This window comes from Erythranthe guttata, chromosome 9 (genome assembly GCF_056151865.1).
Source record: "Erythranthe guttata isolate IM_541 chromosome 9, IM_541, whole genome shotgun sequence".
Lineage (NCBI taxonomy): Eukaryota > Viridiplantae > Streptophyta > Magnoliopsida > Lamiales > Phrymaceae > Erythranthe > Erythranthe guttata.
The window spans coordinates 13020655-13090439 of NC_142541.1; the positions used below are offsets into that span (position 1 = coordinate 13020655).

Below are 69785 nucleotides of genomic sequence, written 5' to 3' on the forward strand. Positions count from 1 at the left end.
TCGACCCCATGAAGCTCGTCCAGGGGGTGGTACCGATAAGGAGGTCCAACTTTCACAAATTTTGGAGTTGGTGAAGGGTACACTTAGCGAGGTGCGGGGACTTGCGCCATCCGACGCTCATACGGTCATGTGGGGGACCCTAAATGATATTGTCAGATTGATCGAGTCGGATGCCCCACTTCCACCTCCTTCGAGCTCGTCGGATGCCCCACCACCACCTCCAGGTAGCTCGATAGGGCCAATTCCACCGCCATCGAGCTCGTCCGATGCCCCACAGACGGTTGTGAAACGCGTGTTTAGTAGGAAGAAAAAAACACAGGATTAGTCTTCTATTTTTTTAGATGGATGTTGTTTGATGGATTTTATTTGATTTACTTGTTTTTTAATTTAGTTTTATATGGATTTTGGTTGTTTTAAATGAAAATATTTTTGATAATTTGAATTTTTTTTTTGTCCAAAAACACTTAGAATATGTTTTTTTATCTTACATTGCAATATATTTGGGGTTAATTTCACAAAAAAAAAAAAAAAAAAAATTGATATCAATTTTTTTTTTTTTGTCCAAAAACACTTAGATGTGTTTTTTATGTTACATTGCAATATATTTGGGGTTAATTTCACAAAAAAAAAAAAATTTGCAATTTTTTCAAAAAAAAAAAAAAATTTGATACAGATCCAATTCGACAGCTAGCTGTCGAATTTCCTCTGTATCAATTTTTTTTTTTGTTTGAAAAAATTGCAAATTTTTTTTTTGTCCAAAAACACTTAGATGTGTTTTTTATGTTACATTGCAATATATTTGAGGTTAATTTCACAAAACAAATAAAAATTGCAATTTTTTTCAAAAAAAAAAAAAAAACATAGTTTTTTCAAATAAAAACACAACACTTAATAACATTGAAACTAGCACCAGTAACTTTACATAGTTTTGTTCGGAGAACTATCACCATTGTCTGATATAGTAATAATCTCGAAACTCTCTCGCGTGGCAACATTTTGACTTATTAGTTCTCGAAATGCTGTAATCCGACCATCCATTTCTGCAGGCTTCCAACCATCAGCTTTAGGATCATGACATCGGTACCAATAATCGGCGATAGGAGGTATTGGACAATTCTTGTTCAAGACAACATGCACGAAGTGACAGTTGTCGACGAATGCCATTCCGTGCTCTTGTCTCTCGCTGAAAAGCTTTGGATCGCTCGATAGAGGAAGGAACGTGAGACACTGATACTTGGATAAGTAGACAAGCACAATATTGTATGTTGAAGCAATTACATGACCCATATTTGGAAAAGACATCCAATGATCACGAGTTGCAGGAACATCCCAGTTACTCACAATAGCTTGCATGCTTCTAACGGTTTCTTCGCCACGGTGCATGGTCGTGTAAGTGGAAAAATTAGAAGTCAACTCCCGTAGCATGTCATCTCGCACTCGACCCCATTCATCTTCTCCAAATCCCATCATAGAGGCAACTGCCCGAAATCCACAGTGTCCATCTGAACCGACATTGATGATTTCTCGAACGTGCATACGAAATCGTGGATGGATCATGTCAATGTACTTATTCTTGCCGATCAAACCTGGTGGCAATCCCACATCTGCATCTTCAAATAATGGTTTGAACGACTCTTGCGTCGGTATAGTGCTTTTTCCTAACTCTTGAGTTGGTATAGTGTTAAAAGAATCATTCGAGTGCCCTCGTAATCTCATCAGTACAGGTATAAGCTGCAGTATATTACACTTCATTACTCAGCACAATTATAAAATACAACTTCAATGAAATGAGACGATAGTAGCGACATTTACCTTTGGAGAACAACTAGCTTGCTTCGATTTTTTTTTCTTTGGCTCCACATACTCAAAATGTGATTTGTCCCGAGTGCTTGATTTGTCTTTCCTATTTTTTGCCGGTCGACCTTTGCTAACAACTTTTTCACTTGGCTCCGTAAGGTTAGTCTTCTCTGGGTGGGTAAAATGTCTCAAATGGTTGCGCAATCGAGTTTTTGCATCGAGATCGGCACATTCAAAGAGCTTCTGGTATTCCGATAATTCTTCGTCGATGGTTGGTAGGATGACTTGGTCTGTGGTCGCGACGGGCTCCATACTCATGTGTTTCCAATACGAGCCTATTAACTCAAGTGGGATAGGACATTTGTTCACAACAACATACTCATGAAGTTCATGGCGACATGGTAGACTGTGGGTTGTTCGGATGGCGCAACTACAACCCATATCGCTCGGTTGCAATAGTTTCGCATTGTCCACCTCAACTTTGAGTAGTTGCAGAGCGTATTTTGAGATACTTCCATGAAGCTCATTGTATATCAACGTTTTGAAAGTGTGCTCGTAAGTATTTTTACTTACTTCAAAGGAAGCCTTGATGTCATTGTGTTGTTCGACAATTTGATTGTGGACTTTCGTATACAAATCCACAAATGTGCCAGTTGAATTATGCACATCCCTTTTCATTCGTCCGTGTGCCCCCTCCACCCTATTAGAAGTGTACGTTCCAAAATGAGTATACTTATTTGTCCACACCGATACAAGTCTCTCCTTGTACGGATCCAACCATGAATTAGCTACATATTCTATAGCCGGGAGAACCGATAAATGTTCTTTTCAAATCCTCCCAATCCTCATTGAACTCCTCTATGGTATTTCTTTCAATAAGAGCCGAAAAACTCGACTGAAATTGCTTCCATTTGGTGATGTCCTTTGGGAACAATTTCTTACAATTGGCCACTATATTCTTGTTCACATGCCACCGACACAGCAAGTGATGACTCGATGGATACACATTGGCCACTGCTTTCATTAAACCCAAATCTCGATCTGTTACAATGCAATTAGGCCGAGGACAACTGGTCATGGCCTCCTTCAAACAACGCAACGCCCATTCAAAATTTTCCGTCTTTTCGTGGTCCAAGTATGCAAAGGCAATTGAGAACGTCTTGTTGGTACAAGTAAAACCCACAATCTCAAGAAATGGGAGTCCGTAACGATTTGTCTTGTACGTGCAATCGATGACGAATACGTACGGATACGACTGTGCCAACTTAATGCATTTCGGATGGATCCAAAACAAGTCGGTAATCGCATTCAACTTGTTCGATCTATGGTACGAGAGGTATTCATCTTCTTTCAACTTGACGAACAATGATTGCAATTGAGATCTCCCATCCAATTCACTGAAATTTAACTTAGAGATAGTATTGTAAACTGTCTTCATACCAGTTACATTAGACGGGTCCTTTTGCTTCAATGCTCTTAGAATTGCCCTTGGTTTCACCATTGCTTTCTTCATAGTGTGAACAAAGGAAACATCCTCCTTTGATAATCTTCCAGCATAAGAGTGTCCGTGCAAGTTTTCGAATAAGTTGTGGTTGTGAATACCACTATGAACATCCAATTTCCACTCAGCCTTTTCATCATCCTTGTGTTCTCTTGTCCCCTTCAATTTAAACGGACAATTGCATTTCTTTGAACCGGTGCTCATTTTTCCCGGTCTTTGATCATCTTCACCTGGTACCTTCTTGCCAACATAATGGCCCCCACGCTCACAACGAACAATCACATACGGTGTCCTACGTCCTCTATCCCCGTCACTCGAACCCCCAATCATTAACACCATTCCAATTCTTTTACATACTTCACGAACCCATGCCAATAAAGCTTCTTTTGTTGGGAATTTTTCTGACGTGGTAAATGAATGGGTGCAATCGATCTACACAAAAGTGTCGAAAATATAAGACAAGTAAATTTGCAACAGGAACCAAATCGACACTTAAGTGTCGAAAATTACCCATATTTTCGACACTTAAGTGTCGAAAATAGAGGTCACTTTTGACGCCTAAGTGTCGAATTATGATACAATTTTCGACACCTTAGTGTCGAAAATATGGGTAATTTTCGACACTTAAGTGTCGAAAATTGTATCATAATTCGACACTTAGGCGTCGAAACTTAAAGGTATTTTCGACACATACACGTCGAAAAATAAGGGTATTTTCGACCTGTATGTGTCGAAAATACATGGCGAGTTTAAAAAAAAAAAAAATTCAAAATCGATGTTTTAGCTCAAAAAATACATGAATACATACCTGAATGGGTTCTCCTTGCTCGTAAACTACCATTCTATTGTCATTTGACGCCATTTTGCAAGTTGTGTAAGGTTTTGATTTCTTTTGTTTTGGGGTTTTTTAGGAGGGTTTTTTGGGAGGGAGAAGAAGGAGGTGGAGGAGGTGAGGGGTTTGTGAGTGAGGAGGGAAATGTTTTTTTTAGGTTTTTGATTATTTGGTATTTAAGAAAGAAAAATAGTATTTGTAATATTTTTTTGGTTTTAATTTTCATTAAGGGCATTAAAGTAATTTACAATTAATTATTTATTTTTTATTTTTTTGATATTCAAGTAAGCAAAAATTAGTATTTGAAATAGTGATCCCCTTAAATTAAATACATTTTTACCCTTCTACTGTAGGGTTGTAGGTAGCCTTAACTATGGGCTTGGGCCTACCAAGAGGACCTCAGCCTATTACAACCTAAATTAGCATGAGCCCATTGTCAATTAACAAAGTCGTACCAAATCAATTTAGATATAGGCATATACATTATTCATCTTGACTTTTATTATAAACTGATTAAATGTATTTAAATGCTATGATATATAGACCTCATTTTTTTCTTGGGGCTAGGGGAGAACATACCACACTAGAAAACTCATTATCGATTTTTTTATTTTTTTTTTATTTATTTATTTATAAATTATTCCAAATGAAAATAATTTGAAATCACTAAATGCAAGAAACTACAATTATTAGTGAAGTAACACTATTCAAATAAGGGGAATATATAATGCTATGAATTAATAAACTGAAATGTTAAATGCCGTTTTAATTTTAGTAGTATCGTTTTTACTGTAAATACAATTTGACTATTTTGTAGTCTACTTTAAGCAAAATACAACATACGAAAAATTTAGTCATTTGAAAATTCTTTCTAATACAATTTGAGCTATATCGGCTGTTGGATGACAAAGTTATGTTGAATGAGTTACATTTCGAATTTTAAATAATTTAAAACATCAAAATTGTGGGCAGTATTCATAAATTAATGTATAACTTTTTCACGCGACATTCAATCTTAACGATTCAAGTTGTACTAGAAGTTAACTCAGAAAACTACAAGTTTCGTGCATTGAATTTTGTCAGTTTTGAACTAAAAAAATGCTAAAAATCACATTAAAAATAAAAACGGTACATGTTAAAACTGGGGACAACATTTATCACGTCCCATTCATACATGAAGCTGCTAAAAGTAAATACTATTTTTTCTCAATTCAATACCATCAATATAAAACTATAAAATATATAGATAATAAATTAGTAATGATATTATTACTCTCAATGAAAATCATTATTCCGAACAAAATTTGTATAATATTAATTTTATTAAGAGCATTAATGTTATAACTAATTAATTATCTATTTTTTATGTTGATGGTATTGAAGTGAGTAATGGGTATTTGTTATAGCGGCTGCCATTCATAAATCTCTCCCAACTGCTTATGTTCAACTCTGCAAATAAATTAGAATTTGCAAAGCAATATTTTAATAATATATTTACTTGGACTCTCCACTTGGTTCCACGTGTAACCGACTTTCTCGTTTCATGGAAAACTGCAACACGTGGCTTGAGTCTGGAGAAAAGCACAAAAGCACCATACACAATAATGTTTCCCTAGACCAACAAATAGAAAAAGAAAAAATAAAAAGAAAAGGAGAGAACTATAAAACAAAGAAAACTTAAATATATATATATTTAATTCAGAGTAAATTACAATCACCCCTACAGTATTATCAAATAACAGAAAAACCCTTCATATCTAGATAATTACGACTACCTCCATCAACTATTAATCTTCTTACACGTCCACCCTTATAGTGTCGAATTCAACACAATCTTTTAGATTCCGTGGAATATTCTCTATTTGTACTCGTTTTGTGCAAAAATACAGTTTCTGATGCACCACAATCTAATATATATACAAGTCAAAACATACATCTTAGGATCATCTCGTTCCAAAATGTGGAGCTCGAATGTGATAAAACAGGTACAAAATTGAGAATATTTCATATAATATAGAAGATTCCAGTAAATTTGACACCGCATGAGTGGACGTGTAAGAAGATTTATAGTTGAAGAAGATAGTCGTAATTATCCAAACATAAAGGGGTTTTTCGTAATTATACTATACCCCAGGGGTAGTTGGTTGTAATTTACCCTTTAATTCAAAACTACCTTGACAGTCGACATAAAACTAAAGAAGGGAGTGATCCGTCGGTGGTAATTAACCAAGTTTGCCACGTGTAAGCATAAGAATCCGATACCACGGACCTGCCGCCACGTGTCCACTCTTCTCCACCCCTGATTTGTTATATATATACAAACAAGATAAAGAAAGCTATTACAAGAAATTACAGTGTGAGTGAAAAAGAGTTATTTCAGAGCAAAATATAATTTAATTTAGCAGCAACAAATCAAACACTTGTTTTGTGATATTTCATCTGCAAGAATGAACCGCTTGTGGACTCTGTTTACCTTCCTCCATTCTATGGCTGGGTAAGTTCATTATATTTACCTTTTTGTCCTTTTCTTTTCTGTTAATTTACTGCATCAATTTACGGCCGGATAATAATTTTAATTATTTTTTTTTAATTGTTGCAGGCCGGGAGTCATGCTTCTCTATCCACTGTGAGTACTCTTCTTACAGTCATTTAGTTTTTAATTAATTTTATCTTTGCAGATCTCTTTTTTTCTGTTATATGTGTTTTTACAATTGCTGTGATTCTTACTTGTAATTTTTCAATTTTGTTCTTATTATTCATTAATTGTTTTAAATAATAGTTCTCATTATAACCAAAAGAAAGAAAGTAAAATGAATTAATGGAGGGTGTTTTAGTTCTGAGGCGTGCTAAATCCCACTCTAAAATTTACTAAATTTCACATATGTGATTAAAAAAAAATCTCTCTTTACTCATATTCTCTTTAACTTTTCTCTCTATGATGATTTTATTCAAGTCATTCAAAATTTGTTAATTTTTCACGTGGCTAATCATAAAAAAAAAAAAAAAAAGAGTTCAGTTTTATTTAGTATTTATTCAATTTCATTATGCCTTTTCTATTATTCAATTTCATATCAATTCGAGTTTTTTCCTCAAATTTCAACTTTATTTCGGTTTGAACATTAGGAGATTTTTCTCAAATTCAAAATTGAAATGCTAGGGTCGTTTTTAGTGTGTGATTTTGTGATAAAAGTTAGGGAAAAAAAAGAAGGGTGGGTGAAAAGATTTTAGAGAGAGAAATATTTTTAGTTGTGTGCACACATTTGGTAAAATTAGTATGGGATTTAGCATCTCTGTTTTGTTTTAGTTATATGATATATTTTTCCAAAGTTGCAGTTCTTAGAATTCTTAATTAATTAATTTTAAGTTATTAATATTTTTTTTCTGAGGAAACTATAATAATTAATCTTTGAGATTGTTAACTGATTTGAAATGACTGAATTTGAAGATGAAGTAGTAACATATAAATGAGCTAATAGTGAGCACAAACCCCCCTGTGTTATTTCTAATTGCCGAAAAATCCCTTGTGTTCAAATAATTAGCTAGAAGCCTCTCCTATGTTGTGTTTTTCAAATCACGCCAGTCCTTATTTCAAAATTTATTGTTGACTCGTGTAAAATAACCAAATCACCCCTATAGAAAAGATATTAAAAAAAAGAGCAAAAGAGGAAAGAAAAAAAGAAATTCAGAGGGTATTTTTGACTTTTCAAGTTAAAACACATTTCTACACTCAGAATCCGCGCGCGCGTGCATTACAGAGTAAGCTGTTACGGAGTTTTTTGGCTTTGACTATTTCTCAAAGGAGGTTCTTGCTAATTTTTTTAACCCCAGGGGTTTCTTTAGCAGTTAGAGATAACACTGGGGTGGTTTTTGCAAAAAGCCCGAATATAAATGATCGAGTATTTGATTAATGTTGTAGGTATGCATCGGTAGTGGCAATAGAGAGCACATCGAAATTAGACGATGAGCAGTGGTTGGCTTATTGGATTTTGTATTCCTTTCTTACCCTTGCTGAGATGGTGCTTCTACCAGCCCTCGAATGGTCAGTAACATTTCTTTTTTCAATTTTTTTTGGGCCAAATACAAAATTAAAACGAATAAATAAGTAAAAGCATTTGATTAAATTGGCGATTTAATAATAAATTGCAGGATACCGATATGGTACGATTTGAAGCTAGCGTTCGTGGCGTGGTTGGTTCTCCCGCAGTTCAGAGGTGCTGCCTTTATTTACGAGAAATTCGTTAGAGAGAAGCTCATCAAGAAATATGGTCCTTCACATTTACAAAGGTCTTCTAACGCAAAGGGCAAGAACAAATTTGTCGATTCTGTCACTAACAATAAGGTAATATTAGTACAGTACAGGTTCCTCTATAAATTGATGCGGTCGGGAATATGGAAATTCTATCAATTTAGCGGAACATTAAATTATCGAGTTAATAACTTAGCATGTTCTTGTCGAGGCAAAATTGGGAGAAATTATTGTTTAGGTGAAGTTACTAACTAGTTTAACGAGGTTCTGGTGTAAATGTTGATTTCGTGTATTTATTTTTCTCCATTGATGAAACACAGGGAGAGCAAGAAGCTTACTAGAGAAGATGCATCAAAGGGGACACTTTGACTGAATTTGCTCTGCACTTTACTTTTAACTTTTTTTTTCTTTGCCTCTCTTTTTTCTTTTCCAAAACATGATGTATGGATCTTTGTAGTGATGGAAGACACTCCCTTCTACCTTCCTTTTTTTCTTTTTTTTCTTTTTTTGTGTTGCACAAAGTAACTGATTGTGTATGAGGTATGTATTTGGTTTGACAACAGAACTTTGATTTCGTTACTTGGTAGTTGTTATGATGTTGGCTAAAAGAGGTAATTAGATGTTATACCTGATTATATACGTTGGGTGATTTTTCACGGTAAACACATATAATCATATAACAGCAGATTTATACAAAATCATACCTACATACATTTAGATGTATGTGTACTAATGAGTGGTTATTTAACTCAATTTGTGGTTGAAATTCCTAGTATTTAACTCTGCTTTGAAAAAAACCATACTAACGTGTACACAATTTAATTAGCAATATTATATATCAATAAATAAGTGAAGAACCTAAAAATATAAAAAAGAAAATTGTCTCCTCCCATTTATCTGCCTTTCTAGGTGTAAATTTTATTTCAAAATAGTTGTCCCTATGAAGTATTTTTTTTTTTTTTCTTAAACTTGACCTTCATATGCTTAATAAAATTAGGAGAGGCAATTAATGGAAGTGGGTTTTTAGTTATTTTAATATGATTTTTTTCTCAAAATTCATGCATATTTACTAGTTTTCTTAATACGTATGCGTTGGCTCAAAACGAAAAATAAAATGGGAATAGGGAACATGCCTAAAGTGAACATACTATCACGCCCATCTGGTTGTGGGATGTACTTCTTCACGCCTAGCGTGTGAGAGAGAAAAAAGTATGGCGACAAGGAAGAGCAGGGGAAAGGATCGAAAAAATGAATGGTATTCGTAAAAGTGAAACTGTAATACATTAACAAAATTGACGAACCAAAAGTTTACGGGGAGTCCGGGCACCCCTGTTTTTTTTTAAGCACAAACATCAAATAACACAAATATTTAGAAATTTTAGAATTAGTAAGATCAATTACAATTTAAGGAGAATTCTTTTTGTTAAAGATTTACAATCGCGAAATTTGGAAACTGCCAATTACGGCTGAGAGAGGAAGAAGAAGAACAAATATTTTTATTCTGATTGTTGAGAAGAGTTTTTAACTTAAAATTTAAAAGGGAGAAAATTGCATTTTACATAAACGTTTTCTGTAAAACTTAAAAATAAAATAAAATATCTAAAATGAGGGAAAATCTAATATGCTAATACTTTCAGATAGATTTTGTAAGAAAATGGTGAAAAATTTAGAATGAACGGTGACATGGGTTTCTTTGGGAATGAAAATTGCGAAAATTGGATCATGTTCTAAAAATTCTGTTTTTTTCTTTTTTTTTTTGCGAGAAGTGTAAAACTAATTTCAATTCCATTGCAAATAGTAATTAGGTATCAAATGAAAAAAAATCATTCTAAACTCGAAAATTTTAGAATTGGAATCGGTGCAATTCGGGAATTTTTTTTCTCCAAGTTAGACAAAGTTATTAAAAGTCTAATATACCCTTATAAATATGATTATTTAATGATAGAGTACTGAGAATATAATAAACAAAAACACTAGTTGTCACCCTCGTGTCAACAAAGCACCCCGAATTCACGAACTAGATTGAGTTTTGGAGATAAATTGCTAAAACTTCACCCACCGCTTTGTATGTATGTATCCGATGACACGTGTCATCTTCTTTGCATGCACCACTGCCACCAATACTCTCTCCCTCCCACCGAATATCTCTACGTATATATATATACACACGGTCGATTTCTGTATATATATTCGTTCTCATCACTCACTACTCTACTCAAATTCAATTTCTCATCAACCAAAAAAAAGAAAAAAGAAAAAATTAATAATTTGCAGTTTAATAATAGCTATGATGGATCTAATCCACACATTCCTGAACTTAGCAGCTCCGCCGTTCACTTTCTTCTCTCTCATGTTTTTGTTGCCGCCTTTCCAGATTTTCAAGTTCTTCCTCTCCGTTTTGGGTACCCTTTTCAGCGAAGATGTCGCCGGAAAAGTTGTCGTCATCACCGGCGCCTCCTCCGGCATCGGCGAAGTAAGTCCACCCACTCAAAATGCATGGTGTGGGACATTCTTGTCATTATTAATTTTATGATGATATTTATTTGGTTTTTTTTTTTTGGTAGAGTCTTGCGTATGAATATGCGAAGCGAGGCGCGTGCTTAGTACTTGCTGCGAGGAGAGAGAGGAGCCTTCAAGAAGTGGCTGAGACGGCGCGTGATTGTGGCTCGCCGGATGTTGTGGTTGTACGCGCCGATGTTTCCAAGGTGGAGGACTGCCGCAAAATCATCGATCACACCATGAATCATTTTGGAAGATGTATGATTTTTTTTATTTTTTTCTTTCATTATTATTAATTTTATTTTTTTTAATTTTTTTTTAATATATATATAAATATATATATGTTGCAGTGGATCATCTGGTGAATAATGCTGGAATTACATCGGTTGCCATGCTGGAAGAAGTTGATGATGTCACTGATTTCAGAGCAATTATGGTATTATATCATTTTTACACCACCTGAATTATTTTAATTATCTGTTGTTAATTAAAATGTGGGTTCTTATATAAGACTTTATTTGAATTAATTTAATTTGCAGGATGTTAATTTTTGGGGATTTGTATACATGACTCGATTTGCAGCCCCTTACCTTCGAAACAGCCGAGGCCGAATCGTCGTGATCTCTTCATCTGCCTCTTGGTTGCCTTCACCAAGAATGAGCTTTTACAATGTCGGTATTAAAACTAGATACATTTCTTTATATTCATAAGAAAATTGCGCATTTTAGTTTTTTTAATTAGTATTTCAGTATCATTATTAGTAACAATATTACAACCTCTTATTTACTATTGGTATTTCAGGCTAGCAAGGCGGCGATTGCACAATTTTTCGAGACATTGAGGGTGGAATTCGGGCCCGACATAGGAATTACCCTCGTTACCCCGGGATTCATAGAATCCGAACTCACGCAAGGCAAATTCTTGAACAAGGAAGGCAAACTTGTCGTTGATCAAGAAATGCGAGATGTAAGTATCTAAGTAAATACAAATGCAAAGGAAAATTATATATATTATATTTATTGCATTAGGCACCCCTACATTTACTCTAATTGTGGAAAAATCTCCAATTTACAAGTATTAGAAAGATTCCCCAATATTTAATTTTATTAACAACTTACCCCCTAAAAACGCACTATTTGAGGATATTTCAGGGTGGGTTATGTAGCAATTCGGTATAACACCGTGGTACTAAATACGATAGACTCAAAAGTGCAACTTACTTTTTGTGGTAGTGTCAAATGTGTAAATTATAATACTTGGTGTTTTCACTATTTTACGCTGTTGTTTTTTCTTGACCCAAACAGAGCCTTAATAGCCTTAATATAGTGAGAATTTATTATAGGTACAAGTGAATATGTTCCCGGTCCAAAGGGTGGAGAGCTGTGCAAAGTCGATAGTAAGGAGTGCGATTCGAGGAGAAAGATATCTAACGGAGCCCGCGTGGGTTAGAGTTACTCACCTTTGGAAGCTATTTATGCCGGAGGCTATGGAGTGGATGTATAGATTGATGTATATAACGGGGCCCGGTGAGGAATCGGAGGCCGCGTTTGGAAAGAAGGTTTTGGACTACACCGGAGCCAAGCATTTGCTCTACCCGGAGTCCGTGCATATGTCGGAGACCAAGACGGAGTAAAATGTTGTTGGTGTTTGATACATGTTTGTGAGTTTTGTGTATGTTTAATTTGTGTAGTGGATGTTTGTGTAGTTTGTGTTGGTACATGTCTTTGAATAAAATTAGTGTTGTGACTTTTGTAATTAGATTAATTAAGTAATGTGTGTTATTTTAACTTCAAGTCCTTGTAAATATGAAAAAACATCCACTGTTTATTATCTTCAATTGCTAAAAAGAACTCTAAAGAAAATCTTTGTATTATTTATTGGAAATAATTAATAATTATATAATATATTTACTAATAATTTAAAGTTATTAGTGAAATATATTATTTAATATTAGGTAAATTACGGCCACTCTTTAAGGTATGGTCAGAATTACGAAATAAATCTTGTGGTAATTATAGTCATCCCTCTTTTAAATATTTTTACATAAAATTTATGTAATTCGGTTATTTATCGAACTGAATCATAGATTTAGGTTAGCAAACGGTTAGCTTATCGAAATTTCAGTTCGATTTTACCTAATTAGCATCCCAGAACTTATCTCTGGAGAGGTCTTTTCGTAAGATAATACATAGTTGAGGGGTGGCTGTAATTACCCAAATAGGAGAGGGGTTCTCGTAATTTGTCCAAAACTCAAGGGGTGGCTGTAATTTATCCTTAATATTAATATCTTTCAATACGTCCCATTAAGCTGGGGCAAATTGCCATGTTTCATTCAAAGTCAGACAAAATGGAAGGTCATGCGTCTGAATGTCAGAGTTGCCCATTTAAATATTTAAGTAAAGTTTCAAACGTACTGAAGATATTAATATTATACGGCCACCCGAGATAAAGTCAAATTACGAAAAAGCCCCTCATGTTTAGATAATCACAATCACCTCCTCAAATATAAATTTTCTTACACGTCCATCCTAATGGTGTCAAATTCAACATAATCTTCAAGAGACACATCTTATGGTCATCTTGTTTTAAAATATGGAGCTCGAATAGGGTAAAACGGATACAAACTGGAAAATATTCCACATAACCTAGAAGACTCCACTAAAATTTGACACCGCAAGGATGGACGTGTAAGATGATTTATAGTTCAGGGGGTGGTTGTAATTATCCAAACATGAGAGTTTTTTCCGTAATTTAATCTTACCTCAAGGGTGGAAGTAATTTACCCTAATATTACATAAAAAAATACATTTTACTAATAACTCAAGTTTTTTGATGATGTGAGTCAACATTATTAACAGTAGTTTTTTGGCGTAATTTTAAAGATATTGGGGTTACTTTTTCACTCCTTAAAAAATGGTTTTTTGTTCTTTTTCTCTCTGAAAGTACTAATTTCGGTCCGATTTTCATGAGTACGAAATCGGGCAGTTATATAGCGAGAACGACAACTCACGTTTCCTTACAAGACAATATACAAACATTGCAGAGTTTCCTCATGTACCTCTCATGTGTTGCATGCACACTACAAGTATAAGACCCAAGCGCATTACTTCTCATACCTACAAGCACCTTTTGTACATACTTTTGAGGCTTTGAAGCGGAATTCCACACTTTACTAATCAAATTTCACGACGTAAATTATATACTGTAGAATCTTCGATGAACTAATAATTTTACTTAAATAATTATTTACATTTGATTGATTCCAAATTAGTGATAGCTTGGTAAATTAATAAGTCACGAAATTGATAAGATAATACATTTACGAGAATTCAATTAGACGACCTCATGAAACTAATAAATCCGTAATACACAGTACATTTATGAGTTCATTCGTAACTTTTTTTTTTCCTGGCTGAAATTTATGTTATTTGAATATCATCCCTAACATAACATAACTTATGGTGTTGTTTCGGCTTAATTCCACTTTGCATTCTGGAAATGGAGCTTTTTGGTACTTTACACCTTTGGAAAATAATAATATAGCCCTTTGCACCCTTAAAACACAATAAATCATTCACAATGCACCATGAATTAAATAATAAAGAGAATTTCATTTTTAATGGGTTTTTTTGGGTTCAAAATAACAAATTAAATTGTTACTTTTTTCAACCTCCAACCTTATAATTTCAAGAGCACACAGTGCGAAAAAATAAAAATTACCACCGGATTATTGAAAGAAACATATTTTCTAACAAAATAAAATAAATTTATATCACTAAATTATTCGATTGATGAATCTTTTATCGTAATTGTGGAAATATTATGTAGAAATATTTGGAAGAAATATGATTTTCAGGTAACTTGATAACGAAAATAGCTGAGGGATTTTTGTTTAGTAAAATATTATTTGTGATAAAAAATATTTTTTTTAAATATGTTAATAAAATGTTTTTATTTTTGCACTTTATAGTTTCAAAATAATTGATGAAAAAAAAAATTGATTTCACATTTGGCTTCCTAAAAGAATACCACTAAAATATTAACTTGTCTTTATTAGCTTTAAAAATTCATTTGGGGTGCATTATGCATGATATATTGTGGTTCTAGGTGCAAAGTGCTATTAATTTGTTTCGAGTGTGCAAAATGTCAAAATGACACATAACACCCTTCAGGTTCAGGGATAGCTTCCGTTAGTTTTTACGTAAAACTTGCAAAAAATATAAGCACAAGGGGATTATCTGCAAAAAAATACTTTAAAGTTTAACACAGGCGGTTAAGTTTAACGAAAAAAACTAACGAAAGTTATCCCCTAAATCACAAAAGCATTATGTACTAATATTACGCGCACAAAGAGATCATCTGCTAAAACTTATAAGTATAGGGGTTAGGTGCTATTTACCAAAAAAATTAACTCTAAAATGAGTTGCCATGTTAATAAAAATATGCAGCAGTATCAAAATCAAAATGAAATTGCCCAAAAATTAATAGCAATTTTGTCTTTGTACGCAACACAACCACCCTTTTTGAGGAGGTGCCTCCACAATATATATACGTGTCACTTTCACTCCATGCAAATATTTCTGCTTTACTTCTTTCCGATCAATTTATTTATTTAATCATACTCCCTCTTCTCGCCGGCGGTACAATATATAGCTAGTAACTTTTCCGATGGATTTGATTAACGGATTCCTCAACATATTCGCACCCATTTTCACCGTCGGCGCATTCGCCTTCTTCTTCCCGGGGTACCTCATCTTCAAATCTCTCCGGTACTTGTGGCGCTCCGTTTTCAGCGAGAATGTCGCCGGAAAAGTCGTCGTCATCGCCGGAGCTTCCTCGGGAATGGGAGAGGTTCGTTACTAATTTCATTTTTGCCTGATTATCAACCATCGCTTCATCACAGCATAATCCTCTACATTTTTATGATTAGTTATAAATATTCATGTTGCACAGACACTTCAATTTCTTAACGTATTTGCTTACGCAATGCATTCTCGGTGTCGTACATTTATTCGATCACTTTTCAATTTTTTGAAATAATTGGACAACAAAAAAATCAGTATTTGGCATTTGTTGTTGCATTCTTATTATTTACCATGATTTGATAGTCAATTGGAAATGATAGATGATAGTAATATTTCATTTTAATATAACTATATGAAAATATATCAAAATATAAGTAATCATTAAATAGTAACACAGATGTATATATATAATTATAATTTATAAAATAAATGTAACTCTACATTTCTAATATTTTTAATATGTACCCAGTGTATGCTAGTGTGCTACATAGCTTACAAAACAAGAAAATGAAAAATTACACGCAAGTTAATTGAAAATGCAAACTCATTTTCCTTTTTCGATTTTATTTTACTCGAGTTTTTTATGCACGCCTGAATCTTTAATGGTGATAATATCGGTTGTGTATATATATAAAGCACATAGCTTATGAGTATGGGAAGAGAGGTGCATTCTTGGTCATTGGGGCAAGAAGAGAGAAAGCTTTACAACAAGTTGCGGAGACGGCCCATTTGCTTGGATCTCCTCGCGCTATCCCTATACGAACCGACATCTCCAAACCCGAAGATTGCAGGAGATTGATTCAAGAAGCCATAAACCAATTCGGAAAATGTAACTTTTTTTCCCTATTAATTAATCCCTATTATTTAATCACACATTTATTAAATTTTTACCCCCAATTTTTCGCAGTGGATCATCTGGTGATGAGTGCTGGTGTGACTCCAGTTAGCCTGTTCGAAGAAACATTCAAAGTCACCAATTTCGCACCAGCGATGGTAAATACTATATATATATAACCAAGATGTATAAATATTAAGTTCAATTTTTGATAAATATTTTTAATAATGTATATTTATATTCAAAGTATGTTGATTTGTATTGAATAGGATATAAACTTCTGGGGTCTGGCTTATACGACTTATTTCGCCGCACCCTACTTACGGATGACGAAAGGCAAGATTGTTGTGATTGCTTCTTCGGCTAGTTGGTTGAATGCACCAAGGCTAAGCTTCTATAATGTGCAGCATCTCGTCATTTTTTTATTTATTATTCCTCGCGTAAATCTTTTAACCTAAATGTCCTAACATTTTGTGTACAATCTTATTACAATATTGATTCGTGCAGGCAAGTAAAGCTGCAGTAGTAAGTTTCTTTGAAACTCTACGTGTCGAATTTGGATCGGGTATAGGAATCACATTAGTCACTCCAGGGTTGATCGAATCGGAGATGACAAAAGGCAAATTCCTCAACAAGGAAGGCAAAATGGTAGTTGACCAAGACATGCGAGACGTAAGATCCTTAACTTTGCTAAACCCTAGTTAGTTATTACAGTTAATCGTGTGTTTTATGTAAAACCCTATTAAAAAGAAAATGCGACGAAAAAGTGGCTTACATTATATAGATCTACTGTCAGGTTGTGATGAGTGCTGTTCCGATAGAGAGGGTTGCACGACTGGCAAAGTCGACGGTCAACGCCGCGTGCAGAGGAGACAAGTACTTGACGGTGCCACCTTGGTTTAAGACAACCTTGTTCATCAAGATGTTTTTCCCTGAAGGGGTGGACTGGTTCAACCGCTGGTTCTCGATCACTGAACCAGGAATACCACAAACAGAAGCTATTAGCAAGAAAGTTGTAGATTTGCCTGGACTTAAGGACCTGCTTTGGCCCGATTCTGTACGATCCCCCAAGATTAAAAAGTAAATGGGATTTTTACCGAGGTGATGTAATGAAATTATTGTACTATGAATAAAAGACAACCAGCGCAGCGTAAATGAACTTTTTACATAGTTTGTTGCAGCTGATGATTTTGTTTTCTTCTAGAAAGTAAATATGAGTATTGGATTAAGGTGATAAATTAATATGATTCGAATAACGAGATACGTTCGTTGGCTGAGCGAAAGCAGAGGATTTAAGTCTGTTGAGTAGCGACCAAGCATCGGATGTAAAACAGCCTTGTTCCATTTCGACAGCAACTGGAACTGGAGAAGCTTTATGCATTTCTACAACCATTGTCCCCTACAATCGATAAATTTCCGAACAAAGAATAACTAGGTGAGCTACACTCGACAAATTCAAATTAAAATCCAAAAAAAAAACCGAGAACGTTAGAAGTGAGAAGATGCGGAGAATCGTACCTCGAAATTAACCAAAAATATCTGGAACTGTTTCATCGTCTCCTTCATCTCGGTGACCCGTTTGGGTTCTGAAGATGCAAGTGCAGCAATAACCTCTTGAGGAGAATAACCTATTGCATTCTGTACAACCTGAAGGAGAAAAACAACTTGTTGGCCCATAGATAAGCAAGCGTGTACCGAAAGTTATTTAATGTTTATAAAACAAATTACTCACTTTGTGGTCAATGAGGATCTCAGAGATGAGGCTACCATCATCGATATAAACTCGAAGCTCGTACGTAGGCTTTTGCTTGTACTGAAATCCCTTAACGCCTGTCAGAAAGCACTGCCAAAATGCAACAGTGACATAATAAATATCAGATGTTATAAATGCAGCTGCAAGCTTGGCTTCAAAAGTTAACGGAAACGCAACCGAACTAGCATTAGATAATAAATGAACTAATAGGCGCAAGCTTAAAAACAATAGTTAAATTCATTGGTTACCTTAATTTTTCCACGAACAACAGAAGCTTCATCGTCAATTCCCGCACACTTTGCTGATAGGCTAGCCAAGTAAGTAAAAGGAGCTTCTCTATCAGTGGGGAGCATAAAATGGTGATCCATCTCGTTCCCCGTTTGTACTTCCTCAAAATCAATGTGTCCGGTAAATGATGTGGTAGGCTCGGTATTTTCTCTACTGACTGGAATTCTGACATCTTCCTCAGGCATGTGATTTGCGGTCATGTTTGATGGGGTCGCTGCGTAGACAACCGCAAGCAAAGTAAAAACCTCGAATGAAAGATTTGAGAGACAAAATTATTTAAACGTCCATTTTACATCAAATATTACCTTGCCTAGTTGCCGTTGAAGGTGTCGTTACTTCTGCCATGTCTTCATCAAGATTTTGTGGAATAGTTACACGATCTGGTGGATGCAATGTAGAGAATGTACTAGGCTCGGCATTTCTCCTACTCACAGGAACTCTGAATTCTTCTCTACGCATGTCATTAGCAGGGGTGGAAAATGCAGTTCCTGTAAAACATGAAGGCAGGTGTATTAGGAAATCTTAAGACTATGTTTTCGGAAAACAAAGGCTCGTTTCCATTATTTTTTTTTATTTTTTGGGAAATGATTTGAAGATTAAGTAATATTTGTTTGAATTTTGAGTTTAGGATGAAACAGATTTTCCTGTAGCACTCATTAATTGTGTTTTAGCAATTTTGACTGTGGCAATCAAATCATTTCTCCACACGAGTTTGAAAGATTTCAAAAAATTTAATTCTGCTGAAAGTGTCGAAAAGCTTACAAAACACATATTTTGGAAACGGGAAGAGTGAAAATGATTTGGAACATTTGAAAAGCTTAACGATAAACATAGCCTTGTAACTCATGAGTAACTAACACGAGAGGATAAGTTCTATGAGTCTTGTGAATAGACAAACCTCGGGCAACCGATAAAGGTGTACTTGCAGGGATATTAGTACGCCTCGGAACTTCATGTTCTTGTGGTCGAGCTGCAGCTGAAGAGTTGGGCTCGGCATTATTTCTGTTCAATGGAGTTGCATGGACTTGTCCATGCGTATCATTGGCCGGGATACTAACTGCAGCTCCTGTGGAGTTCGAATGAAACAAATTAGAAGAACAAAATAAAATATCAAGAGAAATATATACGAGTCTGCACGAATATAAAACTTGACACACCTCGCCCAGTCGCATGTTGTGGTGCTGTCGTATTTCTATCCGCATGGGCTGGTTCAGCATCAGTTTGCGATGGCCACGCAGCACGAGTTGCTCTAGTTGCAAGAGGAGGAATCACTCCTGTCCGATTTCTGACATTGAATAACTAAAGGTTATATACCAATCATGGATATCTTTTATTATATTTTTTTCATCGAGTCTAAAATTATTTCCATCGAGGAGAACCTCCAAAAAATTCAACTCAAAAAAGGCTTTAGTGATCCACGAGTACAGTCAACGCTTTAAATTCGAGGCATCCAGCATGGGAATTCAGTTGTAAATGTGTATCCCCTTTTATACCAAATATTTACTTATTTCTTTTCGGATCTTAATTCACAATGATATAAAATCGATTCAACTAGCGAATGGAAAATTGTTCCACTTCATCACCATTAGAACAATTCAGTCGATAGCAACAAGAATTATCAAACCATAGAGAAATTATATCACGGGATTCCGTAGATACCTTTTACCCCGTGGTGGCTTATTTATTTCGATTACAAGCCTCTGTCGTGCAGCTTCCATCTCCTCCACAGAGCCTCCCAAAACTTCAAGAGCTTCAGGAACCAACATTAACATGCCATGCCTAATATTTACATTACAAACAACTACCTGCACAGATATTCCACCACTTTAGTCAACTACCATCTCGTATTTAACTAATCAAGAACCAAGAATCACGAATCAGACAGAAATACAAAAAAAAAGCATAAATAGAATCGAGACCTTGAATCCAGCAGCAGCCAGAACTTGAAGACCATTGATAGGTCTATACTCCATGCCGTAGACACGCTGGACGCCATCTGTCATCGACAACTTGAGACACCTCTTGTTTCCGGGTGGAAGATTCTGGTACCTTCCACGAAGAGGGCAGCTGATATTCACAATCTCGTCCACCTACACAATCCTCATCAGAAATGCAAATCAACTCTAAATATATCTCGTTTTAGAAATTCAGGGCCCAGCACTTACATAGCACAGAGCTATTGTAACATCTATACGCACACTTTCAGTCAAATGTACGAAAAATGCAAAGGTTACAGTACAATTCAAGTAAATCATGTCATCAGAGAATTACAATAATATATCTCATATAAGGCGTAATTGCTTTTATTTGGAAACCTAACAAAGGTCGGATCTTTATCCCCTACTTTAAGCATTGTAAATTGCACGAAAGTAACTATAACAATTAATTTCCCGAATGTCGAACAAACTTTGCAGCATTTCAACCATACAGAAAAGTACTACAAATTGCAGCTTCTTTTTTCTTTTACCTGCAAAACGAAAGGCCCCTTGAGGTCAACCAAATTCAAGGCCTGCACGTTCGGAGGAAGCACTCCGGCCCCACAATAATTCATATCCGAGCACAAAAACTGCTCGAAGCAAAGCCTCGCCTTTGCCGAAGCGTCCATCCCCTGAAACCCCGACACCGATGACTGGAGCCCACGCAAGCAGGAATCCAACCATTCCCTCTTCAATCTCAGCCCTAGGCTCTCCAGAACGCCATTCACCGGAGATTCCGATGCCTCGAAATAACCATTATCACCGCTCGAATTGTGGAAATTGGGGCCGTTGGTGGTGTCACCGGTGGTGATATTCTCCTCGTCTTCGTCGGAGATGTCGAGTGGAATCGGTTCGTCGACTCGGCTCCCGGTTCTGCTAGTGTTGGTTGTGGCGGTCGATATGTTGCTGTTGGGGGTAGGGTTTGAGGAATTGATGTTCACTGTTTGGAAATCGATTTCGATGTCGTCGAGTATGTCGTCGTCTATCTCTTCCTCTAGTTGTTGTAGCGGTGGTGGTGGCGGTGGCGGCGGCGGCGGCGTTGCTTCTTCGTCGGAAGAGCAGACTATACGGAGGCGCCTTCTAGACATATTCCTGGGTTGATTTTCCCTCCATTTTTTCTTTTCTTCTGCATTTTAAAAGGGAAAGCGGAAAACATTTGGGCTAGATTGAAACTGCTAGGCCAAAATTATGTTGGGCCAAAACTAAAGCTAGGTATAATTACAGTTTTCGTCCGTATACTTTAGCAGTACGATGATTTTGGTCCAAAAAATGTCACACTTATGAAATTAGTCCCTAAACTCACCATTTTTGCACGATTTTGGTTCGACCGTCAAGTTTTATGGTTAAGTTGGATGGAGTTGTCACGTGCAGCGCATGTGACATCCATTTGGCTATTAGTTATCTAGCTGGTTTAATATCTCTCTCTCTCTCTTACACACAACACAAACCCAGGGCGAGTCCACCCTTAGGCAAGGATAGACTCAACTCAAGCTCACCCTCAATTTACCATTTTATCTCCTATATTATATTATATATCTATTTAGCCCACCCATAATTTCAATTAATGCAAAAGAAGTGCCATTTTTTTATTAATTAGTCCACTCAAAATTCAAAATAATGCAAAAAAAGTCTCAAATTTTATTAATTAGCCCCCACCCAAAATCAAAATTAATGCAAAAAACCTCTAAAATTTGTTTTTTTCTTTATTTTTTTTTTGTTTCTTCTTAATTTTTTTTGGGGTGCTGCCCCCAAACCCCCCAAAATTTAAGTCCACCATGTACCAATTCATGGACTCGCACACCAACCATCTTTAAAGTGCACATTTTCTTCAAGAATAGAAAACACAAATTCCAAAAAATGCAAGTGAAGAAATGTTTTATAATATTGGTTACAGCACTAGATGTGGAATCTGCAATTGGTATCAACCTAAATCCATGCACACTGCCTGCATGCAAAAAAGCCTTGCAGGACAAGTATCTCAGCGCCACCTGTGCATCTGCTTGGGTTGAGATCAGATCAGATCTCAACCGTTGGATCAACTCATCCTTTTTCTCCTTACGTTCATCTTCGAAGCTGCCCCATTTCGAAATAAATATCTGTTTTCCGTAATACATATTTTTAACACGCATAATTAATTCTACATTTTTTTTTCCGAAATTGAAATTAGTTCGTATTGTATCACTGCACAGTATCCGTTTGGTACTTGATCGAGTTAAGCTCCTTCGATCTTGATATACCGGCAGAAAATAGCTTCTGCAACACATCTATTCGCTCGGCTATTAGGGTTTCTTCCAGTTTCTCCAGCTGGCTGTTTTCCTTTTCCATAATTGTCTCCAGATCTTCGAAGCACTTCATCTTTCGTTGCAGTTTCTTGACCTGTATATCAAAATAACCAACGCGTAAATCAGCTTTTCACGAATTAAAATTTTATGTCAAAGTGTTTTCATTTTCCTCCATCGAGCATATGTTTAGAATCAAGAAAAGATAAATTTACAAGGGGATCAAAGAAAAAAAAAAGATCATCTATACAATTTTTTTTCGTTCTGCATCCGAATATTCCGGTTCCGATTTTTTCCAATTTTTTTTGGATTGGAATTGGAACGACAACAGAGATGAGATTCCAATTATCCATCTGCTTTTAATTTCCAAAAAAATAATTCAGAAATTTCCGATTTTTTCCCAAAAATTACACTTTACAGTTATATTATCAATACTAGTATGCATTTTATATTTTCGGTGACTAAAAAAATCTAACTTTTTTCGAATTCCGACCCAAAAAAATGATTTTAGAACAACTTTTTTCTTTCCAATTTCCGATTTTTAATGGAATTGGAATTAGTTTTTCACTTCTGAAATTTTTTCAAAAGTACTAATTCTGATATGATACGTCCAATTTCCACCCCTAGTTTAGAATCACAAAATGTTAAAAATTACAAGTGGATTATAAAAAAATAATAGGAAAAATAACCTGGGCTTCAATCATAGTTGCCACAAGATGTCCGATTTCTCTCTCCTCTTGATCAGCCAGAAGTTTAGCATTTGCAGCAGCAGCACCAAGTGCTGTTGCAGTTGCAGCCCTCGTTCTCAAATTCATCGGTATTACACTCTTCACAGATGATATTCCCTCAATATCTGTGGACAAATTTTAACCAAATATACATTAAATAAAAATACTGTTTTGGATCATTAATAAAATAAAATATTAACTCTTTGTAACCTGATCGATCGGGACTTTCGTCTTCTAATGCAATGTCAGCATCGGCTTCTCTGATGAGTTGGGTCTAAGTATTAGAATTTAATTACAAATATTAACTCAAGGAGTAATGTTCGAATGTGACTTAGATGAATACCTCGTTTGGTTACTGATTCCAGGAGATGCTTTTGAGTTATTGACAAAATTTCCCTTGTCGTCGTCGAATATTTCTCTCGAACACTGGTTCTCGTAGCAAAGGGAAGTAACAGCAGCATCAGCTGCTGAAGCTGTGACATGTGGGCCCAGCATCGTAGAAATGGGCGCTACCTGGTAGGACAGGTGTCAAAATTCAAAATTCAGTGAAGTTATTATAGATCAAGAATTACATAATTTTTTTAACAATTTCGATAGATGAAATTCATCCACGAACATCCTGCAAAGTTCAAAGCTTTCCCGTTTTTGTCGAGCTTCAAATTACCACAACCCAAACGCTAAAATCAAATAATCGATAAGACTTTATATTAAAAAAAAATCAAGAAAGTGAACCAGAGAGGCTAAAAACGAAGACCTGTTTCATTAAAGAACTTCCAATATCTGATGTGGGTTCAGTACTGCACACTCGTTTCAACGGTGGACCTTCATTCTCAGCATCTCCATCCAACGGTTTTGATTCATCGGAAGCTAATTCCGCTTGTTTAGAATTACTACTAATATCAGAAATTAAATCCAAATATCGACTCCTCTTATGGCCAACTCCCAACATATGATCGCCGAAAGGCAGCTGTATAAGCTTCGATATACATTCCTGTTTACTTTTCGTCTGAACGTTCGTAGCAACAAGATCCCAGTCGTCTCCGTGCTTCAACACAGATTCTAGAAGAAGCAAAGTTTCCGCTTCGGTCCAGACAGCTTCGGTCTGATTCACACAATCTTTTAACTTGAAATCGTCCGACGCAAATTTGTCGTTTTCGTAATTCCCACTTTTGAAGCACTTCTCACAGAGAGTAAAGCTCTCTTCCTGGTACATAGAAAGACGAATCAAATAAACCCCCGACTTTCTGGTGATAATTGAAGAATAAAATTAAAAAATGTCGATTGCTACGTATTTGCTGTTAAGTGTTAACAACACCGATGAAAGACTCGGTTGATTTTAGAATCTAAAAAGCTTATATTCAAAAAATACGAACAACTAACAAGTCCGGTTAAGGAATAACGACGCAACTAATTCAGAAAATTTCACGAGCGTTTATCTAAATATACAATTGAAAAGGTTCCGAAAATGCTCGACTACAGTCATCTATTCATCCTTTAATTCGTAAATATAAATAATCAAATTAAAGAATCAAGAACACCCGCAGAACTTGTTTTTTCCCGTCGACAATCAAATGCATTTAAATCAAACCATAACGGGGAAAAGACGAAAACGTATATTCAAGTACCTTCGTGTATTCATAGCAAGTCGAATCACAATTCTCCTTACAACTCCCACACGAGAAGCCGGTTTTCTTCTCCGCATGCATCAACTCCCCATAAACATCAGAATACGAAGCCAAAGGCGGATACTTGAACCCACTTTCCCCTACTTCCCCGACAGCCCCACCGCCATCCACCGCCACGGAGGGCGGCGGTGGAGGGGCGATCAACGGTTTCATCGAGTTGGGGGCGGCCACCACCCTCACCCCATGTGGGGCCCCTTCTTCAACCTTCACCCTACCCTTCCAAAGATCTTCTTCCCCCTCCTCCTCCTCATCACCACCAAACGACGACGTTCCGACACTTCTCCGATTGTTGTCGGTGACGTTGAAATTGATGAGACCCCATTTATCCAAGAAGGTGAATACTTTGAGGAGTACGCTAATGTCACCCACCAGTGACTTACGGACGTCGGTGAAGGTCAGTTTTCTGGACGGTTCCTCCCTGTACTTGGTGATTATGAAATCCCTGTACTCTTTGTAGATTCTGGGTGACCTGGTGACTGAGCTTCCGTCGAAAAACTCACCCAGGGTGAATTTCTCCAGTTCGTGGATGCTGTTCCAGGAAAACCAACCTTTTCTCGAGAGAGAAAAAAAAAAGGGGGAAAAATTGGGGATTAGGGCAAAATAATAACAAATGCAGAGACGTGCGTAAATCGGAAATTGAAGAAATTCGAACTTACTGGAGTGGCTGGGGATGGTGTAGAGCTCCGATTCGGGAGAGGTTCTATCCATGGCGGAGGCGGCCGGCCGGAAAAATTGAACTCGGGTCACTGGTAATCGTTTTTGGGGTTGAACTTAATTTCAGATGTGAAAATACCGATTTTACCCTTACTATTTGGTGGAGGAGGTGGTCGAGGGGGTGAATCGAATATTCGCCGATTGTTTTTTGTAGCACAAATTGTTACCCAAGTTTTTTTTTGTACAAATTGTAAGTTGCAAAATAAAAGTCGTCTAGGTAAATAATAATTTGTTTGTTTAAAGAAGGATAAAATACACTTTACCCATGTACTATACCCTAGGTGATATTTACTACCTAATAGTTTAAAAATAAAATTACCCCTTCGACTTAACGATCAATCTATTTTATTACTAACAGTGTTAGTAGTACCGACGAATTAAAATATTTTTATTAATCTTTTAATTCTACGCTAATATTTTTTTGACGATATATGCTAATATTTTATTGTATTTATTTGTAACATCAAATTTCATTTAACGTACCTTTTATGTATAGGATTAATTGTACGAAATTTGATCTTACAAATAAATCTTAATTTTCAATGTACATGTTTTTTTTTTTTTCCTTATGGAAAAAGAAATATCCTTAGGCAAACTCAGCCAAGTTCGATGGGAGGTGAACACCTTCCATTGGATTATTACAAGCTAAAGAAGAGGCATTCGCTAACTCATGAGCCAACCTATTGCCCGAGCGTTTTATAAAATTAACGGGAATCGAGCGAAAAAATAAAGCTAGCTGTCGACATTCCTCAATATATGAAAATTTATAATATCTAAATAATAATTTTTGATTTAAACATTTAACAAGTAAGTTATTTTTATCCAAAAAAAAATATATCTTAAATATTAATTCAATTTATTCATAGCACAAGTAATATTTTTTAAATAAAGAAAATGTGTCATTTAGTAAGGATTATTAAAAATATATTGAATTTATTTTACTACTAACACCGTTAAGAGGCAAATAGGTTGACCATTAAATTGAGGGAATATGTGTATTTTTTATAGTATAAGGGGTAAGTGTAATATATGGTATAGTACAAGGGGGTAAAATGTATTTTACCCTTTAAAGAATTTCTGGTCAAGTTAATCAATATAGGGGAGTAATATTTTTATTCTTCGAGCTCGAGTACAATTTCACGAGCTCGAGGATATCGAATATTCATTTTGAGAGCTCGAACTCGAGCTTAGTTCATTCTATTTTTATTTAATTTAATGTTTATCATTTATTATTATTATTATAAATTATATATATTATGAATAAAAAAGAGCTGAAATTTATTTTTATCTAATTTTTTTAAATGTAATTTAAAAAAGAAACCAAAAAACCTTTGGTTTAAAAAACTGTAATTGTTGGTTTCTTGCATGCAAGCAGATGATCCAACCACACACGAATCAATGATAGAGAATATGGTAGAGTGTACCAGATCAATAGAACTTAAGAGATTTGTTAGAACGTACATTTTACAATGATGCTGAGGTCTTATTTATATTAATTAGTTGTAGAATTCTAATTAAAGTATAATTCTAATTCATCTTAAAATATAACTCTAATTAGGTATTTAATTAATATAATAAGCTTGAGCCCTTAATCCAATGGCCTCGTTCTTTTGGACCTTAGCTTCAAACCCAATAGTAAAATAATTAATGGGCCCTTTAAAAATGTATCAATATTATATTATTATTATTAACGCTTTTTATTTAATATATAAACGTTGGGTAACTCTAAAAAACCCTAATGATATTTCTTTAATTATTTATTTTTAATATTTTTTCATAATTAATTTTCAACAAATATCAATCTCTTATTTTTCATCAATATATTTCAAATCTTAAGAGATAAAGATATAAATTCGATTTGTTAAATCTAAATCTATATATTAGGATTATAAATCTTAGGGAAAATGAGGGATAACCCCCTCATTAGGTAAAATAATATAGTACAGGCCCAATTTATAATTGACCATTTGTAGACAATTTCATTTAATATTTTCTGAATTGTGTGACCCCCTAAGCTTATGTTAATGCCAATTATGTCCTTTTTTGTCCATATTTTTCTCCAACTTTCTCTCTCTTCTTCTTATTTCTCTCATATCTTTCATTTTATATGTTCCATTAATTTCTCTCTCTTCCTTATTTTCCTCAATTTTTTAACGTGTTCTTTTATTCTTCTTATTTTTCTCTCTCATCTCTCCTATCTTCTCTCTCTTCCTTCCCTTCTCTATCTTCTCTCTCCTCCCCAATTTCCTCTTTTCCCGTATCTTTTTATTTTCTTCTTTTTTCTCCCTCTCTCTTTCTTCTTATTTTTCTCTCTCCTCTCTCTTATCTTCTGTCTCTTCTCTCTTCTCCCCAATTTTCTCTTTTCCCATATCTTTTTCTTTTTTCTTTTTCTCCCTCTCTCTTCTCTCTCTCTTCTTTCTCTTCCCTCAATTCCTCTTTTCTCGTCTGTTTCTATTTCATTTTTTTCCCACTATTTCTTCTCACTACTGTACCTTTTCTTCTATATCTCATTTTTTGGTCCTTGAAATCAATTTATTTTATACTCTATGAAATATATGTTTTCATGAAGATGGGATCTTTATCATGAGTATTCAATTTTATAACATCATAGTATCTTAAATTGAAAAATAATACGGTAAATTAATGGAAAAATTATAGTTGACTATCAATTTTTTTATAGTTGACATTTGAACAATTATAGTTGACTATCTAATTTTTGTAGTTGACTCTGGCAAAAATATAGTTAACTACCATTTTTTTTATAGTTGACATCATAAAAATTATAGTTGACAATCTAATTTTTATAGTTGACTTCGGGAAAAATATAGTGAACTACCGATTTTTATAGTTGACTCTGAGTATAGATGACTACAATATTTTATGTTTTCGACAGCACTGATCTTTTCTTTGTTTTGGACTCTGATAAAACAAATTTCATAGGAAAACAAATATTTATGAGTCAACAAATAGTGCGACCATAGATCTGTAGATCTAAAAAACAATCGTGTTTACAAACTCCATTTTTGAGTAATCAACCATGGAAGACATCCGAACCGTCACATATGGTCGTCGCGTACCGCTGTATACCGTTTCTGTAGGAGACCTCGATTTTGTCCTTCGGAGTCGCTGAAGAAGGTGTCAAAAACAGAAATTATGTGGTAGAGATGGGTATATAGCAAACTACCTGTCTTCTTCTTGCCGTTCTTCACCATTGTTTGTCAACCTGTGTTGCTGAATATAATGGTATTCTGGTTTTTATTTTACGATGAAGATGTAACAAACTAGGGCAATGTTTGAAAGGGGAAAATATCCGATATATATTGCAGTTTGTTTTTTGGGAGAATTTCTCGGCATAAATATAACAGACCAACGGAAATGGGGGAGAAATTATATTGAAGAAGATGGTTGAAGATATGCAGTATTTGGGGAAAACGGTGGGGGGGTCTTTGCTATTACAAATTATAGGGGTAGTTCAGTAGTTGATATTTCTGAGGGGGTTTGACCCATTAAAATTATTGTAAGGTGGTTAGTCCTAATATTTTTTTCTAACGAGGGGGTTATATCTTATTAACCCTAAATCTTAATATGTAAAATTTAAACAAACTAATGTTATATAAAATATGAATAATACTACATTATATGTGTGTACTATATTTTCTTATTATGTATTAAAGTAATTTTTTTTTACTCTTGAAATAATATCCCGTGCATCGCACGGGAAAAAAATGCTAGTTTTTATTAAACCTATTCAGTGACTATGTAGGGGAAGGGGGAGGGGAGGGCCCCCGGGTTGGAGATGCCATTAGGCCTAACGTTAGCATCGGAAGAACTACAATATTAATAACATAGCTACTGTACATATGATATGTTCTCTTAACTGTAAAAGAGGCTTAACAAAAACTAATTAAGGATTCACAACCACTTATTGCATTGTGCAAAACATGTGATAGAGATCGACTTAAAAAATTTACCGGTGAGAAATCGAACGAATCGGTTTAGGGTTCAAATCATGTCCCTCTCCTATTTTCATTCCGTATAACGTGGTTTGAATTTTAAAAGGAAAAAAAAAAAAATTACCCTTGTTTGGGAATTTTCTTATTTTACAACATATTTTATTAATTATATCATTTATATACTTTGTATTTTTTCTACATACACAACACATGTAAAATTAAAATAAACGTACAATATAAAATTGCACAAATAAAATATTTAATAAAAATATAGGAATTTAACATTTTGTTTTAGGAAACAACCTCTACCATTACAAATAGGGTAAATTACGGCCACCCTCTAAAGCAAGGTTAAATTACGGAAAAAAAATCTCATGTTTGGATAATTACAATCATCCATCAACTATGAATCTTCTTACAAGTCCATCATTGCGGTATCAAATTTGGTGGAATATTTTCAGTTTGTACCCATTTTACCCCATTCGAGCTCCATATTTTGAAACAAGATGATCATAAGATGCGTTTTTTGGATTGTAAATATCGAATTGTGGTGGATTATAAACTGCATTTTTGCAAAAACGAGTACAAACTAGAGAACATTTCACGAAATCTAGAAAATTATATTGAATTTGACACGAACATGTAAAAGGAATTGATGGATTAGTTGTAATTACCCAAACGTGAGAAGTTTTTTCGTAATTTAATCTTACCTCAGGGATGCCCGTGATTTACCCTTATAAATATCAATCAAATATACTTGCTAAAAAACCTTCTAGGGCATTTTTGTCCATTTACCTTCGATCGATGGGTAAATCCAATTTGGATGCGGTGAGCTCTTAAAAAAATAGTATGAGGGCCTTTTTGCTAAAATATTTTTCATAGGGACCTATTTGTCAATTACAGATCACACAAAGGACACCAAATGCAATTAACTCATAACTAAAACTATTTTTCTTCTTACTACCAAACACCTATTTTAATTAGTTTATTTATAAACTCACCCACAAATCTACATGATTAACACACATTGGCAACGGATTTACTCATAATCTTCACCTTTTTGTCATTTTATTCAATATTGCAAATAAAAAATGATACAAAAAAAAAAAAAAAAAGGCTATAATTCAAATTAAGAGATATTACTTGTTCAAATAGGTATAATTTGGATGCCAACCCCCACCAAACTGGTAATATTTTTTGGTCCCGGAGCAAGTAGCCTACCACAACCATATGACGATTGGTAGAATATTTACATCAAAATAAATCTCTTTCTAAATAAAACTTTGTGAGGATTAAATGAATTAATAAATTGGCAGAAAACGACCCTTTTGAATTTCTTGTCTTGGTATACTTCATTAATATCCCTTTTGCTTATCGAAAAATAGACACGCTCACACTCGAGGATGGAAACTGGAACGAAAATTGTTGACTTATGATTCGAGATTTTTCGAATTTTAGAACAATGTTTTTTTGTTATGAATCATGAAATTTCGATTTCCATCTTTTTCTGATTTTTTGGATCATTTTTAGAATATATATACGTTTTGCAGAATTTTACATTTAAATAAATTTCTTTCAAAAATAATGTTCTAAATAAAACCGTGTGAGAAATAAATAAATAAATAAATTGGCAGAAAACGACCCTTCAAATTTCTTGTCTTGGTATCCTACATTAACATCCCTTTTGTGTATCGAAAAATAAACACGCTCACACTTGAGGGTGGAAACTGGAACGAAATTACCGATTTCTGCTGATTGTGAATTCCGAAAATTCGATTTCCACCTTTTCTGATTTTTTGCATCATAATTAGAATATATAGACGGTCGTAGAATTTTACATCAAAATAAATCTCTATGTTCTAAATAAAACCTTGTGAGAAATAAATGAATAATAAATTGGCAGAAAACGACCCTTCGAATTTCCTCTCTTACTATCCCTCTATAACGTCCCCTTTGCGTATCAAAAAATACACAGGGTGGAAACTAGAATGAAATTTTTTATTCCCACTGATTTTGATCTAAAAAATTTCGATTCTAGAACAATATTTTTCGTTCCGAAATTCCGAAATCCAACTCTTTTGATTTTTTGGATTAGAATTAGAATATATACACGATATGATTTTAATTAACAAAAATAATTTTGAAAAATTCCATTTTTTTTCCACGGTTTTGTAGATGCTATACCAAGTGAATTATACAGCGTGATCATGCATCATTGATCTACACACACATATGTATGTGTGCTTAGTGAATAGTTATTGTATAGATCAGCGGTGCAAAATCACCTAGTGCTTTTCACCAGGTATAGCCTCTCATAAATCTCTTATTCCGAATACCAGTATTATTATATATTTTATATTGTAGGTGACCGACTAACTAAAAATTCAAAATCTCCGAATTCCATCCGTTACAGTCTGAAAATTTCCGATTTCAGAACAAGTTTTTCATTCCAATCTCCAAAACTTTAATTTATGGTTTTTCTTTGAATTTATTTAAATATAATTTATATTTCAAATTTTCACTATGAAATTTTCGATCCGATCCATCCGATCTGCACCAGTACACACACTATTATACTACACAAAAGTCCCTTTCAATACTACATATTTTGGTAACCAAGAAAACAGAGCAAAACCATCCATTTTCTCACACACCACGTTCCCTCTATAAATTCCAGCCAAAACCCCATTGCCATTAACACACTAAACTCACCTCTGATTTTCAGACATCACTAATTGCACTCTCCTCCCTTTAACAGGTAATAATAATAATCAACTCCTCTCTCTTTCTCTCACCTATTTAATTCAATATTTTTTCTTCACCCCATCATCATTTTCTTTTCCAATTCAGAAAAAAAAAAAACAAAAAAAATGGAGAAGGCGACCACAAACAACAACACTCCATTCGAACTGACGGTGAAACGAGGCCCGCCGTGCCTGGTTCCGGCGGCGGAGGAAACTCGGAAAGGGCTCTACTTCCTGTCGAACCTGGACCAGAATATAGCCGTTATCGTTCGAACGATCTACTGCTTCGAATCGGGAGACAGGGGAAACGACGACGTTTTCGGGGTCGTTAAGGATGCCCTGTCGAAGATTCTCGTCCACTACTATCCGTTAGCGGGGCGCTTGACCGTAAGTTCTGAGATGAAACTGATAGTCGATTGCACGGGGGAAGGTGCGGTGTTTGTCGAGGCGGAGGCAGAGTGCGAACTCGGTGAACTCGGTGATATTACAAAACCTGATCCTGTTACTCTTGGTAAACTTGTTTATGATTTCCCTGGTGCCAAACACGTGCTTGAAATCCCTCCTTTGGTTGCTCAAGTAAGAATTTTTTCTTGTTTTTTTTTTTTCTTTTGAATTATTAATGTTTTTTTTTTAGTTGAGGTTTTATGAATTCTTGGCAAAAAAACAAAAAAACAAAAAAAAAATCCTATTTTTATGACTAAATCAAGAAAGTTTAGGAAAAAAAAAAGTAAAAGTAAAAAAAAAAGAAAGAAAAAAAAAGAAAGATGAAATAGTAAAAATGACTAAAATTAAATATTTGTGTTAAGGGTAAAATTTTAATTTAATTTAATTTGATTTAAATTTTATTTTGTAGGTGACTAAGTTCAAGTGTGGAGGGTTTGTACTAGGGTTGTGCATGAACCATTGTATGTTTGATGGGATTGGTGCAATGGAATTTGTGAATGGTTGGGGGGAAATAGCAAGAGGAAATTTACTAAAAAGCCCCCCATTCATGGATAGAACCATCCTAAAGGCAAGAAACCCCCCGAAAATCGAGTTCCCCCACCACGAATTTGCCGAGATCGAAGACATCACCTCGCACAAGGAGGAGAATAATATGCTCTACCGATCCTTCCGGTTCGACTCCGAGAACCTCGAGCACCTCCGAGAAACGGCCCTCGCGGACGGGACCCTAAAAAAATGCACGACGTTCGAGGCACTCTCTGGCTTCGTCTGGCGGGCCCGAACCGAGGCCCTAGACCTAAAGCCCGATCAAGAAACGAAGCTCCTATTCGCGGTCGACGGGCGGTCGAGATTCGATCCGCCGATCCCGAATAATTATTTCGGAAACGCCATTGTCCTGACCAACGCGCTGTCCAAGGCGGGCCCACTCATTGAAAACGGGCCCTCGTTCAGCATCGGGCTGGTCCAGGAGGCGGTGAGATTAGTGACGGATGGTTACATGAGATCGGCGATCGATTATTTCGAGGCGACTCGGGCTAGGCCTTCTTTGGCTTCGACCCTTTTGATCACGACGTGGTCGAGGCTCTCGTTCGGCACCACGGATTTCGGGTGGGGCCCGCCAGTTTTGTCGGGGCCCGTGGCGTTGCCGGAGAAGGAGGTGATATTGTTTCTCTCTCATGGTAGGGAGAAGAAAAGTATTAATGTGCTTCTTGGATTGCCTGCACCAGCTATGGAGAAATTTGAACAACTTATGGAGATATAATTAAGGGGCAAATTAAATTAATTATGAGGCTTTAATTTTGTAATTGTCTTTTTTTTTTCTAAGATGTTTTTGTTTGTCTAAGGTATTGTTGTTTGTATTGGTGTGACAATGTATTATTAGTGCCATTGTTTTGTTTACTCTATTTTGATGAAAAGTATGTGATTGAGGTGCATAGTAAAATTATGGTATATTTTATTATTTACAAGAATAGTTTTTAATTATTTTGTAGTAAAGTTTGAATTACACGTGGCGCAGACCAAGTCAACAATAAACAAAGGACAATATATATTGGAATAGGGAATCCCAACTGAATGCTCCCAGCAAAATGGTGTGTGCCTATTTTTTTTTTTTTTTTTTTTTTGTTTTATTACACTTCAAAAAAGAAATAACAATAAAAGTGAATGATGTACATTGTTAAAGAGGGATAATTAATTTTTTTGTCCACAAAACTGAGAATTAGTCCATGTATTTCAATTGATTTCAATTTCATCCCTTAGTTACTTTTCGACAATATATTCATGTTAAAACAATGAGAACAAAACAATTTTCATCCCTTAAATTTATACCCATTTCATATTTAATCAAAAATATATTTGGTCACTTATGTTTCAAAAATTCGATAGTTTTAGTCATTTTCATCAATTTTCCGTTAAAACTAACAGAATTAAGTGTTTGCTCATCACTATATTAACTGACGGAAATGACGAGAAGTGTTAAATTATTAAAACATGAAGGACCAAATGCGAAATTTGTGCAAACTTGAGGGATGAAAGATGTATTTTTCCCTTTAAATAATATAACTTTAATAACGTGTTGGTACTTGGTACGTAATGTTTTATGTTTAAGAGCGTACTTAGAGATATTTTCGCAAAGTTTATTATATGTCAACAACTTGAAAATGTGATGGTACGTATTTTCTTTTACTTCAAACAATTATTTGATGGAATTTGTTGTTCGAGAATTTTGTTGTGGATATTCATATACAAATCGACGAGCCGCCAGTTGAATCACTCAGGTCATTTTTCATCCGTGTGTGTGCACCCCTCCACCATATCAAAGTGTAAGTTCCAGGATGACTACACTTACTTGTACATGTCGTTACAAGCTTCTCCTTGAACGGATCTAACAATTAATTAGCTACGTAAGTTAAAGCCGTGGATAATCAACAAATGACGATACTTAAGTGTTGAACGATGACCAACTTCAACACTTACAATTTTCCCCAACTTCTCGACACCAACATGTCGATTTGTGTCCATTTTTGGACAGGTTGCTGTGGGAAGATGATATAATTGAATATTTTTTTTTCAATTTTCGACAGATACTTGTTGAATTTCGGTCATTTTTCGATAGTCGTTATACACACACACAACCTATATATATTGAGATCATTATAATAGTGAATAAAATATGAGTTGCAATAAAAAAGTATTAGACTGCAAAATACAAAAGAAAAATGGAAATTGGGGGATGCCATGCTCCTCCCCTGGTAGGTATCTTTGCCTCGTTGCAAATTCAAATGTCATAAATAAATAAATACGGAAAAGGTAAAATAATTACATGTTGTAATGATATAAATAAAAACTGGTTCAAGTTCAACCCTCGTATAATTAATTGAGCTAAATACGGATTACATCAATTGTCAAACTTCAAATGTCAACTTAGTGATGGCAATTGACCTCCCCCGATGGGTACCCGTCCCGTTCAGAAATATGATATTCCTCGTTCTTAAAAAATATAGGACGGGTATGTGAATTACTGAGTTTTTTTAAACCGAGTACGCGGGGGCTGGAATGGGTTTTGCGTTACCCGCCCCATCATTATATTTCATTTCATCTAATATATATATATATATATATATATATATATATATATATATATATATATATATATTTAATGTACTATTACTTTTAGATTGATTTTTAATACAATATATTTCAAATATGTTTTTAATAACAATATTACAATTCAATAATATGCAAAATATTATTACAAATTAAAAAATAAATATTACAAAGAATATTGTGAAAATATAAGCAATATTAATACCAAGTAGAATACCGAGCTAGAATTGTGTAGGATATAATTGAAGAGTGAGGCTAAAGATCTGTCATTCAGGGGAATCTTCATTATCTAACGTAGCCACCACCATCATATTATTTATTTATTTTTTCTTTTATGTCTTTTTTCCTTATTTTTTTTAGTTAAATTTGTTTTTTTTTTCTTTCCAAATTCTTTTTCACTGTTCTGGCACCGTTCCGGCCGCGTCGGGGCTGTTCCGTGGCTCCGTCTCGCCCATTCCACCGATTTCTCGGCGTTCCGACGAGTTACGGTGCAACTACCGTTCTGTTACGGATTTCGGAACGGAGGGCACCGTTCCCGTTCCGGAACGGCCGTTCCGGCGAACCATGCTTTCAATAGATATGTACTAGTTATATATATTTTCAATTGATTTTTTATACATTTTTTTGCTTTATATATATAACATGGAAACCAAAACATCACATTGTAATGATGAAAGGATGCAATAATCTCAATAATCTACAAACTAAAACTGCTGCTTTATAACATACATATAAATCTAAGATAATAGGAACAACGATATATATTTTTTATATATCATCTTTTTTGCACATACATACATACATATATATAATATATAATTGGGCTCTAATTAAAAGTGATTAATTTTGAGCAACCTGGTCGGAGTGAGAAGTCCATAAGAGCGGCAACCCTTTGCCGCCGATCCGCTTCTACCCAAACGCCTCGCCGGATTATTAAACGGACTGCACGACGACCCACCATACCCATACCCAACGTCACAATCATCATCGTCATCATTAAAATATTGATATTTTTTAAGATGATCACAACCATCCATTTCAGCCAGCACTCTGCAGAAGAGATCCACCCCACAAGGGAGCATCAACGGGCCCTCGTTCGCGAATCCGTACTCCAATTCGGCATCCTCGAGCAGCATCTTGAACAAAGGGTGGTTGGCGAATTCGGTCTTGATCGCGAACCTCCGCTTCTCCGGGCCCACGTAAACCGTGAAGCACCCCGTGGGGGCCACCTTCTTCGATGAAGACGTCATGCTCTTAGCGAAGAACATGTTCTTGAATATTGAACAACTTTTTTTGTCTTTCTTGTACTCAACTTCCATATATGTATATATAATATATATATATTTATGTCTAATATATAAAAAAAAAAAAAAAACCTTGATATATAGCTAGGTTATTTTAGCTACAAAAGATGGAAAGAATTTAACCTCGATCGTAAGCTAAATCGAACATGGCCCTCGTATTCGTTGGATTCAACATATTATTGCTCATGATCATCACCCTGAAATTAAACCAAAAATTAAGGTATGGATATATGAAGTTGTATATATATGTGTGTGTGTATGTATATATATATATAGTTGGAGCTAGGAATATTAATTATGGATAAAGGAGAAGATAAAAAGTGGAGAAAAATTCAACTGGGAAATCTATGAACAAGGTAAGGGAGGTTGCAGTGTTACATATATAGTCGCCCCCATACCCTATATAGATAGATACTCTTGATAATATTAAAGAATGAGGCTGTATCTATATATATTGGCTAAATTACGCCGTCCCCTGAATTATGATTAAATTACAAAAATCTCCCTTCTGTTTGGGTTTACAGTCACACCCCTCAACTATGTATTATCTTACGAAAAACTTCCTTCATAAGTAAATTTAGGGATGTTAAATCGGTAAAACCGAATCGAAATTTCGGTACGCCAACATTTCATACCGTTTACCAAACTGAATATACGATTTGGTTCGGTAATAACCGAATTACATAAATTTTATGTAAAAATATTTAAAAGAACGGGGTGTATGGTTGTAATTATCCAAACAATAAGGTTTTTTCGTAATTTAACTATAAACTCTGGGAGTAAGCGTAATTTAACTATATATATATTATATATATAGATATAGGATATAGATATAATATGTCAACGCAGCCAAAATGGTGATGAAGACAAGTGTGTGTGTGTGTGTTTTTGAAGTGCCCCGCCACTAAAGACAAGATTCAAGATGGGCGGTTAAATTCAACGCTACCTAGTTTTCCAAAAAAAAATTAAAAAAGAAAAAAAGAAAAGAAAAGGTGAAGTGCACAAACAGCTAACCTGCTTCCTAATTATTAGTTAATAAAAAAATCAATGGCTAAATAAATTAATAAGTAAAGTTTTTGTTTAGCTTAACTTAATTATTTTTTTAAATATACTTGGGAAGAAATTAGATGATACACCTGATTATTTACACCAGTTGGATTCGAATCGTAGATTTAATTAAATAATTATCCATTATAAGCACACATACATATGAATATTGTGCGTGTGAGATTATGTGTAGATTTACGGTTCAAATTCATCAAATGTAGCATCTAATTTTCCAATATATAATTTTCTGTTGGTCCCTTGTTTATTTTTCTTTTCTTTTTGGGAGTTGGTAGAAGAACTATTGCACTTCTTCGTATGAAATCAGATCTAATTTATATTTGGCAGTTTGAAAAATATTATAGTATTTGTTGTTTTAACTTTTAATGTATCACGTAACGAAAAATAATATAATAAAAAGATTATAATATTTTAATGTAAGTCTATCAATATTTACTTATTTTGCCTATTATTGTTGAATATCTATAAAAAATAAAAAATAAATAAAAGAAAATAAAAAATTCAGGGCGCTGCCGCATCAAAATCTCTAATTTTTTTGCTCCCATTAACAATTTAATACAAATAAACAATACGGCATGGTCCGCCTCTACATGTGTAACTCTGGACCGGATCGTATCGGAATTAGTTATGTCGGAAAAATTCTGATTTCGTTCGCAAGGGAAAAACTAGTTCCGATTATGTTCCAAAATATTGGAATTTGTTTTAAAAAATATTGTTCAAATTGAAAAATCTCGGATCAGAATCGACAGAAATCACAAATTTCGTTTCAATTTCCACTCCTATCCGCCCTTGATGAAAGCATAGAAATGTAATATTTAATTTTCTTTGCCAAAAAAAAATGAGAGGAAATGTTCAACCATAAAATAAATAACAGTAATTATAATAAATACAATAATGTTCATGAATTGATGATGGGCATCTTGAGTTTGCCCATGACAATATTTACTATGCTTCCAAAAAAGTCAGTATTCCATGCATTTTAGTTTTATCTTTCTTCATTCAAATAAATTGACAAAATCTTGCTACTTGTTTAATTAATGGTTCCATCAGTGACGGATTCAGCATATGGCCAGAAGGGGTCATGGCCCGCGCAACAATTCTCGAATTCCTACTTGTTATGTAAAAATTTAAAAAACAATCATGTATAATTAGTATTATTGGCTCCCTTATAAAAGAAAAATTAATTAATTCGACTACCGCAAACTTAAAATTCTGGCTTCACTGCTGAATTCAATGTTTCTTTAAATCAACTAAATAGAACGTGCGATAATTGTGAATAAATATATAGTATTTATCAATCAGCCAACATGCCTTGACAAATTTCACCAACTTTCAAGTGGCATTAATAATTCTCGAATACAAAGTTGAATACAATGTATAAACCATGTTTTTCTGTATTTGTTCCTTCGTTCCATAATATCAGTCTCTTTTAAGAATTTTTTATATTCCACATTATATGTCATTTGCAATTACAATACTCCATTAGTTACATATTTATCAATTATATCCTTATTAACTCTCCAATATTATTTCTGCATTAATTAGTAAATAAGGGTATTTTGGTCTGTCAATATATATTTTTTTAAATCAAGACATATTTATTGAAATTCTTAAAACTTGTGCCATGGTGAACAACGACACCTATTTAGGAACGAAGCGAGTATCTTTTATTAGTGGACAATTGACTTCAGAATTGCAAAATTACTTTTCTACCCCCACTTCTCTCCAAAACCCTAATTCAAATCATCATATTATGTGAATAATTCAACGAATAATAATATTGCAGAGGTAATTAAATAAAAATTGCAAGTTGAACCACAAATAATGCATTATACGTACTTATTAATTAATACTGGGTTGCTTTTGAATAATATCCAATTGACTAATAATTTTGCATAAAAAACAGGGAAGAGCTAGTTAATGAATTAATGTAATTTAGTACTAGTGTTGATAATCAATAATTGTACTCCCTCAGATATAAATTAATTGTCACTTTAGAGAAAAAAAAAAATTTATGGTGTCACGTTATTTTAGAATTTCAATAATATATTTATTACCATTTTTCTCAATCTCGGCCTCACGATTCTAATTAATGGAAATATATAATGATTAGAGGAGTCAATAATGAAAAATATATTTTAGTCCATTAAGTTTTTTTCCCTTCAATTTCATGTATATTTATTAGTTTTTCAATAGTTGTACCTAGGAACGACAACGAGTCGGTTTTGGGACGGATTTGTCTAAACTCGAGTTTCGACCTGTGAAAAAAATATAAAATTCAGATCCGCCCCAACTCATACCCAAATTAAATGGTTTTGACTCGCTAGACCCATTAAAATAAAACAAAAGTAATATTTGCAACTTTTATAATATTTTGTTTGTATATTTAGACAAAAGAATGTCAAAATTAAAATACAACATTTAGAAATAATCTACAAGTAATACAAAGTAAATAATAAAATTATATAATTAATTATATTTAACTTCTACGATAAATAAATTTCAAAAGACAAGACGGTTAGCGGTACTCGATATATATTACTTTCAAGAAATAAGATTCAAAAAAATGAAACGGTGAAGAATGGGCAAATAAGAATAGACACAGTGGAAAATCGAAAGTTTGATAAATGAAATCATAAATTTAAATTGTATATATATTTATACGAGTCGGTTCTCGATCGATTCAAATAAGACCCGTACCCCGACGCAGCAAATCCGTATCGGCCATTGCCTTCCCTAGTTGTGCCGAAACGGAAGATTAAGACAACCATTAAGACAGAAGTTTGACTTTTTCGAATAGAAATATCATAAACACAAGCATTTGCTTTTGTTTTTGTTGCAATGATTACCATTTCTTTATGGGGTGTTTGAATCAATTGAATTGAGTGAACTTCGTAGAAATTCTCAAATTTACATGCTGTAGTATTGCATTTTTGACTGTCTCGATTGATCATCATCAAATTACTTTTTATTTTTGTTTTGGTCAATGGATTCATCCTTAAAAAAAAAAAAAAAAAAAAAAAAAAACCTAATATGTAAGATTCATTTTTTGGCAACCAAGTATTGGAGTCCGTTACGTCTTATTTTAATTTAAAATTAATTTTTTCAGTGTTCGAATAATTAATTGATAAAATTATTTTTACTCATTATAAGATCTTAAAAGAAGGCGAGGTAGGTGTATTTTTTTGAAAAGATCTAAAAAAACTCTTGAACAACTTATGTTTTTTTAAATTAAGATCTTTAAAAAAAATATCAAACACTGTAAAAGAACTTATATGCTTTGAAATATTTTATAGGTTATTTTTAACAGCTTATAAGCTTAGCGAAACACGTTCTTAGTTCAATACTTACTCTCACGATGGCAAATACTTTCTATAATAATTATTGCATTCCATGAATTTGTGGCAATGTTGTAATGTGTGCGAGAAACATAATGGAAAGTGTGAAGAAAATGTATGCTCTTTGCTTCTATTTATTAATTTAAATTAAATTATATATATTATATATACATATGTACATCAACTATTTATATTCTTGTTCAGGTGACCCGTAATAACGACCAGTTACATGCACGAGTTTTAGTATAACATTATTAAATTATCAAAATCTTGACAGGAAAATGAGAAAAATAAGGCATATAAATGACAATTGGTAGACCTTGGATTTATCATATCACAATTGTCGGCCATAGAAATCAAAGTCTTATTACCCACTAATTGTATAATTAAGTATTTGTTGTTTGACTTGATACCGGGTAATTTAGCTGGTGGAGTAAGAAAGTGCAGTGTCGTTTATTTCGAGTTCAAACATCATTTTTAATGTTTTTTAGATCGACCTTTTTACACATAGTTAACTTATTGTAATTTGTATTTCTCATGCAATTTGCAAATTATTGCACACTACTGAAATATACCCATAGTATTGTTTTAAGTAATTGCGGGTTCTCTTGTCAATAGAGAAAGTATTTACATACTTACAATCTATGATGCACGAAAACTTCTATACACATGCGTTTCAAAGTTTCGGAAACTGACTTAAACGCCATGACACCTACCGGAAACATTTTGGGATGTTTATGTAAATATTTAAAAGTTTTGGGCATGTATCTGGTAATAATGAAAAAGTAAAAATATGTTTCAATCCCAAAAAAATCCAAAGCCCGTTTTATATGAAGACTCGGAATTGCCTACGCTTACAAAAATATTAGATCTTATGTCCCTTTTTCACTTCTAGTGATGTTTTAATATTTTTTTGTAGATGCTAATTCCATACAAAAATAAATTTATATGCCTCAAATATAATTTGTGGCGGGATAGTTTCGAATTGGAACTTGTAAATTATATATAATTTGTAGATACAAATATGTAGTTAATGATGGATAAGCATACAAGTTAAGCATTGTAACATTTTTTTTAGAATTTATGAATATACCCCTATATTTTTAATATTTACACGTTTTCCCCAAATTCATGTGTCCAACTTCTTAAAAAATAGGATTTTCTTGTGTCTGTTGCCCGTTTCGCCGTATCCCCATCCCCATGTCTGTGCTAGATAGCTTACAATATATTGATATACCAACTATACATATTGAGTTGTATTACCTAATTCTCAACAAATAAGAAACGATATTCTATAATAATATTCTTCAAGAAATTATTAGTGTTTTCTGATTTTTTTTTCAATGCAAAAGGTAAATGCGAGGTAAAGAAAGACTTGGATTCGAGTACAATAGAATGGTTGAAGGCAATTTCTTAGCATTTTTTGTTAATATAAAAATGAGTGATTAAGGCCCCGATTAAATAAATTTATGCTGGTGCAACATCATTAGGTTGAAAGTATAATCGGATGGGTGCAAATTTAGACCGAATAACCTATTTTAGTAGGAAAATCGGATGCCATAGGATAATTGACACGTGGATAATTTAAATAAAAATATAATTAGGATTCTAATAGTTGAAAAAAAAAAAACAAAACGACAGCATAACCCGTAACCCTTCTGACCCTAATTATAATCAACGTGATTTATTAAGAGTTAAGACTTAAAAGTGCCACATGTCAAAAAATTAATGGAATCCGATTTATATTAAATATAGGCTGATCCGCTCAGTTAATCTCTAATCGGATTATAGACTAGATTAAGCTTAATTAATTATATTCTTGGCATGACGTGCAGACAAATGGGTCAACATGTCGGCGGATCTAAGATTTTGTAATAGATTCATCAAGGAAAAAATATTACTACTAGATTAAATTAAAGTTAACTACTATTTGTTGAGGTTAGCTATTTTGTCTAAAACATCTTATAAATTAAATTACTTGTAGGCCATTATGATCTCGTTTCGAGATGTAATTACGTGAATCGAATAAACTAAATCCGATGTTACACAAACAATTTACAAAAAGAAATTTACGAATTAACAAAAAAGAGGAGAGAGAAAGAGATGTGTGATTGAAATTGTGTAGCTGAGATAGAATGAGTTGGATTTAGTGATATTTATACTTATTTTTTGATACATATAAAAGTAAATAATATATTAATAAGGAAATAAATATTAATTGTAAAAAATAAGTTATGCAATTAACTAAATATTCAAATTTAATTAGGTAAAGAAATCTTTTAATTATTGAATAATTAATTACACGAATTTTTTGAATAATGAAATGTAATCTTTCAAAAATTTGTTGGCACATTTAATGGAAAGTTATTTAATTTAAATAAAAATTAATGTGTTAAATGCATAGCTTACCAAATATTGCATTAAAAAATCCGGATTTTTAAATGAAATCAAAAAAATCAGATTAAATATAGAAAATCAATCATAAAATTAAATGCATATTCGAATTTTGAGATAATGTTCAAAATATATGAAATATACACACATTTTTTAATTTTAATTTTCAAAAAAAAATATAATTTCATAATATATTAAAATTAATATATTAATTTAAATTCGAATTTGTAAACACCTAAGTCTATAAATATACTATATTTCCAAGGATAAATGCAAACTAATATGATATCCAAATTTATGGAACAATTGACTTTTAATTAATTGATAAAATATGATTGATATAATGCATCTTATTTTCTATATCACAATTTTCGTATTTTATATTTTCTTTTATCATTTATTTTGTTTATCGCGATACTTAAATCAAATGGAATTGATATGGTTTGTAATTTTTTTTAGATTATACTGTACGATATATCAACTATTCAAAGTTTTCGTTCGATTATTTTATCCAAATTTTTATTTTTTTTATATTACCCCATGCATCGAATTAACATCCCTTTTTCATTCATAAATATGTCTGATTTACATTATCGACGTGTTTTAGTCATTACAAAAACATGAACTTAAAATTAATATATGTGCATCGCACGAGTGAGTTACTAGTATATATTAATCAGTGATATAAGCTATATTTAATCATTTTCATATATCTTGATAAATTATTTTATTGATAGATTCATTTGAATTATTAATGATTTGTAAAAACATTATGTTTATATTAGTAAATTTAAAAAAAAATCAATTGTAATGTAAAGATAAAAATATAAATTTTATAAATTATTCAAATATAATTTATTCAAATTTTATCGGGTATTACAAAATGTTTAAAAGAAAAAAAAATTATTATATTTTTTCAAATTATTCAAATACACTGCAATTTCATAAATTGTTCAAACACACTACAAATTTCATAAATTGTTCAAATAACTAAATATTTCACAAATTATTCACATGTTTATTTAAATTAATAAATATATTGACATAATTCATTAAATTACAAATGTAAATAAAAAACAATCAAAATATTACATTTTTGGAAAATTAATTAAGTAAAATAATATTTATTGAATTTTTACATATAAAATTAAAGAAAGAATATATAAATTGGGTTGAGTAATTAAATAACTCATAAAACATTAAATGGGATTATATAAAAATATAAACGGGTATATATGCATGAAATTAACATTAAATGGAAGAATATAAAAATATTAAATTTATGAAAGAATATGTACATGTGGTAAAATTTAAATGAGTGTGCAAATGTTAAATAGGAAACGACTTAAATACATACCAAAATAACAAATGCCAATTAAGCAATTGACTAATACACATAAGCAAATGAGTTCCAACTAAGCAATTTGAACAAATGACATCAACATTTGCCACATGTCATTCATATAGGACATAGATCCTCTTTTTATATTATATATAGATATTGATTCAAAGAATATTAATTACAATCATAATTCTAATGCTAATATTAATCACAAATTCTGATTTTACATTATTTGTTTTGCAATGATCTATTATTTTGTATAAAAAACAATTTTATTCAACCTCGCAACCTTTATATCATATTTCTTATTGGTGGTGGCTGAAGTATCCAAAGACACATATTAAATATATTAGAAATTAATATTTAATTATATTATCAAACTGACATTAAAATTATTTGAAATATTTATAAGGGCATAAGCAAACTTTAATTAAGACGTAAAAAAAATAATCGTTGTTAATAAAATAAATTACGAAAATCCTCCTGAATTTAGGGTAAATTGTGGAAAACACCCCCATTTATCGGTAATTACCAAAACCCCCCTGATGTTTGTTTCTGTCTTACACGACCCCCTTATGGTGTGATGTTGTACGAAATTTTTTTTATTCCCTGTAATATCCCAAAAAATATGGATTCTACCCTTGCTGACATGATATTTCTTTTATCCTACTTTCTAAATAAAAAAACTACCCTCAAGGGTGGTCATGGTAATGTTAAAAAGTTGTGAAGGTGTTATATAAGAAGAATAAAGATTTCGTGTAAAGTCCCCCTGATTGTGTCCATTTAGAAAATGACATGTGGCAATTAGATATATGAATAAATTTAATTATATTTAATTAACAACTATTTAATACCTATTGTTGGAGCAAATACATTTAGATAAATATCAAAATAAAATATTAAACATCAAATAATATTTGCAAATTCATTTTGATATTTTTGGGTTGGAGTTGCTCTAGATATTTAATTAATTATATTTATCAGAGTTGTAGTGAAATATTTATTAGTGGAATACAATATATAATATATACGATCATTATACATTTTAAACAAAACAATTGGTATTCGTAATCTTTGGTATTAAATAAAGTGAATAAACGAATTTAATACAACGTACATATGTAGAATAACATTGTTATATTTTGAAATATATAAAATCAATTGGTTTTTTTTATCAATTGATTAAACTTAACTTATGTTATTCAATTTATTAGTATAATCATGATAAAGTTTGTATTTTAATTAGTATATAATTAAATAAGTTAAATCAATCGTGAAATTTGTTGTCACAGTATTCAGTGAATATAAAATAGATGTTTAAATAATAAAATGAAATTCATGTAGTTTAATTTTCAATATGATAAATAATTGGGAGTACATTATTATCATGGTTATCGAATCGGAAAATATCGGCGTATCGTTTTCTTCCGTGTATCGTATCGTTATCGTATCGTACCGTATGATATTTAACCAACTATTAAAAATAATAAAATATATATATTTACATAATAAAAATACTATAGACATGTAAAATTTAATATTTTAAAGTCAAATCAAGTTTCAAATTTTAAATTACATTATAAAATAGGAAAAAAATCATAGTTGCTCTTAAAATAACATCAACAAAGTTCAAATTCGAATCCCTAATTTCTAAAAGACTAATCTATAACTCATAATTTCTAAAAGACTAATCTATCACTCATAAATTGGCACTTGACTCACAAAAAAATAACAAGAATCTATAGAAATTGAGTTAGGGGTGCCATATTGTGATAATTTTTTGAAAAAATTGAAGTGAGAAAGGGTGGATTAGGGTTGTGAATTTGAAGGGTTTTTCTGAAATTCATTTTTCAGCCTTGAAATTGTGAATATTTCGTTTTTTTGTTTTTTAAATATTTTGACTAGTATCGTAAATATCGTATCGTATCGTGATATGACGATACGATACGATATCTCGCGATATTTACCGATATTTTAACATAGCCTATATAGAGTACGAGTCGTATCGTTTTGATTGAGACCGTACCATATCGCGATATCTCGCGAGTTTAACTACCATGATTATTATACACATTGCTGGAAAAAAAATAGTGTCAATTTTTGCAATATAGTAAATTCGAACATGTATCTTTCTTTTTGACAGATAATATTAATATATAATATTAAATTAGTTTAAAAAAAAAAAAGACACATTCTCTTGTTATGTTCATGTAAAATGTATAATATCAAACAATTTATTCTGCAATATTCTTTTTAATATAAATCCAAGTTTATGAATTAAAATACAAAATTTCCGTAACACCACCAATCATGCAATTATAATAAGGGAAGATTTTAAATTGAATTTAACTAAATTTAAATTAAATTAATTACTATTAAATTTAAATTCAAAAATAAATTTATTTAGAGTTTCAAAAAAGTTGATATATTTAGATCATTTTATGAATGGTATGATATAAGGGGTAATGGCAAATAGGCCCATAACAAGGGCACTTAATTAAAAGAGGGACATCCAACTTTTTTGTCTTTCAAATAAATTCAGCCCATTCAAACTTATTTGCAAATAAGGACAATCTTTTTATATATACCAAAATTACCCCCAATTCATTGAAACCCAATTCAACTCCAATTTCATGATTTACACCCCAATTTAGCCCAATTTCATCAATTAACCAATTTTAACCCTAATTTCAATTTTGACCCCAATTTTGACCCGCCACCACCGGAGACCGCCGGTCGCCGACGTTGACCGCCGGTCTCCGGCTTTGATTTTTTTTTAATTAATCTTAAAAAAATATTTTAATTAATATTACTATCTTGGCTGCTAAATTACTGTCTCCGGCAGTTATTTAACTGTCGGAGACAGTAATTTAACTGTTAATTAACTTTTTTTTTCTTCAAAAATATTTTAATTAATATTACTGTATTCGTTGCTAAATTACTGTCTCCAGCACTTATTTAACTGTTGGAGACAGTAATTTAACTGTTAATTGACTTTTTTATCCTTAAAAAAAATATTTTTAATTAATATTATTGTATTCGTTGCTAAATTACTGTCTCCAGCAGTTATTTAACTGTCGGAGACAGTAATTTAACTGTTAATTGACCTTTTTTTTTTTTTCTTAAAAAAAATATTTTAATTAATATTACTGCCTTGGATGCTAAATTACTGTCTCCAACAGCAATTTAACTGTCTTAGACAATAATATTAATAATATTACTGTTCGGGAAAATAATATTCGTAATATTACTGTCCCAAACAGTAATATTACTGTCTGAGACAGTAATTTAGTAGCCAAAACAGTAATATTAATTAAAATATTTTCTTTTCTAAGAAAAAAAAAATTCAAAAAAAAAAATTTCAAAAATTCAAAAAAAAAAAGTGAACGCCGGAAACTGGCCGGAAAAAAAATATTTCAGAAAAAAAATTATTTTCTGAAAAAAAAAGTTTTGGGGATTAATGTGATATATTTGTTTAAATCCGGGGTCAATGTGTAATATTAAGGAAGTTAGAGCATAATGGGTGGAATTAATAAGAATTATATTATTGAGGGTATTTTAGACTCAAGACATGGGGATGGGTTTAATTGAGAGACTGTTTTTTTTTTTTTGGAGCAAAATGCATTTAAGTCTCATGTGATGGGCATTTTTTCCATTCGCCCATGATATAAATATATTAATAAATTCATTAAATATAACAAACGTCGCTGAATTTGTCATTCGCCCATAACAAACGATGCTGAATTTGTCGACGGAATAACCATTCGTCGCAAACATTACGCGACGAAAGTATGAGATCCGTCGCGAGGATTAAAAAAATCATTTTTTTTCGGAAAATACGAATTTGGCGACGATTTCCCAGATTAATCGCCAAACCTCGCGTCGAAAATTATTTTTCGTCGCAGGCTTTGCGACGGGGCGTTTAGCGACGTTTTTTGTCCGATTTGGCGACGAAATTTTTACGTCGCAAGTCTCGAAAAATCGTCGCCAAATGTCTTATTTCGTCGCCAAATTTCGTCGCCAGTCGTTCATTTTGGCCTAGTGACATGTTTTTTGATGATTTATTTCCACCAATCATTTTGCCACTTGGGATGAAATTGAGGACATGTCAACAATTAAAATTGACAAATGTCAATCAATTAGGTGTGAAATTCAATTTTTATATATTATATAGATATATAGATTGCACTATTTCTTTGGGTAATTTGAATCCAGGTCCCTTGAACTTTGGTATTTGGCAAGTACATCCCATATGTTTAGTTTTTGGCATATACGCCCAATCTATCTATTTGTTCGCCAGTGATCCGTTAGTTTTAGGGGTAGAATGGGAAATTACATATAAATAAATAAAGAAAGGGAAAGGGAAAAGTTAACTTGCAAAATTAATACGTGGGCTACTAAAGGATTTTTTTATTATTTTCTCAATCTTACATCTTCTCAATGTTCTTGGACATCATTTTTCAATATTAGAAGCACATATGGATTGAATGACCTTCTGATTAATGTTTTTTTTCTTCATAATATGTTCACAATTTCTGTTACTATAATTGTTTTTTCTTGTTATTACATCCACAAAAAAACCGCGATGCCATATTTTAAATGTAATACTAATTGGTTAAAAAATGTGATACTTATTGCTGGAATATAAAGTTTGAAGTGTATGTCAAAAAGTAATAGATAATAACCAAAAGTTAAATTGGATGAAGGGGATGCATAATCCAAAAAAAAAAAGATTAATAATAAGAAAAAACAGATATTTAAGATGTGGTTGCTAAAATATAAAAGTTAGAGGAGGTAAATGTAAATGACTATATTATGTTATGTTCAATGTTAGGCAAATGTGTATTTTCCAAAAAAACTAACGGACCATTAACAAAAAATTGGATGGAGGGGATGTATAAGTCAAAAGGTTAAACGTTTGGGGGTGTAATTATCAAAAGATCAAAGTTCAGGGGAAGTAGATGCAAATTACGCCGATTTTTTTTTCTTTCGATTATTTTTTCTTGAACGAAAATCATAGACTAACTTAGCCGTCGGAATGCTAACTTTGGTCCAAATTCGATCTTTGTCACGTTATTCTAATTTGGGTAACTGATATGCATAATTGAGTCAGCCCAATAAACCTACAATTTCTCTACCTACTGGGCCACGAGCCCGATTTAGAATAATATTATTACGAAAGTCCAATCACCTTAAAATAAGGTTTGAGCCCAACAAATTAACCTCAGCCCAATTGACAAGGTATAAATAACGATTTAATTCAGTTATTAAAGACACGTCCTATTATCTGAATAATACTACGAGTCATATTCTCTCAACTATATCTACAATCCGCACGTCTGACTTGAGCGTCAGAGGGGTTTTCGCCGGATCAACCCCCGGCCTAGTTCACGTGTTCTCTGTTCGCCGGGTATCTCAGGGCCATCTAGCACGTGAGCTGTGATCCACTTTGCTCTCCCAGCTCCTTCTATCTCAACTATTTAAGGTGATCTATTTATAGTATCATAAGTAACCTAAAAAACTCTCATGCAACATAGGTCATGAAGATTCTTGACTCGTCATACTTGAAGGCTATTTATTACTATCCGTTGTTTAACTCTTTTTTTTTTTGGTTTATTTATTTTAGTTTAGAAACTGGAGCCGCTAAAATAAGTCTCTAAATTTCAGTTTAGAAACTCATTTAAAGACTCAAAGTCTCCAGTAAATTCCACGGCTGCAACAAATCACTCAAGTGGTTTATAGATGACTCAAACTCGAACTCAAGTGAATTATAGATGACAACTCAATTATGGTGGGATGGTTATGGCAGCTATGACGGCAAGAGGGGTTGTAATGAAGGCGGCTAAGGAGGCAGTGAGTATGGGGGAGTTGTTATGGGGCGGCTATGGTGAGGGTTGTTATAGAGGCTATTGTTATGGGGCTGGTCATGGAGGCGTGTATGTTCAGATCGGATCTTGATGTGGGGGCGGTGGGCGGCGGTGGTTCTTGTTGCTGGTGGCGGCGGTGCTTTTGGTCGCTAGCGACTGAAGTGATTTTCTTCGGATGACAGTGTTTTTGGTCGGAATTTGATGTGGGTTTGGAGGGAGGCGAATACTAATTAAGATGGAGACCGGGACGAAGAGAAAGATGATGAAAGGTTCGAGGATTATGGGCAGATTTCGGAGATCAGTTTTCATAGGTGGAGCTGGTGGCGGATGTAGGGTTTTATATTGGATGAGTACGAATGACTGCGAGTGTTTACGTATTACTATGAATGTCTACGAAATGGGTGACGGCTAGGGCTCAAGATGTGCTAGGGATTTTAAGAATATAATTACAGATGATTGTGGGTGTCTACGGATTATTATGGTTTCTACGAATTAATTATTATTATTATTACTAGTAATCTTTTTTTTTTTTTGGTAAGGAAGGAACCAACAACCAACCATATATGTGCACTGGGTAAAACTACACTCTCGTATAATAACTTGAAAACCATACAAGACGTAAACCACACTAGGCTAACCATATGTGACAAGTTCGACCTAGTGACCTTTAGCAAGGGGATTTGAACCTGGGTCAATTGACACCGGCTCACTTGCTCCAACTGGCCATTCCCTTGCGGGAGTATTATTAGTAACCTTATCCGTGCGATGCACGATGATACATAATATATATTATATACCATTATCTTATACTTGTAATTGTGGTCGTGCGTTGCACGGGGTCACATTCAACAAAGGAAAGAAAATAACTGTTTAAATAAATGATAGTACAAATGGTAATAAAACTCTATAAAATAATATTGAAATATATATCTATATTACTATATTACTATGCTATTACCTTATTTTATTGGAGCATATATTTTTCTTCCAACAATAACTATATAAATATATTTACATCGAATATCAATATATAAAATATAAGTTAAATAATAAATAATACAAATTTTACAAAGGGGATTGTTATTTCAGATACTAATTGTTGCTCACATCAATACCGCATAAATAATAAATAAGTAAGAACATTTATACCCTTAATGAAAATCAATATCACACATATATAAATAAATCTCATTTTTTCTTCTTTAATATCACACACACAAATTCCTTACACCCCTCTGTTTCTTCTTCACAAACCCTCTTTCCCACTCATATTTCTTCTCATTTTTCTTCTTCTTCTTCTTCTTCTTCTTCGTCTTCTTCGTCTCCCCCTTCTTCTCATCATTCTCCTCCTTCTCTTTCTTCTCATTATTCTTCTCTTTCTCGTTCTTATTCTTCTTCTCCTTCTCATTCTCCTTCTCCTCATTCTTCTTATATTTCTTCTTCTCTTTCTCCTTCTGCTCCTTCTTCTGTTTCTCCTGCTTCTGCTTCTACTTCTGCTTCTCCTGCTTCTGTTTCTACTTCTGCTTCCCCTTCTTCTTCTTCTTCTTCTTCTTCTCCTCCTGCTCCTCCTCCTCCTCCTCCTCCTCCTCCTCATCCTCCTCCTCCTCCTCCTCCTCCTCCTCCTCCTCCTCCTTCTTCTTCTTCTTCTTCTTCTTCTTCTTCTTCTTCTTCTTCTTCTTCTTCTTCTTCTTCTTCTTCTTCTTCTTCTTCTTCTCCTCCTCCTCCTCCTCCTCCTCCTCCTCCCCCTCCTCCTCCTCCTCCTCCTCCTCCTTCTTCTTCTTCTTCTTCTTCTTCTTCTTCTTCTTCTTCTTCTTCTTCTTCTTCTTCTTCTTCTTCTTCTTCTTCTTCTTCTTCTTCTTCTTCTTCTTCTTCTTCTTCGCAAATGTTTTAAGTTATGAACCGAATAATTATTATAGTCTTTGATTGGAGATTTATTAATTGACAAAATTACCCATAACTTTATGTTTAGGTTTTAGTTCAAAATATATTCCTTCTATATATAAGTATAGAAGTTTGTAAGGAAAATATTAATTCTCTATCACAAAGGGTACAAACTTGAAGACAAACTTGACTCGTGTACCTAATCTTGCACACACTTCAAACAGTCTGCAACAACTCTTCCAAAGTATTGTTTGGCTGCAAAAATATTTTGAAAGAAATATGAAAATGATTTAAGACAGAAAAAAATTGAGACAACACCTTATTTTTACTGCAGAATATAAACACTCAGATAAAAACTCCACAAACATATGCTACTACAAAAAAAACATATTTAGAAAATAAAAACTCCTTAAGGCGTAAACACACTGATGTATACCTGAATAACTTGATTATTTCCACCTATTTTTTATGTTAAAATCATCCGAATATTGGAATTGAGATGAATGAAACCCGTAGAGAGACCAAATTGTTAACAAACACTAATAGAATGCTCTTAAAAATTAAAAACAACGATACAATATAAAGAAAAATCTTTGGAAAAACAATAAAAAAAATTGGAAACCCATTTGAACCAAAGCGAAAATTCCAAATGAACGATGCACGATTTTTGGCTAATAATCAAGATATGAACCAAACCTGAAATCACGCGAAAGCAAACAATAAACGCGGTGCAGTGTTCAGGGTCGATGTAGTCTCTCTACTATACAAGCCATGGACTTCATTGATGCTCTGCAAGAGCACTCGGTTTATCTTGGTAGAAAATTCAAGGTTTGTATACTTATCTTGGTAGACGTGGGAGGATGTTTTTTATAGAAAAAAGGTGTAGACGGTTGTGAAAGAAGGGAAACTGAAAAAGCAATTTAGGAGGAATCCTACGTATTAAATGTATCCCTTGAAAGTCTTCCAAAAAGTCTAGGGTTTCTCCAAAAAAAAAAAAAGCAATGTTACTTTATAACCTCGCTTAAATAATAAATTTATAGAACCTCAATAAATTAATAATAACCTCGCTTAAATAATAAATTTTCCCGGTCCCGACTCGGGGACAACGTGCTAAATTAATAATTCGCTAAATTTATAAGATAATGCACATTCGAAAAATATAAGAAACCCCATATAATATATAAATTAATAATGCATAAACATAATTCTTAAATTACTTGGTATAGTACATATTTTATAGATCTATAAAAGCATAATGCAATATAATTTAATTGTTGTTTGTTTCTTCTTGAAGTTCACATTCACATCAATCTCGTCGTTCACTTTTCTTAACATGGTTAGAACTATCGGTATTGTTTTGTCATAATTCAACATAAAATCGTTCTATACATTTCTGCTTTAAGAGCTTCCGTTCGTGAAACGGGCTCTATAATACATTGATCTAATGGTACAATGAATAATATACACGTAAAAAAATTAAACAAAATGTATTTATTGAAAATAATAATAAAAGTAATTTCATATAAATTAATAATTTATTAATTAATGTATAAATTAATAATTATTAATTTATCGATAAGTTAATATTTCACTAAATTAATGAAATTTTGATGGTCCCAGCGATATTAATTTATAGAGGTTTAACTGTATAAGATAAGGTTAGAATAGAGAGGTGGTTGGGATATTAATGACGAGAGAGAAATGAGAGAAGAAAGAGATGGTGGTGATATTAATGAGTATAGATGAATGAGTTGGTGAATAAAATATATATGTTAATAGTATGCATTAATATGTTTGGAAATTGAAAAAAATATAAATAATATATTTTCAATGGAAATTTAATAAGAAAAAATAGGTATTTTTAAATAAAATTATATAAACAAACATGATCTCTGTTTAACTAGAAAATAAGGTTTTAAAATGGAAAGATAATGCCCAATATTTGCAAATCAAATCCTAAAAAAATTGAACATAAATCCTTAAGATTACATAAAATCACAAAACATGTGCATTATTTAAATAAGACATCAAAAGATATTTATCATATCTCATACATGCAATAGAGTTGCAGAAAATATATATAATATTCAATGATAATTTTGTAATATCAAAAGATCAAATAAAATCACAAAAGAATAGATGCATAAAAATAGATAAGATATGCAAAGTCACTTGCCATATATTTTGGGATATGATGATAATGAATATTTACATAAAATAGATATGATATGTAAAATATTTGTCATAAATCTTAAGATATTTTCAATAGAGTTTATAAATTTCATGAGATTCCATATTAAGAAAAGTCTAGGAAAAAATCAACACTAAATGAAGTCCTAAAGGGATACTCTAATATCCTAAATAAGATTCTTCTTATTTAATTAGAGTAGGTAATTTTGTTGTTTAATGGATGAAGATTATAAGATTTTCACACACACACACATATATATATATACTCTCTACTTATATTTTTGGAGGAAGATTCTATGTATCTAATTAGAATAGGTAATTAAGTTCCCTATGAAAGAAGATTCTAGCCCCAAAATAATTTCAGGTTTTTATTTTGGAACGAAATAGTGTTTTTCATTAGATGTGAACGAACACGGAAGGGACCAAATGTGTTTAGGTAAAATTTATTCACTTTGGAACAAGGGTACTAAAAGTGGAATCGAACCAAACATGAGGGACTAAAATGTAATTCTCCCCAATTTATTACACACATTGGTGTCAATGCTATACCCGATACCCGAGTTTGGTACTAATTGAAGAATCCCGTATAAATCTGAACAGAAGAGAAACGAGGGCCACTTCGCAAAACCACTGTCATTATTCTACTGCCAATAATAAATATTGGGAAATTTATATTTTAGTCCCTCCAGTTTAACTCAATTTAACATTTGACCGTCCATGTTCGTAAAAAATAGATTTAGTCCCACATGTTTCAATAATTTAACATTTTTTGTCATTTTCATTAATTTTTCGTTAGTACTAACGAAATCAAATAATCAATAGTGTGTCAGTCAGGCAATGTTTGGTAGCGTTTCTATTTTGTTTTCATTGATTCCCCAAAACAAAATTATATTTATTACACTTCTCAAATAATTTTCTCAAAACAATCTCAAAAGTTTCTCTCTCCTTCAGATATGATGTGACTGCTACAGTAAAATGATTTGACTAAAAAATGTCTTCACTAAAAAACAAATAAATATCACTTCATCTTTCAATTTTTTTCTTCTAAAATACTTTTTTCTAACACTTTTAAACATGATGTGACTGCTACACCGTATTTTGTCTCATTCAAAAATATAAACAAACATTACTTTCATTCTCAAATTATTCCCCCATAACACATTTCCTCAAAATGAAATCAAAATAAGTTCCAAAACGCTTCCAAACATAGCCAGTAGTACTCTCTTAACTTAACTGACGGATTTACGGAAAATTGACAAAAAATGAAAACATGCCAAATTACTAAAACATGAGGGGCTAATTTTTTTTTTTGTGAACATTAAGGGTCAAATATGGAATATATGCAAACTTAAGGGGTGAAAACTGTAATTGTCCGAATAAATATTCTATTTAATTATTTCACTTTTTTCACTTTTATTTTATTTTATTTATTTTCTTACTTAAATAGAATTTGATCAAACGCTCTCTTAAAGCAACTTAGTTTTGCAGTTCACTCAATTCTTAACTCTCTTAAATTCAATTTCCATGGCGAACGACGCCAAAATCATTGTCAAGGACGAGCAACCCGACCCGAATCTCCTCCCCAAACGCTTACCCAACCCGAATTCCGGCCATCCCACCGCCGTAATCGAACTCTCGAGCTCCGACTCCGATTCCGACTCCTCCTCTTCTTCTGACGACGACGGCGGCCCCGCCACCAGCCGGAGCAGAAATGCGAGGAAGAAGCGCAGAAAGGCGGCGGAGGACTTCGGCGGAGTGTTGCCGTTGGGATTTCTGGATCCCTTGCCTACTACTACTAAGCAGGCGCTGCCGAGCGAGCGGTTGTGTTTGGAGTTTCCGTCGTCGAGAGTGAACGCCGTCCCGCAGACGAGTGTGAAGCAGTTCTGGAAGGCGGGGGATTACGAGGGGGCGCCCGGCGGTGCTTGGGATTCTTCTAATGGTGAATAATTTCTTTCCTTCTTCTCCGTGTTATGCATGTTTGTGTTGTTTTTTTTTTCTTGAATTTCTGGGGTTTGAAGCACAAGGTGTTTAAGTTTTTCTTTTCGCTTGCGTGGGTGCTTGATTTTTCGGAGCATAATGTCGTAGTACATCTTGCTTTAGTGATTGTACCTTCATCTCTGGATAAATCGTGTCTTTTGTTTTCAGCAAGATGATAAATCAGTAAAAAAATTAGGGTACATACTTGAAGTTTAAAGTATGATTGCATAACCGATGTTGATACTTACGGATTTAGGCTATATGCTGCTAATAAATTAAATTATAACCTATGGTAACATGGAACAAAATCCCAGGTGGCATTCTTAATACTCTATTCGGAATTCTTGAACACATCGAACCATGATTTATGGCTTACACAATTCTTGTACTATATTCACAGGTGGCATGGACCATGCCAGAATACATCCCAGATTCTTACATTCGAATGCCACCAGTCATAAGTGGGTTCTTGGAGGTAAAAGAGTTAACCAAGTTTTGACAAAATGTTGTATTCGTGATCCATATTTTTGTTTTTTAATTCTTACCGTACTGGTGTTTTTTATGACTCTGCTTTTGCAGCTTTTGCGGAGCTCTTGGATAACTCGTTGGATGAGGTGGATTCTATATCTTTTCTTGTCGTTATAATTGGGGCGTGGATTTGTTTAATTTGGGATTGAATTCTTATGGTTTTATGCATTCTGTACAATAGGTCTGCAATGGAGCTACGTACGTCAACGTAGATATGGTCCAAAGCAAGAAAGATGGGAACAAAATGTTGTTGATTGAAGGTATATTTATTCTATTACTTTTTTCCTTATGATTGCATAACCGAAGTTACAGTTCTGATTGATTTAAATAGATAATGGCAGTATTCTTTTGAGGTATCTATTGTTTGTTAGCGTCATGTGCTAACTTTGAGGTTTTAAATAGATAATGGCGGTGGAATGGACCCGGACAAATTACGCCACTGCATGTCTCTTGGTTATTCCGCAAAGAGCAAAATTGCAGATACAATTGGTCAATGTAAGTCGTCTCCCTTTCTCACTATACCAACCATAGACACAAACACGAACACCATTTGACTTCAGAAACATGTTTTAGTATTGCTCCTTGATTTACTGACAAAGCTCTGTTGTATCAGATGGCAATGGCTTTAAGACAAGCACTATGAGACTTGGAGCTGATGTTATTGTATTTTCTCGACATTGTGGGAAAGATGGGACAAGGTTTGCATTCTTTATTTAGTCCCGATAATAGTTTTTGTCATAATAGTGTTTGTAGTTAATAAATTTGATCTATGTCCTTTTGTTCTTGCAACATATTATTGTTAACGAGTGTTGGTTAATTATTAAGTCTTATTGGTTTCTGTTTTATCTTCGTCGCCGTTAAATCATTTGAGTTTTTAGGCCTACACAGAGCATTGGATTGCTATCTTATACGTTTTTGAGGAGCACAGGAAAAGAAGACATTGTTGTTCCCATGGTGAGTATTATTTGTAATATATTTGTAATGTTTCATTCTTTGGGAACATTTGTTACTTCCATGTGAAAATGTGTGTTGTTCGTGAAGAATGTAATCACGTATGCTAATAGTTAACTGCTTAACAAAAATTTGTCCGTGAAGGAGTTGTGAACGTACTTTTAGTTTTGTCAAATGTGTCCTTACACTTTGAAGATATTTTATTCGTACAATTGGTTTTTGTTATGCTTTAGCCACCAGCCTAACTAAATTCAGCATCTTTTTTTCACTTTTTTGTTCTTATATTCTCTTATGTGCTTATTATGATTGTTGTATTAATTAATATGCTCTTCCATTCATTGGCTGCATTGCTGGATTCGTGTTATGGCCTCTTCTATACGATTAAAAGCTTGATTATGAAAGGAAAGGACAAGATTGGAATAGGATGGTCCGTTCATCTACTATTGACTGGAGTCGAAATGTTGAGGCGATAGTCGAATGGTCTCCCTTTTCAAGTGAAGCAGATCTTCTTCGGCAGGTTATTTTTTCTTTGTTGTTTTTGGTCAAACTGTTGTTCAGTTGTTCCGTGATCTAGATTATCATGTATAGCCTGGCCTTTGGAGCTATGATTAGTTTTAGCATGGATTAGAACAAGGAAAGTGGCAGTTACATCTGCCCAAAAAAACTACTTCGTTTTCTTTCTTTTTCTAAACTTATAATTTTAAACTATACCCTTTATTAATATTTACACGTCTCCCCATGTTTCCATCTGCTATTTTTTTCGGGATATGCCATTTCCCAACTCTACTTCCATGTTTTCTGTGTCGGTTTTCCTTGTCCATGCTTCACAGTTCACTTTTATTTTCATTTCTTGAGGGTTTAGTTTTCCACTTATTCTTCATCTTTTGTTTTATTTTGTCTCGGGTATTTTTGTTTTCTTTTTCTGCCTTCTATTTTTAGAGAGTGTCTGTCTGGCTGTAACTAAGTAATTTAACACATTTGATGTTCGTTTCTTTGCTGATTTTGTTTCTTGATACTGTGTAGTTCAATGAGATGCAAGACCAGGGCACTCGTATAATCATATACAATCTTTGGGAAGACGAACAGGGCCTGCTGGAATTGGACTTCGACGCGGAACCACATGTAATCCCCACATGTAAACTATATTTGTTGATATCTTAATCTATTTCCTCACATCTTATAAACAATTACTTCGCTGTCGTATCTCCAGGATATTCAAATTAGAGGTGTCAACAGAGACGACAAGAACATAGATATGGCAAAGAAATATCCCAACTCTAAGCATTTCCTTACATACCGGCATTCATTGAGGGTAAAACTCATTTTCCGAGTAGTTATTATGCTCTCTTCATTCGGTTCTGTTATGGCCTCGTTTGGTTGGGGAGATTATTAACTCTTCCTGTTATTATAGAATAAAATTTGTTACGAGCACTCGTACATAATTTCTTCTAACAAGATTACTTGCTGGAATTGCAGAATTATGTAGCTATCCTCTACCTAAGGATTCCTCCTGGCTTTCGAATCATTTTGCGCGGTGAAGATGTCGAGCACCATAATATTGTGAATGATATGATGATGTCACAGGAAATTACGTACCGACCTCAGCCTGGTGTTGATGGAATTCCCGGTCATTCGAATGTAATTTTCGTCGTAATGAAATTTAGTTCGAGTTACGCCCTGATGTATGCTTATGCAAATCTCGTTGACTAATTTCCATGTTTTTGAATAGATGGTTGCTATAGTTACTGTTGGGTTTGTGAAGGATGCCAAAGCTCACATTGATGTCCAGGGGTTTAATGTCTATCACAAAAATCGTCTTATCAAGGTAAGTTTTATTTTATCCCATTTCATTGACCCAGTGATTAACGCCTTTCTTGCAATCATTTTTCTGTGTGAATTGTTGAATTGAACTTTATATCAATTCCGGAGTATGAGTTTTGATTTGAGGCTTGTTTGCTAATTGCGTCAGATTGAACGAAAAACAGAGGAACAATTGATTGTTTACTTTACGTTGTACTTTTTGTCGAACTTTTTAAAACTTGAAATTGGATGGGCACCAATTTCCAGAATGTTTTCTCGTGTAATTTTCTGCAATCAAATTTCGGGATGTTTGGAATATTTGTTCACAGTGAGATTATTTGCTTGTACGCATTCCTGATGCTGTGTATTTTTCATATTTCCAGCCATTTTGGAAAATTTGGCATCCTGCTGGTAGTGATGGTCGTGGAGTTATAGGTATTATTATAATCACTTGAACTTACAGAAAGTTTTGTCATTTGCGTGAAATCGCTTATTAGTGTATTATGTTCTCTTATACAAGGTGTGCTCGAAGCCAATTTTATCGAACCAGCTCATGATAAACAAGGTTTTGAGCGGACTATAGTTCTCGCAAGACTCGAGACACGATTAATACAAATGCAGAGGACATATTGGTCTGTTGTTTATTTTTTTTTCCTTTGGTTGTGTTCTTAAGAATTGATTTCTGTTTCGGTTTTGCTTTCAATTTATTCGATGAGGTTTTCATTGTTTGTTTTTTTTTTTCTTTTGCTTCTGCCAGGTCCTCAAACTGTCATAAAATAGGCTATGCTGCTCGAAGCAATAAAAAGGGTAATAATGAAGGTAAAAAAGTGTTCATACAATCCCAGAAAAAAAGAGAGGGTAAATTACACCTACCCTTGAAGTATGCTAAAATAACTTCAAGGTCCCTTTGGTATTGATAATTACAACTACACCCATGAAACAATTACCGGAGCCAAGATTTCATGTCCAGGAGAGCGATATCACTTTATTTGTTTTCCGCGGGGCCGTTAATGCTACCATAGACGAATTTTTTTAAATCTTATATTAAATAATAAGGATTTAAGAAATGTTGCGGGAGCCATGTCACCCCCTACCCCTATTTTGTCTCCATCATTGCCTGAAACTAATAGTCCGGTAGAACCCTAACTGTATTACTTATCCAATGCATTATTCTGTTAGGGTTCTTAAGAAAGTTCAGGGGGTGATTGTAATTATCGATACCACATGGACTTTAAAGTTATTTTAGCATACCTCAGGAGTGTAGGTGTAATTTACCCTAAAAAAAAACCCCGCGTACATGAATTATTAGCATTTGCTAATGTTTTGTCAAGGATCTGTCTGATGTACGTTTGACTGTTCTGTTTCAGATAGCTCGGCCGATTTTCCTGGGTTAAACAAGGGAAGTTTTTCTGCAAGTGAAAAGGGACAGCCCAAGTTTGTGGACAAGGGCAAAAATAACGGGCATGTAAATGGCAAGGAGGATGTGAGAGCACAACCTAGGAAAAGACCGAGTTATGCTGACCTGTCATCATCTTCTGTAGAGTATGTTAGCGATAATGATGACGTGCACAACCACACTTCTAAAAAGAAGCCATCTGTTTTGAAAAGTCGTGACTCTCCTACTGAGATGCATTCCCAAACAACTGGATATTTAAACTCACAGGTCATTTTTTTTACCTTTTTATTTATTTATGGGGTTTTTGAATCGATTTCCAAGGTAGGCTTTTTTACATTGTTAAATGCAATATACAAGAAAAAGAAATTAGGAAGCACAGAATATGGTCGAGCCATGATTAACCGTCTAAAAATTGGCTTGTTTGTTTTTAAGGGTTTATTGCATTCAGCACCCCTGTGTTTTTTTCTAATTGTTAAGAAACTCTCCGCATGGTTTTTTTTAGGGGGGTTGTGTGCTAAAAAAATGCATTATGAGGGGGGGTTTTGCCAATAAAATAACATGGGGAGCTTTTTAGCAATTTGATATAACATAGGAGGTGCTAAATGCTATAAAATTTTGTTTTTAACTGCAATTTTTACATTTGGAATTCTGATGGTTTTTATGTATGGGGATTTTGTTTTTATCACCATTAATTAATTATGAATAATACTATCCATAGAAAAAGAATTCTCTTTCTAACTAACTCTATGTTGCTTGTGTAAAGCATTATTTTGTCTTGAATCGATTTTGGAGCTTTATGTTGGTTGTTTGTCACAAAACAGGAGAACGGTTTTACGAACAATGAGTTCTCACCGTCAAGTTCCAGCTCTCTTGCTCTAGTAGCTAAGTTGAAAGAAGAGAATCTCCAGTTGAGAGAGAGGTATATTCTCAACCTTAAATTTAGTGTCGGCTTTTTGACCAACTCATACGATAAATCCAAATACTCTTGAATTCACAGATTGAAAAGAAAAGAAACAGATATTCTCGATGATCTGCTTCGCGATTTACAGCAAGAAAAAGAAAGATCAAAGTCTCTTGAGGCTCAGGTAATTAAAAAAAAAAAAAAATATATATATATATATATATATATATATATATATATATATATATATATATATATATATATATATATACCGTGATAATGTAATAGCTTTTATTGATGATTTTTATAAATTGACCAGTTGGAACAGGCGAATCGAAAGTACGAGAATCTAACTAGAGAGCAGGAAACTTTGGTAGATATATTTTCAGAAGAGAGGCAGCGCCGTAATATCGAGGAGGAAAATCTGAAAAATAAATTAAAGGTTTTCTTCGCTTTTCGTTCTTTTCTTAATCTAATAAATTGCGAAAATTCAAAATATCTCAATTTTCATTTAATTTTTTTTCTAGGATGCATCGAACACCATTCAACAGTTGATGGACAAGTTGAGGTTGTTGGAGAGAGGATCTTCAAATGGTAGATAAGGCTTTTGATTATATCAATTATATAGTTATTGTTATAATATATTATATATATATAATATGCACACTTGTTTTTAAGTGTGTATGGTGTCATGCTGTGTATACCGTAGGATTAGCGACTAATCGAACTGCACCAGTTACATATCACCTTTGATCGCGCGAAAGGGATGACCTTCCGTAGTTGTATCAATAAGCTCTGCGTATTAGGGGTAGATTAGTCATTACATATCTGGTGTAAGTTCTAACTGGTTGTAACTTATAAGTTATAACTAGACTAAGTCTCTTGCATTTTCTCCTATTTCATGGATTATTTTAAGAAGATATTTGATTGTGGATCGTTCTCCGGATCTTTCTCGTTTTCCTTTCCTATTTTTCGACATATTTCTCAAGTTTGTAGTCATGAGTTTGTAATACCAAAATAATTTGGATCCATGTTGAACAAAAAAGAAGTTGCTATTGAGGTTTACTAAATAACAAAAAGAATTGGTAGCAATCCATATTTATGCAAGTTAATGAGGGGCTTCCTTCAATTATCATTTCCATACGACAAAAAAATGCTACCAAATCAGACAAATTGGATTTTGGACTATAGTTACATATTTCTGAATCCTGCCCTTGTTATCTTTTCAACATTATTTTGTATTAATTAGTAAATAAGGGTATTTTTGTCTAACAATATTTATTTTTTTCTAAAATCAAGACACATTCTTAAAAATATATGCAAATGTGAAAAACGACAGTTAATTAAAAACGAATGGACAAAGTATATAATAACCACCAACAAGATAATCACTCATTATCAGCAGCGGTTGATATTTAATTTGAGAGAATGTAAAGCCAACAACATTGATATGTGTGAATAATTGAGGCTCAAACATAATTAATGAGGCGTTTATTTCTGCAGTTGTTTTTTGTAATACAGCTTTCAAAAACATTTCATACAAACAAACAAGAGAGACCATAAATTGAAACCGCTTAGTAAAATGACAAATGTAAACCAAAAGTGCAATTTTATCGTCTCATGTTTCATCAATATTTGTAAAATAAAATAATTATTCATTTTTTTTTTGAGTATTTTCGATGCATTTGCCCGAAATTCGTTTGGTTTCGGGTTTGATGCAGTCGAAAGAAATATTTTATATGTAAAACATTTTTTTGACAAGTATCGGGTTCGAATTTTCCAAAACTAGTAAAGGAGTTTCTGGTAATTGTACCCAAATCTTGCCATTTTCTATTTCTTTTCTTTTCAAATTTCTTTTAATTTTCTATTAATTATTTATGAATTATTTAATATTGTTAGTGTTAAAATAATTTTAAATTGCTATATAATTAATTATTTTTTAGCGGAATATATTCCTACCAAACATCTATAAGACCGTATTTCACTTACTAAATTGAATTATTTAGTCTCATCTCTATTTGAATCAAATTAATCATGACTAAATCAATTTAATTAGGTTAAATGACAATTTTGCCCCCAACAAAATTTTATTTCACTTCCTCAATCCCATCTCTTCAAGTTTTACCATACTGGGCATACTCAAGTGTAAAAGAAAGGGTATAACGGTGATTCGGAATTCATTAAACTTTTGCCCGTTCAACGTGTAAAAAATTAGTTACCATAAACACAAAACAGAGTTAAAAGGAAAGTAAACAATTATGGTAAAATAATAATAACAATTGTTATTAATTATTAATTATTAATTATTAATTACGAGTTTACCACCAGCAGCACGCACGTGCACATATATTAACCGCGGTAAAATAAAGATAAAGAAAAGTAATAAACATCGTTCATCCGTCGCTATATAGAATCAGAGCTGCCTCTGCACATGCTTTCACGCCTACGCTGAACACACAGTACCTTTCTCCCCCAATAAACCCTACTCTCTCTCTCTCTCTTCAGTTTTCTCTCTCCTCATATACATACAAATTCTCTCTCTCTCTCTCTCTCTCTATCTCTATCTCCGTCTCTCTCTATATATATATACATATACACAGAAATCATGCACGCATATCGGAACTGATTGTTCTCTCTCTCTCTCTAAAATTCCAAACCTCCGAAAAATCAAAGGTAAAAAAAAAAAAAAAGAGGAAGAGATCTCAGAATACATATCGCTATTTTGATGCTGCGCCTCTCCTTTTTTGTCTGCTTCCATTTTGCTTTCAATGCTCTGTCCCCATGTTTATATGTATATATGTTGGACTGTGTAATATATACCATCACATACAGATTGAATTAATTTTGGAATTTTTTGCTGTTTTGTCATTGGTTTCTGATCGATATACTTTTTTCTCGTTTCTGATTCTGCAAATTCTGTATTTCTCTTTTGTGTTTTTTCGGTGTGTGTGTGTGTGTGTGGGGTTTGCAATTTGCATTAACTCCGAACGGAAAGGAGAGTCGCGTTTGGGAAAATTTTTCGGCTGTGGGGCACTTTTCCCGGTGCAATTTTTAAAGCGGTGTCGGGAAACTTTCCTTTATTGATGCTTCAAATTTTTCCATGGGCTTTCATCCAATAGCCGCTCTTCTTCGATCCTTCCTTCTTTCTCTCTCTATCTCTATATAAAGTGAAAATTAAACCATACTCGTGACTACTGTTTTTTTTCAAAGTCAAAACCCTAGCCTCCTCCTTCCCCTCTTTTTCTGTACGTGTGTATTTATTTATTTATTGGAATTTTAACTACAGATTTTATTCTCTCTCTCTCTCTCTCTATATATATATATGTGTGTATGTATATGTGTGTGTTTGATGGGATGTATTGATTTTGCAGAGATTTGTTTATAGTCGTGAAATCAGAGCTGTCAAGTCATATCAAAGCTTTCTCTCTCTACGGTTTCTCAGTCAAAAAACAAATCAAAGGATATATTGTTAAAAGCTGAGAGAGCTATATTGTCCGTGCAGTTCATACAGTTGGCGGTGATTAGTGATTTGCTAGCTTCAGCACCTAGCTCCGAGTCGACTCAGTCGCACTCGGTTGCGTCTTCCTCCTCGAGACGACTCAGTGGAAAGTTAAAGCTCCGAATCCAGGATTTTCAGTTTCGGAGGCGCCGATTCAAAATACAAATGAATCTCAAAGCTTCTTCATCGTCGTCATCATTTAGCCAGCGGAGATTTGCTTCACTTACGGCGGTGTTAGCGGTGGCTTTTTTGCTGCTAATCGTCGGAATCTACACAGGTCAGTAATCCTTGCTCAATACAACCGATTGTACTTTCATCTGCGTACGTTTTACTGTGTGTGTGTGTGTGTGTGTTTTGCTTTGATTTTCATATCGGAAATTCAAATTAGGTCGGCGGAATTTGGTTTCTCTATCAGGAACAATTTCTCTGTCATGTTCGTGTGTTTATTTATTTTTATTTTTGAATTATTATTAATCAGTATAATAATTTTTAATTTTTTTATTATTTGGTGGTGTTTGCATTTAATTTATGTCTATATATTTATATATATATTTTTTCAATTCGATAATGGTAATTAACATTGGATAATTGCGTTTCAGATGACGGTTTAATCGAGAATAATCCAAGTTTATCTGACAAAAGGAGCTCAACTGCCCAGAACAATACCCTCTCTCTAACCCATCGGAAGCTGCTTAACACTGGTACTTAATCATAAACCCTAATTATTCTCTAATCATAAAACTTTAATCACACTGTTTAAATCTGTCCTTATTTATTGAACAAAAAGAGTCCGCATTTAATGGCATTAGTATATATGCATGAATAAAACAGACCAAAAGTGTGAAATCCTCTGATAAACCCACTGTGTAATACTGCAACTATTTATAGTGATATGATAACACACATCATACACACATATATATACATACATATGCTTTGGCTTATGTGCATATATATATATATATATATATATATATATATATATATATATATATATATATATATATATATATATGTATATTGATATTCTGCTTTTTGCATGTATACATGAAACACACACACACAGACACACACTGTGTATTTTGCCACAGGCCCCTTAGCCACCACTTTTTTCTCTCAGTTGTCGGGTACGGTTTCTGCCCCCATTTAGATGGCGCCACTTTCACCTTTTTCCCACTACGGTGTTGTTTTTCCCTATTTTACCCCCACACCTTTTCAACCCTACTTATTATCTTGTACTACTAGCTATAGTATGAAGAAGAGGGCTATTTTTTTTTTTTTTTAATTATTTTTTTTTCTCTTTCAAAATTTCAATAATATGGTCTTAATTAGATTTAAAAAAAAATCTTTTAGGGTGGCTAAATTATTGATGTGTGCATTTGATGTAGAAATTACTTAATTGCACACGTGTGTGTGTCTTTGAATAATTTAATTCCCTTCTATCCCGCGTGTAATTAATCATAAATGTGATAGAAATTGCTCGCATATAATACACATGTAATATAATAATATAATAAACTCTATTCTCTATGCACAATCTTTTTTCGTTCAAACGTCTCTTTCTAAAATTCTCTCTCTAAAACATCTCTTTTCTCTCTCTAAAAATCTTTATCAAAAAGTTGAATTTGTCCATTAATGCCCCCTCTTCTCAACAGTGACATCTCAATGAATATTAAACATCATTTATTTATCTTTTTTTTTTTTTTAATTTGCAGAATAAATAAATTAAATTAAATCACTGAATATTTAATTTTTGTGTTTAAAACAGAAGCAATGAAAGAAGAAGTGGGTGTTGAGCCAAACAGAATATGGAGTGACAGGTGTTCCAAATCTGACATACTGATAAGCCAGGGCCCCACCGCGCCGCTGCCGAATGGAATCCCGACTTACACGGTGGAGATTATGAACGTCTGCGTCTCCGGCTGCGATATCTCAGCCATCCACCTCAGCTGCGGCTGGTTCAGCTCGGCTCGGCTGGTCAACCCCCGGGTCTTCAAGCGGGTGCACTTTGACGACTGCTTGGTCAACGACGGGAAGCCGCTGGTCAACGGCAAGACGTTATCGTTCCAGTACGCCAACACCTACCGTTACCCACTCATCGTCTCCTCCGTTACCTGCTGACGACAAATCATATATATATAGACGGCACACGCTAATTCCACTACATACTAATTAACACTAGTTTTTTTTTCTATATATATATATGTATACGCAGAGTTGGGGGAGAAGAGGGCAAAATGGGAATTTTGATTTTATGGTGTGATGATGACAGAAGTTTGGATTATTACTCTTTTTGTGGAAAGAAATGAAAGGGAATTTGTAAATGGAATTTGACTAATTGGAGATGGATATTAGTTTGTTTTTTTGTCCTTAGTGGAAGATGAGGGGAAAATGAAGAGTGGACGAATATATTTTTTTTTTCTTTTTGTGGGCTGTATGTGAATATCTATAAATATCATGAACCAAAAATATAATTTTGCAGAATTTGAGTTAAAGTAAATGAATATGTAAAGATTTTTTATTTTGTAAATGGGGTTTGACAATTTGTTCTTACATAACAATTGAGTCAAAACATTTGACTCAACTGACTTTAATTAGTTGAGTAAATTGATTTATCAGATGAGTGGATGAATTTAAATTAGTTGAGTTATAATCTTACTGTAGGAATACAGTAAAGTCAACCCCAATCTCATTCCTTGAAACCACATCGGTCAACAATGGTCGACGACGGATCAACTTTCCGATCAACAAAAGAGGGGTCGGGTGTCTTTGGTTTTAAGTTTTTGAATCTTGTGTATGGCAAGGACTAACGATACTTTTGCCAAAAAGGCCATAGTGACATAAATCTATAAACAATGGACTTTTGAGAAAAGTAAAACAACGAGTTGTAGTTCTAGGAATTTCCCTTGACTTTTGTGTAAGTGATTTTGTGCATAGGTCCATAACCAAGCATCTTTATTATTCTAAGTTTATAGGTTATATTTATTTCACTGATACACCCATCCATTTAATATTTATTATAACTAAAAGAAACATTGTATACGCCAATATTACCTCCAACCATTTATACCCAATTCTTCATTGTAATCCCAATTTAATCATTTTTTTTCCAAAAAAAAATCCTTTTTTGAACACAAAAATCCAATTTTGACTTTTTTTTTAAATTTC

The 69785-nt window shown here is 33.4% G+C and overlaps 11 protein-coding genes across 13 annotated transcripts; 6 read left to right on the top strand and 5 right to left on the bottom strand.

Moving 5' to 3' along the window:
• Positions 1 to 918: 918 nt before the first annotated feature.
• On the bottom strand, positions 919 to 1467 carry LOC148768139 (uncharacterized). The gene has a single exon (XM_088822784.1). It carries the CDS (start codon positions 1465 to 1467, stop codon positions 919 to 921), a length of 549 nt encoding a protein of 182 aa, XP_088678910.1.
• Positions 1468 to 2581: 1114 nt separating this feature from the next.
• LOC105973985 (protein FAR1-RELATED SEQUENCE 5-like) lies at positions 2582 to 5911 on the bottom strand. The gene is made up of 3 exons (XM_088822785.1): positions 5906 to 5911; positions 5629 to 5742; positions 2582 to 3730 (listed from the first exon to the last, which is right to left on the bottom strand). Exons 1-3 carry the CDS (start codon positions 5909 to 5911, stop codon positions 2582 to 2584), a joined length of 1269 nt encoding a protein of 422 aa, XP_088678911.1.
• Positions 5912 to 6463: 552 nt separating this feature from the next.
• HVA22E (HVA22 homolog E) lies at positions 6464 to 9001 on the top strand. Its single transcript, XM_012999212.2, has 5 exons — positions 6464 to 6624; positions 6730 to 6756; positions 8047 to 8169; positions 8277 to 8469; positions 8697 to 9001. Exons 1-5 carry the CDS (start codon positions 6578 to 6580, stop codon positions 8715 to 8717), a joined length of 411 nt encoding a protein of 136 aa, XP_012854666.2. The 5' UTR covers positions 6464 to 6577; the 3' UTR covers positions 8718 to 9001.
• A 1566-nt stretch (positions 9002 to 10567) lies between these two features.
• LOC105974046 (11-beta-hydroxysteroid dehydrogenase A) lies at positions 10568 to 12630 on the top strand. The gene is made up of 6 exons (XM_012999089.2): positions 10568 to 10849; positions 10941 to 11133; positions 11226 to 11311; positions 11415 to 11546; positions 11677 to 11841; positions 12218 to 12630. The coding sequence occupies exons 1-6, from the start codon at positions 10664 to 10666 to the stop codon at positions 12506 to 12508; spliced, it is 1053 nt and encodes a 350-aa protein (XP_012854543.2). The 5' UTR covers positions 10568 to 10663; the 3' UTR covers positions 12509 to 12630.
• A 2568-nt stretch (positions 12631 to 15198) lies between these two features.
• On the top strand, positions 15199 to 17712 carry LOC105974113 (11-beta-hydroxysteroid dehydrogenase A). The gene is made up of 6 exons (XM_088822925.1): positions 15199 to 15726; positions 16317 to 16509; positions 16588 to 16673; positions 16785 to 16916; positions 17023 to 17187; positions 17312 to 17712. The coding sequence occupies exons 1-6, from the start codon at positions 15544 to 15546 to the stop codon at positions 17597 to 17599; spliced, it is 1047 nt and encodes a 348-aa protein (XP_088679051.1). The 5' UTR covers positions 15199 to 15543; the 3' UTR covers positions 17600 to 17712.
• RMI1 (recQ-mediated instability protein (DUF1767)) lies at positions 17623 to 21688 on the bottom strand. The gene is made up of 10 exons (XM_012999176.2): positions 21024 to 21688; positions 20476 to 20646; positions 20216 to 20361; positions 19714 to 19841; positions 19455 to 19622; positions 18862 to 19044; positions 18517 to 18770; positions 18248 to 18358; positions 18034 to 18162; positions 17623 to 17914 (listed from the first exon to the last, which is right to left on the bottom strand). The coding sequence occupies exons 1-10, from the start codon at positions 21618 to 21620 to the stop codon at positions 17741 to 17743; spliced, it is 2061 nt and encodes a 686-aa protein (XP_012854630.1). The 5' UTR covers positions 21621 to 21688; the 3' UTR covers positions 17623 to 17740.
• A 666-nt stretch (positions 21689 to 22354) lies between these two features.
• On the bottom strand, positions 22355 to 26149 carry SWI3A (SWITCH/sucrose nonfermenting 3A). Its single transcript, XM_012999178.2, has 7 exons — positions 25881 to 26149; positions 25165 to 25772; positions 24294 to 24743; positions 23883 to 24052; positions 23750 to 23799; positions 23501 to 23664; positions 22355 to 22908 (listed from the first exon to the last, which is right to left on the bottom strand). Exons 1-7 carry the CDS (start codon positions 25930 to 25932, stop codon positions 22711 to 22713), a joined length of 1692 nt encoding a protein of 563 aa, XP_012854632.1. The 5' UTR covers positions 25933 to 26149; the 3' UTR covers positions 22355 to 22710.
• Positions 26150 to 32587: 6438 nt separating this feature from the next.
• LOC105974137 (omega-hydroxypalmitate O-feruloyl transferase) lies at positions 32588 to 34520 on the top strand. Its single transcript, XM_012999206.2, has 3 exons — positions 32588 to 32649; positions 32742 to 33211; positions 33489 to 34520. Exons 2-3 carry the CDS (start codon positions 32762 to 32764, stop codon positions 34338 to 34340), a joined length of 1302 nt encoding a protein of 433 aa, XP_012854660.2. The 5' UTR covers positions 32588 to 32649; positions 32742 to 32761; the 3' UTR covers positions 34341 to 34520.
• A 2494-nt stretch (positions 34521 to 37014) lies between these two features.
• LOC105974052 (hypothetical protein) lies at positions 37015 to 37503 on the bottom strand. The gene has a single exon (XM_012999095.2). The coding sequence runs from the start codon at positions 37501 to 37503 to the stop codon at positions 37015 to 37017; it is 489 nt and encodes a 162-aa protein (XP_012854549.2).
• A 19487-nt stretch (positions 37504 to 56990) lies between these two features.
• On the top strand, positions 56991 to 64050 carry LOC105974098 (protein MICRORCHIDIA 7). Its single transcript, XM_012999158.2, has 20 exons — positions 56991 to 57504; positions 57943 to 58017; positions 58122 to 58156; positions 58252 to 58330; positions 58473 to 58565; positions 58684 to 58768; positions 58949 to 59024; positions 59410 to 59538; positions 60045 to 60143; positions 60232 to 60333; positions 60498 to 60659; positions 60751 to 60846; positions 61205 to 61256; positions 61342 to 61453; positions 61579 to 61640; positions 62189 to 62484; positions 63039 to 63136; positions 63215 to 63302; positions 63438 to 63560; positions 63646 to 64050. Exons 1-20 carry the CDS (start codon positions 57090 to 57092, stop codon positions 63718 to 63720), a joined length of 2352 nt encoding a protein of 783 aa, XP_012854612.1. The 5' UTR covers positions 56991 to 57089; the 3' UTR covers positions 63721 to 64050.
• A 1507-nt stretch (positions 64051 to 65557) lies between these two features.
• Positions 65558 to 69024, top strand: LOC105974148 (protein TAPETUM DETERMINANT 1). 3 transcript variants are annotated; one of them, XM_088822926.1, is made up of 4 exons: positions 65558 to 65791; positions 66490 to 66894; positions 67217 to 67318; positions 68386 to 69024. In XM_088822926.1, the coding sequence occupies exons 2-4, from the start codon at positions 66783 to 66785 to the stop codon at positions 68736 to 68738; spliced, it is 567 nt and encodes a 188-aa protein (XP_088679052.1). In that variant the 5' UTR covers positions 65558 to 65791; positions 66490 to 66782; the 3' UTR covers positions 68739 to 69024. The 3 variants fall into 3 exon arrangements, with proteins under 3 accessions (XP_088679052.1, XP_012854672.2, XP_088679053.1); XM_012999218.2 differs by lacking the exon at positions 65558 to 65791 and adding an exon at positions 65945 to 66363; XM_088822927.1 differs by lacking the exon at positions 65558 to 65791 and having other exon boundaries at positions 66709 to 66894; positions 68389 to 68981.
• The last annotated feature ends 761 nt before the right edge of the window (positions 69025 to 69785 follow it).

Bases quoted from the DNA above. Each gene is read 5' to 3' on its own strand.
- LOC105974046 (XM_012999089.2), top strand. From the start codon at position 10,664: ATGATGGATCTAATCCACACATTCCTGAACTTAGCAGCTCCGCCGTTC. The intron at 11,547-11,676 runs GTCGGTATTAAA...TTGGTATTTCAG, and splicing joins CAAGAATGAGCTTTTACAAT to GCTAGCAAGGCGGCGATTGC. The intron at 11,842-12,217 runs GTAAGTATCTAA...AATTTATTATAG, and splicing joins TTGATCAAGAAATGCGAGAT to GTACAAGTGAATATGTTCCC.
- LOC105974098 (XM_012999158.2), top strand. From the start codon at position 57,090: ATGGCGAACGACGCCAAAATCATTGTCAAGGACGAGCAACCCGACCCG. The intron at 57,505-57,942 runs GTGAATAATTTC...CTATATTCACAG, and splicing joins TGCTTGGGATTCTTCTAATG to GTGGCATGGACCATGCCAGA. The intron at 60,660-60,750 runs GTAATTTTCGTC...GTTTTTGAATAG, and splicing joins GAATTCCCGGTCATTCGAAT to ATGGTTGCTATAGTTACTGT.
- LOC105974113 (XM_088822925.1), top strand. From the start codon at position 15,544: ATGGATTTGATTAACGGATTCCTCAACATATTCGCACCCATTTTCACC. The intron at 16,510-16,587 runs GTAACTTTTTTT...AATTTTTCGCAG, and splicing joins CATAAACCAATTCGGAAAAT to TGGATCATCTGGTGATGAGT. The intron at 16,674-16,784 runs GTAAATACTATA...TGTATTGAATAG, and splicing joins CCAATTTCGCACCAGCGATG to GATATAAACTTCTGGGGTCT.
- RMI1 (XM_012999176.2), bottom strand. From the start codon at position 21,620: ATGTCTAGAAGGCGCCTCCGTATAGTCTGCTCTTCCGACGAAGAAGCA. The intron at 19,045-19,454 runs GTTTGTCTATTC...CATGTTTTACAG, and splicing joins ACCTTTATCGGTTGCCCGAG to GAACTGCATTTTCCACCCCT. The intron at 18,771-18,861 runs GTAATATTTGAT...TTGTCTACGCAG, and splicing joins TTCAACGGCAACTAGGCAAG to CGACCCCATCAAACATGACC.
- LOC105973985 (XM_088822785.1), bottom strand. The intron at 3,731-5,628 runs GTAAATATATTA...ACTTTTGTGTAG, and splicing joins GAACCAAGTGGAGAGTCCAA to ATCGATTGCACCCATTCATT.
- LOC105974148 (XM_088822926.1), top strand. From the start codon at position 66,783: ATGAATCTCAAAGCTTCTTCATCGTCGTCATCATTTAGCCAGCGGAGA. The intron at 66,895-67,216 runs GTCAGTAATCCT...ATTGCGTTTCAG, and splicing joins AATCGTCGGAATCTACACAG to ATGACGGTTTAATCGAGAAT. The intron at 67,319-68,385 runs GTACTTAATCAT...TGTTTAAAACAG, and splicing joins TCGGAAGCTGCTTAACACTG to AAGCAATGAAAGAAGAAGTG.
- LOC148768139 (XM_088822784.1), bottom strand. From the start codon at position 1,467: ATGGGATTTGGAGAAGATGAATGGGGTCGAGTGCGAGATGACATGCTA.
- HVA22E (XM_012999212.2), top strand. From the start codon at position 6,578: ATGAACCGCTTGTGGACTCTGTTTACCTTCCTCCATTCTATGGCTGG. The intron at 6,757-8,046 runs GTGAGTACTCTT...TTAATGTTGTAG, and splicing joins GTCATGCTTCTCTATCCACT to GTATGCATCGGTAGTGGCAA. The intron at 8,470-8,696 runs GTAATATTAGTA...GATGAAACACAG, and splicing joins ATTCTGTCACTAACAATAAG to GGAGAGCAAGAAGCTTACTA.
- LOC105974052 (XM_012999095.2), bottom strand. From the start codon at position 37,503: ATGGAAGTTGAGTACAAGAAAGACAAAAAAAGTTGTTCAATATTCAAG.
- LOC105974137 (XM_012999206.2), top strand. From the start codon at position 32,762: ATGGAGAAGGCGACCACAAACAACAACACTCCATTCGAACTGACGGTG. The intron at 33,212-33,488 runs GTAAGAATTTTT...TTTATTTTGTAG, and splicing joins TCCCTCCTTTGGTTGCTCAA to GTGACTAAGTTCAAGTGTGG.
- SWI3A (XM_012999178.2), bottom strand. From the start codon at position 25,932: ATGGATAGAACCTCTCCCGAATCGGAGCTCTACACCATCCCCAGCCAC. The intron at 25,773-25,880 runs GTAAGTTCGAAT...TCTCGAGAAAAG, and splicing joins CACCATCCCCAGCCACTCCA to GTTGGTTTTCCTGGAACAGC. The intron at 23,800-23,882 runs GTATTCATCTAA...CCAACTCATCAG, and splicing joins GGAATCAGTAACCAAACGAG to AGAAGCCGATGCTGACATTG.